Source organism: Mustelus asterias, chromosome 4 (genome assembly GCF_964213995.1).
Source record: "Mustelus asterias chromosome 4, sMusAst1.hap1.1, whole genome shotgun sequence".
NCBI lineage: Eukaryota > Metazoa > Chordata > Chondrichthyes > Carcharhiniformes > Triakidae > Mustelus > Mustelus asterias.
Genome location: NC_135804.1, coordinates 43,355,672 through 43,427,760, shown reverse-complemented (window position 1 = coordinate 43,427,760; position 72,089 = coordinate 43,355,672).

The window sequence follows — 72,089 nt, the reverse complement described above, 5'->3', positions numbered from 1 at the left end:
CCCACTACTGGAACAGGGTGAGGTTTTATAATTAGCACAGATAAAGGACATTCAGAGCAATATTAGACTAGACATTACCACACTGTCTCACCAAACCTGGAATGTATATCCACTGAAGCAGTGGAATGTTTACTGCATCCGAATTTAAGCTTCTTTCATATTGTAGTCTGAATCTAGGAAAACAAGTTAAATCTGTCATTCTGGCTGTGCCTATCTTTGTAGGACGCACCCAAGCTTCCATGTAAACTATTGTGAGGGGTCACCATTCTACACATGGTCTGATCGTGACATTTTGGCCGGTCCCCTGGTGTTGCGATGTCATTGGAGTGACTAGCGTACATTGTGATGTAAATGCAGCGTGGTGCTCCTGTCAGATAGAGGCAAAAACTGCAGTCAGGAAAACTCCGTTAAAAATGGTTGTCAGTCTTAAAAAATCCAGAAGACTCACATAATGCCTAGGATGCAAGAGCCATCTTTCAAACACCAATAAAAATAGCAGCTCTAAAGGGGCATAATGTGGATTCACTGCCCCACCGAAATCAGGGCAAACAAAATTTGGGCGGTTTCCAGAATGGGCAGCCAGGCCGCAACGCCAGTTTTAAGCCCAGGCTGCAAAATGAAATTCAATCCCACTGTCTTTAGGAAAAAGTGCACTCCTTTGCTTGTCTTTAAACACACGTTATAAATCACAATGAAACAAAGCATTGTGTCACTTGTGTGTCCGTCATCATGGTGAAAATAACACACAATTCTCTGCCTCCTCCTTTCCTTAAACAATAAAGCTTGTCAAACACTTTATTTGTGCAGACAGTGCCCCTTTAATATGTTAATGAGAGGCAGACCCAGTCCTTCCTAGCTAATTAATAACATTTATTGTGACCCATATCAATAATGACTCATTTTATACCAGACTATTTTAGGGTAATGAAGTGTGGCAATATCTATTTGTACTGGAAATGTTGGAAGGCTGCACTCTTCTTCCTTGTCCAAACTATATCTAAAAATAAAAACAATGGTAAAAAATATCAGGAAGGCCTAATGTCTTCCAGTTAAACAATATCCACGCGTATGGGCCAACATTACATAAAGCACTTCATTTATAAACCATTTAGATATTTGAAGCCAAATTCCCCAAATTTCAGTGGATTAAAATTTTGCTACAAGCCATGGCTTCTGATCCCTAAATTACAATGTAAAACATTGTCAGTTAAAATCTGTATGGAACAAAGGATACCAGCGTACACTAATATTATCAAAGGGGATGTCAAGTAAAATCTTGAAGGCAGTTCTTCTTTGAACAGTGCACAGCTGCACATGTTTGTTATCTTTGGTGTGAAATTTGGATTGACAACAATTAATGCTTCCCATCCACAGCTTCCCACTGGCCGTGGAGGGAAGCTCTGTTCCTTCCTACATGCATCTGAGTAGGCCTTAGGCTTTACTGTCAGTCATTATCTGTGTGGCGGAAGAATGGCAGCAGCAGCTGACAAACTCACTGGTGCCTCCTGAGAGGCCTGCATGATAAAGCGTTCTGCTTTGTGCTGTAATCAGCTTGCTATACATGCATTACTTCCTAATGAGAGCCGTGTTTAAACAAGTGTATAGAACACATCTGTCCGGGCCCTGGGATTCAAACCTGTGTGACCAATTCAGCATCTGAAAGTTAAATTAATGGTAAAGAGTTTAATTGTGAGTAAACAATGCCACATTAAGGACCAGTACACAGTGGTGGGTAATGAAAGACTAACTATTCAATCACAGATGCGACTGTCCCTGCTTTTTCATTAATGATCATCCCCAGGCTGTTCCTTATGACTAGTTAAAAGGCAGCATGATTCATTTTTAAATGAAGGTCTGTTCTCCCACACCCCCCCCACCACACCCCTCCAGGTTCTTGCCACAGTCCATATCACTTTAAATACAATTTACCTCCTTTTGTAAACCCCGAACCTGGTAAAATTTATGACAGCTTATTTGTGCAAGGGTACATTTAATTTCAGTAACGCCTGCACATACATTCCCACGCAAATCTAACAACTTGTATCTCCCTGCAATGATTAGAATCTTGATTCACAAATGTAGTCAAATGAATCGGCCCAGGACAATCAGATTGCTCTCTCTTACTCTTCTGCTCCTTTATAGTAATCATGTTATTTCAAATTGGGATCCCCCCGAATTTAAAAATTTCAAAAATAAGGTTTAAGTTTTTTAATGTCACGAGTAGGCTTACATTAACACTGCAATGAAGTTGCTGTGAAAATCCCCTAGTCGCCACACTCTGGCTCCTGTTCGGGTACACTGAGGGAGAATTTAGCACGGCCAATCCACCTAACCAGCACATCTTTCAGACTGTGGGAAGGAACCGGAGCACCCGGAGGAAACCCATGCAGACACGGGGAGAACTTGCAAACTCCGCCCAGACAGTGACCCAAGGCTGGAATTGAACCTGGGTCTCTGGCGCTGTGAGGCACCAGTGCTAACCAGTATGCCACTGTGCCGCCCATAGGTAATTTAAAGGTCAAGTAAATAACGTTATGCCAGTGTACACAAGGTGAAAGGTTAAGCTCATTAGCCAACTTACCACAAATATTGCTCATGACTTTAATGGGTAACAATTGTTTCCCATGTTAGCCAAACTGATAGGCATGACAAGCCCTTCACCACTGGAGCTAACTGCCCAATATATTTCATTTTCTTTTCAATGTAAATGAACAAAGTTGTCCAGGTCCTCAGTTGCCTGCCTTAATGCCTTTATTACACAAGTATAAACTGCTAGATGCTGGGAACATATTGCTCTTCAACGAGTAGCAATGTATTCAGTACCCAGAGGGTTAACTCAAAAGAATTGATTGGCTCGGAAACCACAAAGATCTGACTTTGGCTGGAGGCAGAAAAAAATCAACTGTGCAGACTTGATAGCTGTGACAACTTTATTAAACTCCAGGTTTACCCAAAAGGTTTATTATTTTAATCTGAAACTGCATCTTTCATTTTTATCTTGCTGATCATCCCATTATCTGTAACCTTCTTTCCTATATTTTGGACAGAGAAGTGTTTAACGCTTTCTCTAATTACATTCTCAAACTCTTTAATATTACTGGCCCTGTAAAACAAACAATTGATCCACATTTACACATGTAGCCATGTTACTAACACAATTTGCCAATTTGCCAAAGGCAAAAAATATCTAAGCTTCTTTTATTTGCCTTGTTGCAGTGTGGTGTCAGCCCTGGTGACTGCAGTCAATACAAGGCGGGGTGGCCTTCTTTCATCTGTTTATATAAAAAAATCACGTCTGGTGGCAGCAGTGGATCTGACTTGTTAGTAACCAGCTGTAATGTAACTGTCCTGTAGATTCATAAGTAAATAAAGACTTACTTAGTGTCAGGAATGTCCACATTTGACTGTGAGTAAAGAAACAATAGTGGCTGAAAGGACACCACAAGTCACAGCTCTGCGCAAACTGGCCTGATTGCAGAGCCTCTCTGTTTAACTCTAGCACTGCATTTAGAAAACTGGAGTCAAACAACAAAAGGTGTTAATAGGTTTATGGTGACTCCATGCTGCTAGGTTGGCCAGTCTGATTATTTCCCCCATAGTGAAAAGGAGCCTTTGCTTTGACCAATTAGCTTTTCATTGAGACTGTTTTTGTTGGGGCTGGGTGATGGGCGTAGGAAATTGCCACAGGAGAAGATCTGGTTAATTGTCACAATAAGCAAGCTGATGGGGTTAGATGCACAGATGTCACAATATTAATGTTCTTAGTCCTTAGATGGTATTGCTGCTCAAATTGCTACCAAATAAACCTGTTGGACTTTAACCTGGTGTTGTTAAAACTCTTACCAAATTTGAGTAAGCAGCTTGAGATGTTTTCCAGCAATCTCACATCACCTGAAATCAGTTGTATAAAGCTATCTTTTTATACTTTGTCCACAAAATTGGGTTCCATAGCGTCTATGGTTTTGGCACTGCTCGTGCCATTTTGGCACGATAATGGTGTCAAAACAAAGTGTGTACACTTCTGGTATACCATACACTGGAAACCAGTCTGGTGAGGGTGTTAGTGCAGGTGTTAGGAGCGTGTGCTGTAACTGGTTAGCACTGCTGCCTCACAGCGCCAGGGACCCGGGTTCAATTCCCGGCTTGGGTCACTATCTGTGCAGAGTCTGCACGTTCTCCTCGTGTCTGCGCGGGTTTCCTTCGGGTTCTCCGGTTTCCTCCCACAGTCCGAAAGACGTGCTGGCTAGGTGCATTGGCCACGCTAAATTTTCCCTTGGTGTACCCGAACAGGCGCCGGAGTGTGTGGCAACTAGGGGATTTTCACAGTAACTTCATTGCAGTGTTAACGTAAGCCTACTTGTGACACTAATAAATATATTTTAAACTTTAACTGTAAGTATGCACAGTAGAGGGAGACTGTGACAGCAATTAGTGTGTTACACTGATTTAACTACTGAACATTTTCAATTTCACTTATCCACCCAATGCCCTCTCTAAAAAGCACACAGCTAAACATTCATTCAGCAGCAGGAAGAACGCTGACATTTGCGCTTTTTAAAAGGATGACCAACAACTTGCTGGTTGGTTGCTGATTCATTTCTACTGGTTCTGTCTGAGTGTGGAGAACGGCTTGGTGGTTCGCAGAGTTGGATAAAGTCAGTGATATTTGACAGAGAGTGGTATTGCATATGGCGAAGGCCCTGGTTGTAACTTAAGCTGCTCGCATAGCGAGGAGGAGAAAGGCAAGAGGCCTTATAAATTCAGGGTCTTCTGGGAACCACCATAGCTAGGTACAATGTGTGCATTGTTGTGCATTTTATGAAGGAGCCACCTTTTGCAACCAGACTTGGAACCTCAGGGCAGGTTCGGCCAGTGGGAATGGTAGGCGACTGTGATGCTGAAATTCTTTGCATTGATATCCTTGCAAGCTGGAATAAGGAAGATATACTGGCATTGGAAACAGTTCAGAGACTGTCACTAGGTTGATCCCGTGTATGGAGGAATTTTCTTATGAGAGTGATTGAGTAAGTTGGGCCTGTACTCATTAGTGTTGAGAAGAATGAGAGGTGATCTTATTGAGAGATTTGAATTCTCAGGAGGATTGGCAAGGCAGATGCAGAGGGGTAATTTCCCCTTGTCAGAGAGTCTAGGACCAGAGGGCATAATCTCAGAGTAAGGAGTCACTCATTTAAGGCAGAGATGAGGAAGAATATGTTCTTTCAGAGGGTAATGAACCTGTGGAACCATTTATCGTAGAGGCTGGGTCATTAGGTAAGTTCAAGGCTGAGATAGATAGATTTCTGATCAATAAGGGAATCAAGGATTATGGGATATGGCGGGAAGTGGAGTGGAGGATTATCATATCAGATCAGTCATGATCACATTGAATGGCGGTGCAGACTCAGTGGGCCAAATGGCCTGCTTCTGCTCCATGTTTTATAGTGGTCTTTATGGTGCAACATAACGCAGTTCACAGGCCACAGTTGCAGTACAGAGGTGACAGACACACTTTATGCCAGGAGCTTCATTGCTTTTTCTTTAAATAGTAAGAAATAAATGGAACACACATATGGTTTTGCTAGGAATGTGTGCGCCTCCATGGTGCCTGCTACCAATGACTGCACACATGTCACATTGTAAGCACCACATTTAAATGCTGAGATATACCATAACCATAAAGATTACTCCTTCTGAACACTAGTATTTGCTGCTATGATGGCAATAGTCTGACATTGCATGGCACCCAACTGAGATTTAATGACTTCAGTCTGAGCTTCCACTGCTGAAATCAGACAGGATGGCTCCTGCTTGTGCTGCAATGGATGCTGGGAACTGTCCATTAAATGTTGCCTCAGGTCTGGATCCACAAGTGTTCTTGTGGCATGGCCATCGGCTTCAAACTGAAAAGAATTGTCCCCAAGCACTGTGCAAAGCCCTGTGAGCTAAGCTGTAGCCAGATTTCCCCTTGCGCGTTGACAGTGACATCAAGCTTTTTGGCAGGATTCCCAATGCACCAAACGTTTCATTGTGCATACCTTTCACAAATGTGAGGTTTTATAAGATTGTTACATTTTGGGACCATGGCCGGAATTTTCCAACCGTTCAGTGGACAGAGTTTTGGCTTGTCACCAAATTCTCTGTCTTTGCTGCAGTGGGGGCATGGCGTGAACGGGAGGCAAGATCACACCCATGTCTTAGGCAAAATGGAAGAATGCATGGAGTCATGGGACCTGTTCTGAATTCTGTCCAACAGCAAGCCTGGGTTGTTTGGTTGTCAAAGGTTAGAGGGGGGCCCAGGTTGTTTTACTGGGAAGAAGATGAAAAGCGTTCACACCTGTGGACAATGATCTGAGCATCTGCACTGATGGTGAGGAGATTGAGGGCCCTATTTTACCATTTTGATTCTAAGTGCTGTACGGACTTGAAACTGGGAGTGTTTCAGATCCGAATTTAGACCCTTTCTCAGGTGCCCCCATACGCACTCTGCCTGAAAAAGTAGCAGCAATTCCGAATCGCACTGCAGAAGCCTGTGGGTGGGGCTTAGCGCGCCCGAAACCCTGTAGCTTTGATTGGTACCTGTAATTGCACATGCGCAGAAAAAAAAATGATAGAATGAGGCTCCCCTGCCATATCACTCCCGGGCCGGATAATGTCTCCACTGGCTCCACAGACATTGTCCCACCCCCACAACATTACTGACCCCCTTATCCCTCCACCCAGACCAATCACAGGCCCCTCCCCCCTTCCCCCCCACTGATCTCAGGCAGAGTGGCAGCGGAATTCCCCCTTCCTACTCACTGATCTCAGGCAGAGTGACATCGGACCGCCCCTTCCCCCTCACTGATCACAGGCAGAGTGGCAGCAGACCCCCCTTTCCCCCTCACTGATCACAGGCAGAGTGGCAGCGGACCCCCTTCCCCCTCACTGATCTCAGGCAGAGTGGCAGCGGACCCCCCTTCCCACCCACTGATCTCAGGCAGAGTGGCAGCGGAATCCCCCCTTCCCACCCACTGATCTCAGGCAGAGAGGCAGTGGACCTCCCCTTCCCACTCACTGATCTCAGGCAGAGTGACAGTGGATCACCCCTTCCCCCTCACTGATCACAGGCAGAGTGGCAGTGGACCCCCCTTTCCCCCCTCACTGATCTCAGGCAGAGTGGCAGCGGACCCCTTTCCCCCTCACTGATCTCAGGCAGAGTGGCAGTGGAATCCCCCCCTTCCCCCTCACTGATCACAGGCAGAGTGGCAGCAGACCCCCCCTTCTCACTCACTGATCTCAGGCAGAGTGGCAGTGGAACCCCCCTTCCCCCCCCACCGATCTCAAGCAGAGAGCCATTGGACCCACCTTCTCCCCGTGCCCCTCCCCCACCCCCAACAATCTGAAGCAGAAAGCCGCCGGACGCTCGGCACTTACCTCCTCGCTAACTGGAACGCCCGAATCAAGCTTGTATAGAGCATGTCTGTTTCGCACGATTCTGGATGGGCGAATGCGGTGGTAAAAGGGGAAGTGCCGGTAAGGTTGGGCATGCAGCCCATTAAGTCAATTTAAATGCATGCAAATCCCATTTTGGGTGCGGCCCCGATCATGGTCATTTTCGGGCCTTGGTAAAGGGGAAACTGGCACGGAGGCAGGCGCGGATCGCGCTACTCACCTCATGCCCAACTTCACCAAGTTTTCACACCCGAAAACGGGCGCAACTTGATGGTAAAATGGGGCCCTATCAGTCTCCAAAGTCCCTGGAAGGTACGAGGAATACAGTAAGAGTTTTAACAACACCATGTTAAAGTCCAACAGGTTTATTTGGTAGCAAATGCCATTAGCTTTCGGAGCGCTGCTCCTTCGTCAGATGGAGCGGTACTCCATCTGACGAAGGAGCAGCGCTCCGAAAGCTAATGGCATTTGCTACCAAATAAACCTGTTGGACTTTAACCTGGTGTTGTTAAAACTCTTACTGTGTTTACCCCAGACCAACGGTGGCATCTCCACATCAGGTATTAGGAATGTCAGGATTTGTAAATAGTTAGACTTTAAACTGTACATTTAATTCCAAGACAGAATATATTTGCTGGTTTAGCATTTATAAGTCTATTTATTAGTGTCACAAGTAGGCTTATATTAACACTGCAATGAAGTTACTGTGAAAATCCCCTAGTCGCTCCACTCCAGTGCCTGTTTGGGTACACTGAGGGAGAATTTAGCATGGGGGGGTTGCTAATTTAGCATTTCTACTAAGATATAAGGCCCATGTTATTCATGGAGTTGGCATGGAGATGTTTTGTGAGAGGGTAAAAGTGCATACGAAGCCAATGTAGGATCACCTTACAGGTTTTCCTAAAAATATCACTGAACTTGATAGACTTTGATTGAATTTATTATTGTCACATGTTATTAGTATACAGTGAAAAGTATTGTTCCTTGCGCTCTATACAGACAAAGCACACCGTACAATAGAAGGAAAGGAGAGAGTGCAGAGTGTAGTGTTACAGTCAAAGCTAATGTGTAGAGAAAGGTCAATTTAATGCGAGGTATGTCCATTCAAAAGTCTGACAGCAGCAGGGAAGAAGCTGTTCTTGAGTCGGTTGGGACATGACCTCAGACTTTTGTATCTTATTCCCGATAGAAGAAGGTGGAAGAGAATATGTCTGGGGTGCATGAGGCCCTTGATTATGCTGGCTGCCTTTCCAAGGCAGTGGGAAGTGTAGACGGAGTCAATGGGTGGGAGGCTGGTTTGCGTGATGGATTGGGCTACATTCACGACCTTTTGTAGTTTTTTGCAGTCTTGGACAGCTTGGTATGTGAAAGGAGAAAGGTATAAGTAGGGGTGGTGCTGAGGGAAGTGGAGAGATTGAAAGTTACGTGCTTGCACCACCTGCAGCTTGTAAATCAGAAAAGATAAAAGAAAAATACTGTGGATGTTGGAAATCTGAAATAAAAACAGAAAATGCTGGATGTATTCAGCAGGTCTGACAGCATCTTTGGAGAGAAACCGATCTAAATGACTGTAGAGGAACCATTTGGATCCGAAAGGTTAATTCTGTTTCTCTGCACAGATGCTTCCAGACCTGCTGAGTTTATCCAGCATTTTCTGTTTTTAAATCCGAAAAGATTGTAGGTTGGGGGCAAATAGAGTGTGAGAAGGTGGATTAACCAGGAACATACCATCATCCTCTAAGGGTTCAACCCTGCCACCGGCCATGGCCTCAGTTGTGACGGATGCAATAATGATGAGCACCATCACCTTTATGGGGTAAGGATCTGTTGTATCCGCTGGAGTTTAGAAGAGTAAGAGGCGACTTGATTGAAACATATAAGATCCCGAGGAGTCTTGACAGAGTGTATGTGGGAAGGAATTTTCCTCTTGTGAGAGAATCTGGAAGTAGGGGCCACCATTTAAAAATAAGATATCGCCTTTTAAGACAGAGATGAATAGATATATTTTCACCCAGAGGATCATGAGTCATTTGAACGCTCTTCCTCAAAAGGCAATAGAAGCAGAGTCTCTGAATATCTCGAAGGCAGAGCTGTAGAACCATAGAATCCCCACAATGAAAAGGAGGCCATTCAGCCCATGAAGTCTGTGCCAACTCTCTGAAAGAGCGTCTTACCCAAAATAAAGGACAAGGGCAAAGCTCTGCAGCAGGCAGATTATAAAAGGACAGAAATAAGATAGGAAAGCGGAAGTCTGATGCTGAAATCAAGGAGCTGGAAGAAAGAGCACTGGATGCTTCAAATTTACCAAGAACCATTGAGTTGTTGAAAAATGATAAGACTGACATAAAAGTCAAGAACCTAGAATGTCAAGAAGTTGAACAGTTGCACAAGAAAGTAGAAACTCTTACAAAGGAGTGTGAAGGCTCCAAGAAACAATTAACAGAAATAAAATTACAGAATGTGAGCTTGAAGGAATTGCTAATGAATCAGAACAGTTGGTTGAATGCAGAAGTAACAACCAAAACTGATGAAGTTCTTGAACTTCAATCTAATCTGAAGAACATGAAAGATGATATCCACAGTATGGAAGAGTGAATCCAGAATTTAAAAGCAGAAAAAGAGATTTTTAGGGAACAGATTGATGATCTAACAAGTGAATTGAAAAGGTCCAAGGAGCAGTCAGTGACCCTGGAAGAAATATTTTGAAAGAAATTGAATGCCCAGGTGAAGTTGTTAAACTTGGGTAAGGATTCTGCAGCTAACTCAGAGACAAAGACAGCTGGACTACAGGAAACAATCAGTAAGCTTGAAAAGGAATTAGAAAATAAGCAAATGAACAAATATTTGTCTTCAATTGTGAAACAGGTGGAAATAAAGATGCCAGTTTTGAAATATCAACTTCGAGGAAGAACATGGTGGGCCCCATGGAAAAAGAAAGCCACTCTAGGAATGAACAGAGAGAACATTTCCTCTGGGAAGAATGGGAAAAGCCCTTGGTATCCGATCAAAGAAGACAGATTGTCGACAAAGATAAAACATAACACTAAAGAGCAAAAGAAGCGAATCAAATGTTGAAACCCGAGTATTTGAAACACCAAGTACAATTTCAATTCCGAAACAACAAAGTTATCCCAAAGCAACCAAAACTACCACTCCTCTGAATGGGAAGAGAACAAGATCTGGAAGAACTGGCAAGCCTGCAGACCATCTGAATTAACAAAGTCAGAGATTCGGGGTGGGAATTTCCGGCTGTGCTCACCCCATGACTGGAAAATCCCACCTGACGTCAATGGACATTTGCATGGCCCGTGTCCCACCCATTACGTTTCCCATGGCAGGCAGGATGGGAAAATTCCGGTCTTGAAGTGATTTGATTTGATTTATTATTGTCAAATGTATTAACATAGAGTGAAAATTATTGTTTCTTGCGTGCTATACAGACAAAGCATACCATTCATAGAGAAGGAAATGAGAGAGTGCAGAATGTAGTGTTATAGTAATAGCTAGGGTGTAGAGAAAGATCAACTTAATGCAAGGTAAGTCCATTCAGAAGAAGCTGTTCTTGAGTCGGTTGGTACGTTACCTCAGACTTTTGTATCTTTTTCCTGATGGAAGAAGGTGGAAGAGAGAATGCCCAGGGTGCATGGGGTCCTTAATTATGCTGTCTGCTTTGCTGAGGCAGTGGGAAGTGTAGACAGAGTCAATGGATGGGAGGCTGGTTTGCGTGATGGATTGGGCTGCATTCACGACCTGTTGTAGTTTCTTGAGGTCTTGGGCAGAGCAGGAGCCATACCAAGCTGTGGTACAATCAGAAAGAATGCTTTCTGTAAAAGTTAGTGAAAGTTGTCGCTGATATGCCAAATTTCCTTAGTCTTCTGAGAAAGTAGAGGCGTTGGTGGGCTTTCTTAACTATAGTGTTGGCATGGGGGGACCAGGACAGGTTGTTGATGATCTGGACACCTAAAAACCTGAAGCTCTCAACCCTTTCAACTTCGGCCCCATTGATGTAAACAGGGGCATGTGCTCCTCTATGCTTCCTGAAGTTGATGACAATCTCCTTTGTTTTGTCGACACTGAGGGCGAGATTATTGTCGCTGCACCAGTTTACCAGATTCTCTATCTTATTCCTGTGCTCTGTCTCATCATTGTTTGAGATCTGTCCCACTATGGTGGTGTCGTCAGCAAACTTGAAAATAAAATTGGAGGGGAATTTGTCCACACAGTCATGGGTGTATAAGGAGTATAGTAGGGGGGTTGAGAACACAGCCTTTTGGGGCACTGGTGTTGAGGATGACCGTGGAGGTGTTGTTGTTGCCTATCCTTACTGATTGTGGTCTGTGAGTTAGGAAGGTCAGGATCCAGTCGCAGAGGGAGGAGCCGAGGTCCAGGCCAAGGAGTTTGGAGATGAGTATCATGAGAATAATGGTGTTGAAGGCTGAGCTGTAGTCAATAAATAGGAGTCTGACATAGGTGTCTTTGTTACCTAGGTGTTCCAGAGTTGAGTGCAGGGCCAGGGAGATGGCATCTGCTGTGGACCTGTTGCGGTGGTAGGCAAACTGTAGTGGATCCAGGTAGTCCGGGAGGCTGGAATTGATTCATGCCCTGACTAGCCCTTTGAAGAATTTCATAATGATGGGGGAAAGTGGGAGAAAGGGAAGCATGAAAAGAAAGATTGTACTGTAAATATGTTGGTTAAAGACATGGGGCAGGTGTAGCATAAAGGTGTCCAGCATATCAAGAGATTTGAAAACAGTACCACCCCAGTATGAAGTTGAGAGACATGTGACAATAGACAGGGTCAAGAGTGGTGTAGAAAGGATCTGAGAGTAGTCAGCACGATGATAGCACTTAGATAGTGCTATGCCTTTGAGATATGCATACAGTGTTGTGTTAACATGAAACAGTTTATGTTCAACCGCACAAGCCTCCAGACCTCTTAGTGAGACACCAAACAAAGTTACAACAGTGACAATCTTCCCTGAACCTTTAACTGCAGATCTTGAGAGTACAGGAAAAAGTGCAGATTCGTAATGTCCACCATAACATTAAAACTATGAAATATGGAAACATTCCAGATAGAAATAACATTAACAGATGTACTAAAAGTGCTTTAAACAGAGAAGGATCTACGACAGTAAAAAGTGAACAGCAATAGCCGAATGTTCAATCATTTCAGTTCCACTCTGGGGTGTGAATGTTGAATTCTACTAAGTGAACCCTAGTCCTTTAAAATGACAGGCGATAGAATAGGCTGTTGGACCAGCCTCAGTATTCCTTGCGATAAATATCCACCGAGGCAAGAATGCCAGGAAAGTTTATGCATGAAGCATTTTTTGCTGAACGCTTTACAGAACAGAATAAAAATGTCAAAACTTTTGTGGAAAACATAAATAACGTATGAAGAACTAATTCACATGTGGCTGTGACTAGGATTGTAAATAGTATAGACCTAAAAATTGTTAATGACATTATTAAGGGAATGGCATATGGAAATCCAAAGATGACAAGCAAGAAAAGGCCTATTGGCCCATCCAAGCTGTCACCCAAAGTATCTGTCCAATATTTGTCTGCTAAGTTATTTGTCTACTAAGTTACAACAATAACCATAAACCGTCTGAATGCAAAACAACGTTAGATCATGAGTACTGTTATCTAATTAATACTCACTTACTCTTAACATTACTCAAATTCTCCCAATGATTTTTTATATGTACCCATGTCTGCAAACTAAGGCCAAGATTTTCTGGTCCCCATCATGGCAGGTCCAACCTCAGATGATTTGGCAGCCTAATCAGACATCAATTGACTTTTGGCAGGACGGAACAATCCTGGCGGTGGCAGGCGGGTCTGGAAAATCCTGCCCTAAGTATTCACATAGCATGCATGTGTTCCATCGACACAAGTGTATGGAATATGTGCGATATATGCATGCGATTTCTTTTCTCATCAATTTTTTCAATCTTTTCTTTGAAGATGTATTTGTTGTTGGGGTACTGCACTAAAAGTGCTGGACAACCTTGCCTGTAAGTAGTCATTCTTCTTGTTATATATAATTATTAGTCATGTATTAGTCAGGACAGAAAACATTAATTAGGGACATCACAGATTTGGTCATTCCTCGCCTCCAGCCTGTACTCATGCTGGCGTCTAGATGGGTTGCTGTATGATGATCAGAAATAGAAATCTTGGCCAAATTTCCCTTTCCTAATCCAAGGATTCTGAACTTCACTGCACAGAAATCAGACTCAGGCTCAGCTTAGACCAACAATAACATTTGGGAGCCTCCTGTGTCAGCCAATGCTCAGTGGTAATGACCAGATAACCTGTTCTATGCTGTCTGAATGAAATGGTACAATGGAATCTATCTGACTCGCCTCGGTGTCAGCGGTTGCAGGGGCAAGTTCCATTCCAGAGACTTGAGAACATGATCCAGACCTCAGTGCAGCACTGAGGAAGTGCTGCAATGTCTGAGGTGCCATCTTTTGGATGAGATGTTAAACAGAGGCCCCAACTGCCCTCACATTTGGACATAAAAGATCCCTCACACTATCCTGAAGAAGAATAGAAGAACTCTCCTCTGTATCTTGGCCAATATTTATGCCTCAAACAGAACAGATGTTCTTGTCATCATCAAATTGTAGGACATTAAAAGACGTGGGCGTGGTTGGCTAGACCAGCATTTATTGCCCATCCCTGGTTACCTTTGAGAAAGTGGTGATGAGCTGCCTTCTTGAATCACTGCAGTCCCTGAGATGTAGGTACGGTGCTGTTAGGAAGGAAGTTCCAGGATATTGAGCCTGCAACAGTGAAGGAAGAGCAATATACTTCCAAGTCAGGATGGTGAGTGAGTTGGAGGGGAACTTGCAGGTGGTGGTGTCTCCATGCATCTACTGCTCTTGTCCTTCTAGATGGCACATGGGTTTGGAAAGTGCTTTCTAAGGAGCCTTGGTGAGTGCCTGCAACAACATTACAGCATTAACTACACTTCAAAAGTACTTAATTGGTTGTAAAATATTTTAGGACATCCTGTGGTCACAAAAGGCACCATATAAATGCAAGTCTGACCTGTATGGTACATGTTGGTTTGGATGTATTATTCATACATTTCCTCTGTCCAATTACTACATATAATGTGTGTAAAACATCCTGCAACTTGGTTGGCAGTAATCTGATCCAGTGAAGGAAAGGGGCTAAAATCTATCAAGGTTTTCTTAATTGTGGTTCAAAACGCAACCACTTGCATAGTCTACTGATTTAGTGCAACCTTTGCTTTCACTGGCACGGCTGCGAGTTAGCAACAGATCATAAATTTGTATTTCATAGTGAGAAGCTATTTTGAGTTTAAATACACTTTTTTCCCTGCCAAGTAAAATACTAGGTCACAAAAAGAATACCAGTTTTTCAGTCTCTGATGAATCGTGGCTGTGGTAGGGAACCTGTTTTTGAGGTTCAGCTCCACATCTGGCTGTAGATTGTGTTACAGTTCTGAATTACCAATAGCAATGCAGCACAATATCAGTCTTTTTCAATGCCAAGCGTCTTATAACTTATTACCGTAACAGGTACCAACGTTTAACGCACAAACGAGTCTTGTGAAAAATGCCCCTATTAATTTCGATGAGTTCTTTGCTAATATATATCTCTGGTGCTCTAACGAGAGATGAGAGTCACAGGAGGGGTTAAAGCTTGTTCCAAGCTAAAAAAAATTCTGTCCATTTCCCCAGTGACTGACCATCAGCATGTCCATTCTTCCTTTAATAAATCTGTTTTATATGGACTTCATGGGGGTGAAAAAGACAGTCTTGAAGCAGAGCCAACTGATTGACATGCACTTCATTAGGATACTAAGTCACTACCTCAGAATTGTCAGAGCCAATTTTTGCTTCTTAATAGTTGTTTTCTGGAGCAGTCTGGCCTATTTCAGGAGCTACTGCCATGGGTATACCATAGTTACCATATCAAATTTGAGGAGACAGTCCTCCTTTTGTTGGCTCACAAAGGCTGTAATTATTGACTATAGCAGGCATATTTATATATAGATCTTTCATTACATACCACAATCCTCACAACAAGATTATTTTAAGAAAATGACAAACTAATGAGTCAATGCTGCAATCACGAGTTTCAATCTATTTTGGAGGGTTTGTGTAAAATTCAGTGCCGTAAACTCGATGAATTGCTATGTGGGATGGTAGGTGTGGCTGAAAATAGATTAACTCATAAACTGAAATTAAAAAACTCGCCGGCCCTTGCATGAGATTTTTGCTTATCTTTTTCTCTCGCCACTTATCTCCCTGTTTCCCTATGCTCTTCCGAAGGCATTGGTGGGGCACAGCTCCAATGGTACCAATCGCCCTCCCGTACCATGTCCACTTGGGCATTCTTGTGAGCTTTCACTGTGTCATGCGCTGATAAAGGAGATGTTCGTGAGAACGCTCAATTTTGTCCTCATTTAACTATACACACACATACAATTCCAGCAGGGGACACTACATGGTAATCAAGAATGGGAATCCTGGCCATTTCATCTATCCCTAAGGCATTGAGAACACTTGTAATGCCCCCGCCCCCCCCCCCCCCCCCCAGCCACATTGTGAGATCATGCACAAACCAGGAATTGAGCATTGGGCCTTCCTGTTATGGTTGACTTTTCAGATAAATTCCCCGACAAACAAACCAACTTCCCACCACCTATAAATAATAGATCCAGTTCAGCGCATGTATCTTTTTGCTGGACTTTCCTAACTGCCTATAGAAAAACAACAATTCTTTGTTATACAATAAGAACAACTTGCACTTATAAAAAGAAGTTCCAAAGTGCTTTGCAGCAGCTTTTAAAAGATTGGATACCAGGCTAAAACAGGAATTAATTATCAAAAATTTGAGAAGGCAGGCTTAATGGGGGTAGGGGTCAGGGTGGAGAGCTGGGGGGGGTGGCGGTTAAAAGTATAAAGAAAGGTGGAAAAACAGAGGGGTTTAGGAAGGGATCCGGAACATAGGGACACTTGATTTTATCAGTTGTGACATAGAGTATAAGAGGAAGGAAGTAATGTTGGAGTCGTACAAAGCTTTGGTTAAGCCACAGCTGGAGTACTGTGTGCAGTTTTGGTCACCTCACTATAGGAAGGATGTGATAGCACGAGGGGGGGTACAGAGGAGGTTCACTAGGATGTTGCTTGGAATGGAGCATTTGAGCTATATGAAGAGACTGGATAGGCTTGGATTGTTTTCCTTAGAGCAGAAAAGGCTGAGGGGGACATGATTGAGGTGTATTAGATTATGAGGGGTATGGACAGGGTTAGTAGGGAGCAACTGTTCCCCTTGGTTGAGAGATCAATCATGAGGGGGCATAGTTTGAGGATAAGGGCCTTGGAGATTCATTGGGGATCTGAGAAAAAAAAATTACTCAGAGGATGTTGGGAATCAGGAATGCACTGCCTGGGAAGGTAGTAGAGGCCGGAAATTTTACTACCTTTAAAAAATATTTGGATGAGCACTTGAAATATCGTAACATTCAAGTGTAGGGAAATGGGATTAGTTCACCTTTAATGGTAGTTATTATCAGTGCAGAATCGATGGGCCAAAGGGCCTTTTCTGCGCTGTATGACTCGATGGGCGGGATTTTCTGGCCACGTTCGCTCCAAGACTGAAAACTCCCGCCCGAGGTCAATGGACCTTTGCATGGTCTGTGTCCTGCCCGCTACGATTCCCATGGTGGGCAGGATGGGAAAATTCCACCCTATGACTCTAGAATGCTAATGGCACAGCCACTAATGATGGGACAAAGGGAGCCCTCATTTTTTAGGAACTACGTGGTTTTATGCAGCTTGGAATTGGGGTCCAGATATGCTTGCACATTTCCAATTAGATGCATGCAGGACACCATCCTGATAAAGCAACACCTCTGCTACCTGGACCACTCTGGAAGAGCTAAACACTACTCAACTGAGTAGATATCAAGACCTGTTGCAATATGCTGCATAACCTGGTTGTTGTGTAGAAACAGCTGTTGCCATCAGCTGTTAAGTGAGAAGCTGAGGAGCAGGAGAATGAGAAACAGGAGGAGGAAGAAGAAGAAATGGAAGAGATGGAAGAGAGCCTACAATGTGGGCAGTCCCTTTCTTCCTGGGGGCTTTGTGACCAAATTCTCACTACACCTTCCCATCCAATTTCAAGTTGCATTAAGCCACATAGTTCCTAAAAAATGGGGGCTACATAGTCCAATTAATCTACTCCTCCACAAGCATGGTCAATAGGGCAAGCTACACTGGAGGGTGGGATAATTAGACTATAACAGACAGGTATAATTCAGTTCTCATTTTAAACACATATATTTTATCTTCATATTTCCAATCGTAATGAATGGAAATGTGACTTGTAATATATTATTTGTCTAACTTGCATGGCTTTATACACAGAGTAGCAAAAACCACATGTGTACAATATATCTACTGACCCAAACTCCTTAGTTTTCTTATTTTGTTGACCATTACCTCTTCCTCTTTCTGACATCCCAATAATTAAAGCCACCAGAAATATAAATCCAAGTCTAATTTTATAAATTCAATCAATAAATGATGCATGCAAAATTAAACCAATCATTCTTGTGCATTCCTTTAATGTCAGTCATCCTTGTGCCTTTGCATAGTTTAGTGCTCCTACAGATTTCTTTCCCAGTGGCTGCTGCATGGATGGTGGAAGGCTTACACCTTTTTTCATCTATTCATTCACAACATATGGGCATCACTTGTGAAAGGGTTAATAATCACACAAGTTTAAAAATCAAATTTTCTGCAAGCTTCTAAATTCAGTCACACACGGAAAATGCTGAGAAAACCACAGGTCTTGATTAAAACAGATCCAGATAAGAGTCAAGGACCATAAAACTCCATTATGAGGGAGGCCTCAGTCACACAGCATGCACACAAGGCCTCCATTGAATAATGCCCAGCTGCAGATTGTCTGTGTCTTAACAAGAGACAATGGGACAGGAGAGTTGATATACCACTGGTTAGAAAGATAACTTCATAATTGTGTAGAAAGAAGTATGTGCTTGGTGATATTAATAATTAGGTAGATGTGCACAAGTTGTAATTGGACAACTATATCCTTGTTATGCATGATGCAAACCTAATCAATAGTTGTGAGTGGATATAGATAACTTCTGTGCAAATGTACATCTTTGATTGATATATGCCAATTTCTTGTAACTGGATCTTAACTATAATTGTGTGTATAATTCCTGGATTGGGGGTCTCCCTGGTAAACCATTAGTTGGAGCACTGGGGCCAGCCTGCACTATAGTTCATAATAAAGGCCCTGTTTGAAACTCCAAGAGTCTTCATCTGATTTTCTCAAGTGTGAAAGAGTGAAGTACGCTAAAGCCGAATAGCTATATTTTCTTTCTCCCTACCGCTGGCAAAGCCACATTCATTTATCCAACTTAAATGCTCCTAAAGAAGCTAGTTGAGCCATTTTCTTGCCCCATTGCAATCTGTAAGATGAAGATTCACTGATAGTGCACTTGGGGCAGGTGTTCCAGGGTTTTAGCCCTACAACAATATATTTGCAAGTCAGGATGGTGTGTAACTTGGAGGTGGTGGTGTTCTCCTGCAGCTATTACCCTTAATCATAGGTGGTAAAGATCCAAGGTTTTGGGGGTGCTGCCAAAAAAGCATTGGTGAGCGACTGCAGTGAACCTTGTGATGGTGCATACTGTAGCCACATTGCGCTGGTGGTGCAGTGAATTCATTACAGATCAACAGGTTGCTTTGCCCTGGATGGTGTTGAGCCTCTTGAATGTTGTTGGAGTTGCACTAAACTACCAAGCAAGTGGAGAGTATTCCATCACACTCCTGCCTTGTGTCCTGCAGATGGTGGTGTGTTCTTTTGGCTCTTCACGCCGGAAGAACCTTCTGGTCCCACTGATGGCGCATCCCCACCATGTGTTTTCTGGCAACATGGGGTGATATCAATGGGAAATTCCATTGACAGCGGTGGGACCAGAAGATCCCACCACTGGCCAACTGTGTGCTGCTGCCTCCTCCCGCCGAGAAAACGGTGCGGGGAGGCCAGAGAATCCCAGCTGGTGTGTTCATGCCAATAATTGTATGCTGAGGAAGAATGAATCTGAAGCTAGCCTGTGCCTTAAAATAAGTTTATTTCCAACAAAGCAAAGCCACTGACTCTCCCAGTTCCTCCACTCAATGTTCAAGCTGTCCAATAAATAATAATAAATTATTAATAAATAATAAATAAATATAAATAAATAAAGAGGACAAATTAACAGGAAAGTACAAGGAAAAAGACAGAACCACAAAGGAAACTTACTAAGGTCAAAGCAAAATGTGATTGAAGGCCAACAAAGCACTCCAGGCCCTGTGGTGCACACCAGCCGCGGAATGCCTCAATCGTGCTGGCGGACATTGTATCTCTCTCTCCAAGGACAACCGGGAGCAAATGTAGCTGCAGGAGAGGGGCAGACAGTCGGGTTGGATGACCCCCTCAATTGCCTGCTGCTGGGTCCTATCAATAGCCAATTTGGCCAGTTCCAGGAGCAGGTTCACAAGAAGGCCCTCCTCCCTCCCCGCCCCCATCCACACCAGCTGCCCAAAGATCTGGAGCATGGGACTGAAGCGCAACCAAAAATTAAGAAATATTTTTTTTAAGAAAACTAAAAAGGAAGTGCAGCCGACAACAACTTACACTGGTGATCGATGAACTCCACAAGACTGCAAAAAATGCAGGTATCTTGGGAGTACCTATTTATATTCATTTGAGTAAAACAAATTAACAATTAAAGGGGCCAACTTAACAAAAAACCGAATCAACAAAGTAAAGGGGCAGCCCTTAAAGGGAAACTGCAACAAAAAAGACAAAATCATGAAGGAAACTTACAAACGGTCAAATTAAAATGTGATTGTGTAAGGTCAATAAAGCACCCAATTCCCCACACTGCCCACCAATCACGAGTCCCCATTTATAGTAGTACCGTTCAGCTGTTGAACAATGCAACGGCCTTAACAATGTAATTGTCCTTTAGCAAAGCGATTGCCATTGGAGCTTAACAATATAATTAATAACTCATTGACATGGTGGACTGGCTTTGGAGCTTCAGAAGGTGAGTTATTTACAGTAGATGCAGCCTCTGATTTGGCCTTGTCACCACAACATTTATATTGATGCTTCAGTTAGGTTTCTGGCCAATGGTGACTCCCCAGGATGTTGATGGTGGGGGATATGACAATGGTAATGTCATTGAATGCCAAGGAAAGATCGTTAATCTCTTTCTTGTTGGAATTGGTCATTGCCTGGCATTGCCTGCAGTATGAATGTTACTTGCCACTTACAAGCTTGAATGTTATCCAGGCCTTGCTGCATGCGGGCACAGATTGTTTCATTTGTCTGACGAGTTGTGAATGGGAATTGAATACTGTGCAAACATCAGTTGGCATCCCCATATCTGACTCTATGACAGAGGGAAGGTCACTGATAAAGCAGCTGAAGATGGTTGAACCTGGGACAGTACCCTGAGGAGCTCCTGCACCAATGTCCTGACTCTGAGATGACTAACCTCCTGCAACCACAATCTTTGTGTTAGGTATGCCTCGAACTGATGCAACGTCTTCTTCCCAATTCACACTCATTTCAATTTCTCTCGGGGTTCTTGATTTCACACTCAGTCAAAGGTGACTCTTACATCTGAGAAACCTACCGATGATCTTGAAGGGTGACTTCAAACAGCTCTGGGCCTCAGGTACACATAGTATAAAAGGTTAACAGAAGGAATATGCTAATATATGAGGTAGATGATAATGTATCACTGACATCAGTCAGTCATGTATTAGACTCTAGGGAGAGAGGTTGGAACACCAAGCCCAGGAGCAACCAGCCAACTCTGTAACCTGTTACTAATACAAGTGTTAAGGGAATACCAGAGTGTGACTACTATCTGTCAAGAAATATGCAAGTGGAAGAACCATCTCAGAACAGTAAACGTATTCAAACTACACCATTTCAGGCTAGGCTCACTGGCTGAAGAGCAACAGCAGAGTGGCACTTACAGCAGGAGTGGAAGCAGGAAACAATCATCCTGAAGGAGGACAGCAAATTCCTTTTCCAGTCCTCAGGCACCACTCCTGTAAACAATGACGATTGAAAGATTGTGATCAATGCCTCCGGAGTGCTACAGCAGATCAACTTGTGTGTATAAATTACACACTATGCAACGTAACAAGAAGTTTAAGCAGAACTTTCATCCCTAAATTTAGATGACATTCACAAATGGAAATATAATATGAACCCAACAGTTAAATTATAGCCTTGACACAATCAGAGAAACCTCTCCCATCCAGAAAATAGAAAACAAACGTATCAATCACTGACAAAGACCTTCTAATGCGATAATACTTATGGCGCAATGTTATTTGCCTTCAGGTGAAATGTTTTGATCAGCTATAATATCTTTCATCTCATGTCACACAAACCCAGCCTGGTAACCAGATTCAACTCACCGAGATCAACTGAATCCCAGTCCTTTAAATTGTTCACATTATTCAAGGCGTTCTATGATTCAACATTTGAGGACTTCATAGTTGCACTACCAAGCCTCAGAATGCAAGCTGTAGCACTACCTTGTGACAGTCAACAAAACGGTCAATATACACCCATTGTGAGCAAAGCCATCATTCTCTGTGTGCTGTTAATAAATCCAAAATTATCTAAGTGTTAACTATGGGAGGATCTGTTCCTCTGTGTTCAGCTATGTGAAGGATAAGCCCTAACCCTAGAATCTCAGAAATGAAGCGGTTACTTTGCGTGTGAGCAGCTTTTAAGTATATATACATCAAATAAATATGAGCATGCTTGTTAGTAAGTCATCAAGATCTAGAAGGCATCCTCAAAGGTCATGCAATTCTGTGATTGGAAAATGTCGAAACCTCGACTGTTATCCTAATAATCAGATTGTGGGCAAGATTACATTATGGTACATGGTATGGTCACTGTGCTTCTATCAGAAAATGTTAATGGTTGCACTATATTGTGATTTAAATAAGCCTCTGTCATGTATATTTAAAACTGTCTCTCTGTAGCCTTAATTATCTCAGCCCATAGGGAGAAGGAGTATCTCCCAAGCTCGGGAAAGGAATGAAAGCCTTGCACGTTGACAGTTATGATGGCTGTCACTGCTTGTCCAAATTTCTTGTAAAATTTACATTGAAAAACAGCTCTGAAAGAGAATCAATGTTTGCATCCAATTTCCTGCATCTGGGAACAATTTTAAAAATAGCACCCCCCCCCTCTCCCTCGTACATTTCAGCAAAAAGGATTAATAGGCATCGCAACAAGGTGTTCGTTGCTACTTAAGGTTGTCCATCCAGTAATTTTCATTTGGCCAAAATAGTGTCCCCTCTGACATCTCCTGCAAAGAATAAGATCTGATCAGTCAGTCATCTCAGATTGTGTTGTGTTTCATCTCACCTCAGCAACAATTATTGCTGAAATTTCTGAGCTTAATGAACTCAGAAACAGAGCACGGGTAACATGAAACCATGGAGCTTGAAAACATCCATTTAATTTTGTATGGATATGAATATTCAGTACTAATTACTTGTGGTTCATGTTAATCTTCTCATTTTCCCGCCAACTTTCTCTCTTATCTTCCTCCCTCCGGAATGGGATTGTCTTTCATTCTAACAATCTGCCCCTTCATACAGAAACCATTGAGAAGCTGGTGGCTTTCTGGGAAAATAGTTGTCTCAGGCACTCCATTTAATATTAGCCTAAACAATTGTGAACCACAAATAAATTCCCCTCAGCCCTAGGAAATCCAGAGCCATTCTAGGGATATCGATAGGAGTGCCATCATCATATTGGGTCAGGAACTCCCTACTTCAAGAGTTACCATGACTTCAACCCTCAAAAGCGGGTGATGAATGGTTGCTGCTGATTTGCTTGGTCATACCCAATGTTGGGTTTGAAATCCACCATACAAATTTTAAATGTTAGTTTGTGTCCATTCTTGTAAGGGGCGGATATCATAGAATTCCTACAATGCAGAAGGAGGCCATTTGGTCCATTGAGTCTGCACTGACTCTCTGACAGAGAGTCCAGGCCCTCTCCCCCTATATCCCTGTAACCCCACACATTTCCCATGGCTAATTCATGTAACCTACACATTTTTGCACATTAAGGGACAATTCAACGTGGCCAATCCACCAAACCTACACATCTTTGGACTGTGGGAGGAAACTGGAGCACCCGAAGAAAACCCACGCAGACACAAAGAGAATGTGCAAACTCCACACAGACAGTTACCCAAGGCTGGAATTGAATCCGGGTCCCTGGAGCTGTGTGGCAGCAATGCTAACCACTATGCCACGTGCCGACCCTATACCATGGCTTGAATTTTACCAGCATACTGAGTCCCACTGCTAAGACCAAATGCTTTTCAGGGCGGCACAGTGGCACAGGGGTTAGCACTGATGTCTCACAGCACCAGGACCCAGGTTAGATTCCTGGCTTGGGTGACTGTGCAGAGTATGCACGTTGTGTCTACGTGGATTTCCTCCGGAAGAGGCCACTGCTCCCTCAACCTCTGGAAACCACTAGGCGTCCACTTTGATGTGCCTGGTGGTCTCCTAAGTGGTGGGGGAATCTATTCCGACACCACTAAAATGTGGGGATGTAAAATGGCCATTAATTGACCAGTTAATTGGATTAATTGGTCGCTTGCCTCCAGTTCCTGACTTTGAAATATCCCACAGTGGCTTGAGGTCGTCAAGCTTTCCTACTGATGCTTTCTGCTGCCATTTTTCCAATCTTTCCACCTCTCAACCGATTTCCAGTTGGTTGGTAAAATCTTAGCCTTGACTCTAAGGGTGAAAGGTGCTGACACTCCTTACCTTTCAGTCCAGCCACTTACACAGGACTTACGCTGATATGTATGGCCTTAAATGCACCCTAATGACAAAGGCACCAGGCATTTCCAGCAAATGAGGAAACCTTCCCAACCATGCAATGTTCATGTGGATCAGGGACAGAAATTCATAGCAAGCATGCTCCTGGTGCAATTGACTACGTTGAGGATTGCATGAATTTTCTGGGTCAGTATTTAGCTTCAGGACTTGATTATGAACATTCAACTATCTTTGTTTGTCTCTTTTTTAAAAATTGATTTGATTAAACCATAGAGAAATATCCTGATATAAAATCTTGCAGCACAGAAAGAGGCCATTCAGTTCATCATGCCTGTGCTAACTCTCTGAGCTATCCTCTGATTCCCACTCCCCTGCTTTTCTGGGCGGCACAGTGGCACAGGGATGAGTACTGGTGTCTCACAACGCCAGGGACCTGGGTTCAATTCCTGGCATGGGTGACTGCGGAGTATGCACGTTCTCCCCATGTCTGCGAGGATTTCCTCCGGGTGCTCTGGTGTCCTCCCACAGCCCAAACGATGTGCTGGTTAGGTGCATTGGTCATGCTAAATTCTCCCTCAGTGAACCCGAGCAGGTGCTGGAGTGTGGCGACTAGGGGATTTTCACAGTAACTTCATTGCAGTGTTAATGTAAGCCTACTTGTGACACTAATAAATAAAACTTAAAACTTTTCCTCCGGAGCCCTGCAAGTGGAGCCAGGAACAGCATAAACATGCGCTGAAAACAATGAATTCATTGTGAGGTGCTGATCATTTTGAGAACTTATTGATGATGCAGATGGAAGGAAATCTTCTACAGTTTGTGGAACAAAGGGTGCAACCACCTGAGTTGAGGCTACCATTACAGAGCCACAGCAATTGTATAATCTGACAGGTTTGGGGCAATAATTTAGGTGTGTTTTGTTATTGTGTGTGTCTTATCATGGCCTGCAATGTTTCCGTTTGGAATGTGCTGTATCGGCTCAGCCCATTTCCTTGTGCATAAGTTCACCACAGAAACTTGTCCATGGCCTGAATTTTCAGATTGGCTAACAGCTCTCCATCCCATCCAGGCACAGTGGCCAGCAGAGTTACTGCAGTGCTGTGCCTGAGACTTAAGTCCCTGGAACTGCAATGCTGGTAAGTACCAGTGGTCCCAGGGAAGAGTGGGTAGGGGGTGTCCTGGAGTAAGGCGGGGGGCGGGGGGGGGGGGTACAATATTACTGTTGGGGGTAGATGTGGGGGGATGGGTGGGTGAAAGAGGGTGGAGGTCTCTGGCCTGTGAGGGGAGGGCACCCCCTCTGATGGGACCTTCCAATGAAGGCGACCACCTCTTTCTGCCCAAGATCAAGGATGAGAATTTTTTCTGTTTCCCACCCTTTATCATCGGGTGCCTGATAGCCAAAAAATTGAGATTAGGTGGGTTTAATGGGTCAATTGGGGTGTGAGTGGGCTTCCCTTTTGAGGCCCTATTCACTCCATGGATTGCGTCCGGGTCAGAATGGGGGGGAATCCCAGAAGAAATCCTGTCGCTGCTATTTTGTTACACCCCCTCCCCCCCCAAACCCGCCCACCTCAGAAACCACAGGGAGGAAAATATAAAATTCTGGCCCATGAGTTGTCAAAGATTGGTGGTTTGTTCTGACATTAACATCAAGCATGGTGTCAGAGTACTCCAACCATCTGGTCAATCTATATCTGACCTAATGGACTTAGTACAGGCATCGAGTGGCAAAAGTCTCAAAAATGTCCAATTTTCAGCACAAACATACTTCATGTTCATGCATATTCTATTTATCTTATGGAGGGAATTGTAATGTGAAGGATTAAAGAGTTAACTGGCAACCCCAATACTCAGGGCAAAAAAAGAGTCACTGAATGTTTGGTGAGTAAGAATTTATTTTTAATCGTAAAACTTAGTCGAATTAATATGCTGTTTAAAAAAAAATATTCATTTGAGCTTTAACCAGAAGGATCAAATCTTAAGAAGCACTAAAAATATTGATCCAGTCAAGGTGTTAGCCAATGGAGCAACAAAGATCTTCAGCTTACCTCAGAAAATAACTTATCCCTCAGCAAGATGGTGACTGGAATATTCTCACCCTGAGCAGTCATACATAGAATCATAGAATCCCTACAGTGCAAAAGGAGGCCATTCAGCCCATTGAGTCTGCACCGATCACAATCCCATCCAGGCCCCGTCCCCATACCTCCACACACTTACCCTAGCCAGTCCCCCTGACACTAAGGGGCAACCTAGCATGGCCAATCCACCTAACCTGCACATCTTTGGACTTTGGGAGGAAACCAGAGCACCCAGAGGAAACCCACGCAGACACGGGAAGAGTGTGCAAGCTCCACACAGACGGTGACCCAAGCTGGGAATCGAACCCAGGTCCCTGGTGCTGTGAGGCAGCAGTGCTAATCACTGTGCCACCGTGCCGCATACCTTTCACTCATAACTCCTCCTCACCAGTGAGATGTCCTTTATATAAACAATCTAGTTTCCATTCTGTAGATTCTAATATCGCAAACCTCTGAATTTCAATGAATATCCACATTACAATGCCGCAGAGTATATGATTATTAAGTCACTGAAACCACACACTATTGAATTTGAATAGAATGAGGCTAATAGTATGTTAAATCACAAGAACGTCAACTGACAGTGAATATTGGAATGGATGAAAAGTGAGAGTGGTGTGAAAATAGGATTGGTTTGATTATGATAATAATGATGTTTCAGTGTATTTAATGCTGAAATAGTGGACGGAAAACTGATTAAAGTGTGGAACTTAACTAAGGGTTTCAATTAGGCTGAAGTCCCCTAACCAGATATGAAAACAAACCGAAATGTTCCTCATCAGGGTCACTTTAAGAATGTGGATATTACTGTACCACACATTAATATCTGCCATTCTGCCATGTAAACGTTGGTTTCAAGTACTGGAAACATCAGACAATAAATAAACAGTTTTTATCTTTGGCACATTTGATACTATATTCACATGGTAATGAAATCATTATTGTGTTTATGTGAACTGACACAAAGTTTAAAAAAATCAATGTTGACTGCAATATTTACTTTAGAACTCTCTAAGTAGAGGGAAATACATTTGCATTCCAGCTTGACCTAAAGAGGATGGATAAGCCAGCAAGATAAAGTGTATGAAATGAAAATCTATCGGTCTGAAAATTGTTCTGGGGTTCTCTTCCTAACTCAGTGAGAGCCTGGTGAAACCTCCAGAGAAGAAATGTGCCGACATGAATAAAAATGGCTATTTACCTTTTCCCTGGGAGCTCCGCTGAAGCAAGAGAACAGTGGAATCCCGATGGAAGCTAATACCCATAACGATTCTTAAAAAGGCTTGATGCACAGCTCCCACTGGCTCTATGGTATATGCACCACATGGTCAAGTGTTGAGTCATACACATCAGGATGCTTCCAAGTTAGATCCCCAATCCCTGCTGATTTAGCTGATTCCAGTAATAGTGAACTAGATTCAGCTCAGAGCAGATTAGACACGTTGCTAATACCAGCGTGTAATTTAGCTGAAGATTGTTCCTTGTTGATGCTGAGATGAAGATAGCCTCACGTCCAACTGTACTGTAATGCCTTTCTTGGGTGTAAATATTCATTGTCTAATCTTACTTTTGATGAATGGAGATTTGGGTGAGGTCCCAAACAATTGATGGTGCCTATGAAACATTAATCAAAAAGGTTGCAGTTTATACATTTATTTTCTAACATGTCGGCTGACTGCAGTTTTACTGAATGAGAATTGTTCTGTATCAATAAATTATCCTGTTCCCCTCCACCAACCACCGACATCCTCTGTCTCAACATCACCCTAGCCACCCCACGCCTCAGCCCAGTCTTTTCTGTGCCCCTTGATTCTTTTCAGCTATGACTCAGTGAAAATACAGTGTAACCATGCAGAACAAGAAGATCCCAAGTTTTGTTGGTGGTTTGTTGGACTTAAGCGATCTCACCTGATAAGAATTGAGCACTCCAACTGATCTTCACACCCCTGGGCTGGGGAGGAAACAAAAACAGTGGCACAATGGTTGGCAATGCTGTCTCACAGCGCCAGGGACCAGGGTTCAATTCCGGCTTCAGGTCACTGTCTGTGTGGAGTTTGCAGGTTCTCCTTGTGTCTGTGTGCTTCAGTTTCCTCCCAAAGTCCAAAGGTGTGCGGGTTAGGTTGATTGGCCATGCTAAATTGCCGCTTAGTGTCAGGAGATTAAAAGGACTTATGGGGAGAGCGCCTGCGTAGGATTGTTGTCAGTGCAGGCTCGATGGGCCAAATGGCCTCTTTCTGCACTGTCGTAATTCTATGATTAACATACCTAATCATAATCAATATTCTGTGATCTACGATGCTAAGTATACAAAAGGACAGATCAGGCCTGGTTTTATTTCCATCCACTATCAAATGATTGCAAACACTCCCTAACTAATACAACAGCAATAACTTGCACTTATATAAGGCTTTTAACGTAGAACATTTCCAAGAAAGAGGCATAATCAAGCAAGATAGATGTAAAGCCAAAGAGGAAGATATTAGAAGGGGTGACCAAAAGCTTGGGCAAAGTGGTGCATTCCAAGCAATGTCATAATAAAGTAGAGGCAGGTGGAGAGGTATAAGGAGGGAATTCCACAGGGTAGGGCTAGATAGCAGAATGCATAGTGACTATTGATGGGGTGGGAGTTTATGAATGCCACAAGAAGCCAGTCAGAGAAAGTGTGGTGGATCTGGAGAAGGTTGTAAAGATAAGGAGTGCAGCGACATGATGAAATTTACAAAGCTGAAGATTTTAAAATGACTCTGTTGGGGAATGGGAAACCAGTGTGGTGTTAGATGAGTACAGAAGAAACTAGTTTGAGATAATATGCAAAGCAAGGTTTTAGATGAGCTGAAGTTAAGGGTGAAGGATGGAAGGGTCGGCCAAGAGACTACTTGAATTGTCAAGTTTGGAGATGATAAAGGCATGGGTGGAGGTTTTAGCAGTAGATGGGTTGAGGTTGGTGAACGTGGTTCATATCATGAAGGTAGAAGTTGGTGTTCTTTCTGATGATGGGGATAAGGAGTCAGAAACTCTGATCAGTTTGGCTAGGATACCGAGTGTGTTCCAGGTAAATTCAACCTGTGTGGCCTGGGAGCAGGATAGAATCAGTGGCAAGTATACAGTTGAAGTTGCTTGTGGTTTTGATTGGGCCTGCTTTGCCACTGCGCCTGGAAAAATAGCCTGATTGGAGAAATTCAAACATGAGTTGCAGGAAAGGTTTGATGCTGAAGGAAAGGAAAGTTGGAGATGAAGCAATAATTTGTAAGGACAGAGAGGCTGAGCTTGGGGTTGGGATTGGATGTTTCGAGAGCGTAATAACCACAATTTTGAATGGGAAGAGAACACTAACTAAGGAAAGGGAACTGTTTACAATGTTAGCCAACATGCAAGTCTGAAAGAGGAACTGGACAGCAGCGTAATGGAAACAAGATCAAGAAGGCATGTCTCATCGACAACATAAGTTTGTAAAGGGCGTGAAGGGTAATATGAGAGAACTGGGAGAAATACAGGATCAAGACTCAGACAAAGGGGAGTGAGGCAGGAAATTTGTCCAGTGGGTAACAGCAAAGGGAAGCAGCAGCAGAGGCTGCCAAACAAATGACCTCAATTTTGGGGCGAAGATGGGATCAGAATATTGAAATTGATGATCAGCCATGATCAAAATGAATAGCAGAGCTGGCTTGTAGGGCCAAATGGCCTACTCCTGCTTCTATTTTCCATGTTTAGCGATAATGAAGTTCAGGAATGTTTGTACTTTTATTAGAGGCAAGACTAGAAAGGCAGTAGAAAAAGGCATGGAGATGGTTCATGATGGAGAAAAGAAACTGAGGCTGTAACCTTATCACCATTCATGCCAAATCTCCGTTTATTGCAGCGGAATGGGATTTTCCCATTCCGCTGCAATAAACAGAGATTTGGCTAGCCGCCAAATTCTCCAACCTCGCTGCAGCGGGAGCGTGGCGTGAATGGCAGGTAAGACCATGAACGGCAGGTAAGGTCGCGCCCGGAGTGTTTTCTTTGCTCCCCAGGATGATCCTAAAATATTGGTGGATTGGCTAAGGAGAGTGAGGCCTAATGGTGCTTGATGTGCTCCAGATGGATCTTGTGATGGATAACTAGACTTTCTTCTTCTCAGGCAGTCCCCTTGAGATTGAGGATAACTTGCTTCCATTCCATTTGATGAGTTCTGAGATGGCTGATAAGTCCAAAGCACCATCTTCGGACTCTGCCACATGCAGGACAGGGGGTGCTTAAACGCCTGTCTCGACTTCGCCTCTGTGTGTTCCCAATGAAGTTTGTCAGTGTGTTTGGTGTCTTCCGAATGAGCCTTCCCCATTTTGGTCAGTTTCCCACGAGTCAGCAGGTACGTTTGACTTCATGAGGGATGCTTTGTGCACATCCCTAAAGTGTTTCTACTGTCCTCCTGGGAACCTCTTGTCACAACCAAGTTGTGAGTAGAATAGTTGCTTCAGGAATCTGGTGTCAGGCATACAATTAACTAAATCAGTTTTGTGCCAGACACGTTAAAGTCTAGGTTCACTCAAGCACGATAGAGAAAGTGGTATCTGTGGGAATGTGATTCAGGACATATGGGGTAAGACTGTTTCTAAGTCCAGTTCTATTGAAATTAAGTTAAAGGAAACAGGATAAAAGATTTTTAAAATCCAGCACTGTAGTATTGAATAGAATAAATGTACAATTTTATTTCACTTTTTTTGGAAAAATAAAGATTATTCAGCAACAGTTTTTCTAAATCAAAACTATAAACACAAAGGACTGGCAAGCCTGTTAATCAAAAATGTATGACATGATTTGACAATTCTAATTTTCCACTTTGTGCCCCGGCATCATTTATTTAAACATTGTATTGATAGTCCAGTAGTGTGAAACATATTTTTTAGACTGCATATGAAAAAGAAGCAGATGAATGTAACCTGCTTAACAAAGGGAACCGAAAATAATAGCGGTTTGTAGTATAATGTAGATTTAGTTACTAAATGGCAACAATCAATATAATATAAGGTTGATCTGAGAAGGCAGTCAAGCCGGGGCTTGTTCTGAGTGTTTGGGTGAGGTTGAATTATCCCATTCTTTTCACTTGTGTTTTTCTGTGATCTACCAGTCAAGTATGTGATTGGATTTCATCTCAACAAAACCTTAAATTACACACCTATTGTGTCTCAGCTAAGCCCAGTTTCACAGCAGTGGAGAAGGTTCCTGACTGTTCTTTTGGATGATCTTCGATCTGTCCCCTGCTATCATGCCCAGGTTGTCGAATGAATAATAGGATTAGAAACCCTCATCTATGCAATGCTGTAATTGTCACATTTGGTGGGCTGACAAAAGCAATAGGTGATGGATAGGTGCCGCACAATAGAGGGACATGTGTTCAGCTTGCACAAACCAAAGGAACTTCCCTTACAATAGAACTGAATGGAGTCTGACTGTTCTTAAATTGACAAACAATTTCAAGGTAAATTTCAAGCTTTCTAATTACATCCCAGAGCGCAGGCTCTCAGGAATCAAACATAACAAGTAATATTTGTCTCACAGCTTCTCTTGTTTTAGATTGCTACAGATGCTGCATGTCAACGCTGGGAGGCTTCTTTCCAGTGGCCTTTCACACCATCACTTCAAAAATGTCTCAAACTGCTCCACAGATGTTGTGCAGTGTGTCAGCATTTGCTCTCTCCTTTGTTTTGTTAGTGGCAGCCTTATTTTAATTATAAGTGTGTGCACTGCATATCGTGAAAGGTACCGGCCCTGACCACCATATAAAAAGGACATTTAACTCAGGAAGCTGCTGATGACCCTTCCTGCTCCCTACTTCCTCGGCATCTCTTTTGACTATTAACACTTGAAGGGTGTAGCCTCTCGATCCCAGTTGTATGTGTTCTGCATCCATTTTCTGCAATACCTGCCATGGGCGCATACTAAGGAACTGCTGGTGGGAATTCTCTCTTTTATTTTGCACTTCTCCTCAGGCTTAGCTTTGCCACTGACTTCTTGAATTTTCATCTAATCCAGTTAAAACATGCGAAACCAATTCGAACTGTATTAGCTATCCCCATTGGCAAAGCTGTATACATTGCACTAAGAATGGACACCAGATGACCCCTTTTTTTCACCTGACAGTTCCCTTGTCAATTGTGTATCCAGATTGCGGAATACATTGGAAACCTTGCCAGCATGTACAAACGATAGTGCTGCAGGGTCATTTTCTTCCAGAATGTGTTGTCACCACATCACTCCCCCAGCTACAGTACTAACCTGAGTCCTTTTCTGTTTATTTGCCATGAATAACATCTTTACCCTGTTTCGTTCCAAGCTCGCAGAGACCATAGAGCAAATACATGTCAATTAATGTTGACAATATGATACACTGCAAAGTAATTGCAAGGGAAAACATTTTGGTCTTAAATGTTGAATTAGTGATATTGACACTATTTCTACCAGTGAGTGAAACAGCATATTTACATTAATGTGGCCGTTTAACTTCATAGCCAAAACACAAGAGAAAGATGAGAGAGGGAAACCAGGGAATTATAGACCAGTTAGCCTAACATCTGTTGTTGGGAAATTACTAGAGTCTATAATTAAGAATAGAGTGACTGAACACCTTGAAAATTTTCAGCTGATCAGAGAAAGCCAGCATGGATTTTTAAAGTGTAGGTCATGTCTGAAGAACCTGATCGAATTTTTGAAGAGGTAACTAAAGCAGTGGACAGGGGAATGTCTACGGATGTTATTTATATTAACTTCCAGAAATTATTTGTTAAAAGTCCCTCATCAGTGAACCACAGCTAAAGTTGAAGGTCACGAAATTTAAGGTTAGGAAATACTGAGTGACAGGAACAGAGAGTAAGGATAAAAAGCAGGTACTCCAATGGGCATCATGTGATCACTGGTGTTCTGCAAGAGTCCGAGTTGGGGCTTCAACGACTCACGCCTTTATTAATGACTTAGATGTTGAGATGGAAAACCACACCTCCAAATTTGCCAACGACAATAAAATAGGCAGCTTTGTTAGCATTGTAAATTAAAGCCTAAGATATCATAAGAATAAGTGAATGGGCGAAATTGTGGCAGATGGATCTCAATGTAGGCAAATGGGAAGCCATCCATTTTGGACCGAAGGGAAGAAAGTACTTTTTCAATGGTGGAAGCTGCAAAAAAGTGTGACAAAAGACTTGAGGGGTCCACATATATAGATCATTAAATTTTAAGAACAAGTGCACAAAGTAGTCAAAGAGGCTAATGGAATGTTAACCTTAATACCTAGACAACATATAAGTTCGGAGAAGGAGTAAGCCATTTGGTCCCACAAGCCTGATCCACCACCATTCAATGAGATCATGGCTGATCTGGTTGTGGCTTCAATCCGCATTCCATTTACTCCCAATAACCTTTGATTCGCTTGTTAGTCAAGAATGATCTACCTCTGCCTTAAAAATATTCACTGCTGCTGTCTCCAACGCTCTCCAAGGAAGAGTTCCAAAGATTCACAAACATCTGAGAGAAAACAATTTTTTCAGCCCCGCCTTAAATAAGAGACCCTTTATTTTCAAACTGTGTCCCCTTGTTCTAGTCTCTCCCAAAAGGGGAAACATCGTTTCAGCATCTACCCTGTCAAGTCCTCTCAGGATCTAATATGTTTCAATAAGATCACCTCTCAACCTTCTAAATTCTAATAAATACAGGCCTAGCCTGTCCAACCTTTCCTCATAAGATAATCCCCCCATTCCAGATATCAGCTCGGTGAAACTTCTCTAAACTACTTTTAATGCATTTATATCCTTTCTTAAATAAGGAGACCAAACTGTGCACCATAGTCGAGATGTTCTCTCACCAATGCCCTGTGCATATATAGCAAAACATCCCTACTTTTATATTATATTCCCCTTGCAAGAAACAGCAACATTCCATTTACCTTCTTAATCACTTGCTGTACCTGCATACTAACTTTCCTGATTCATGTACCAAGACATTCAGATCCCTCTGTACTCAGAATTCTGCAATCTCTCACAATTTAAATAATATGCTGCTTTTCTCTTCTTCCTGCCAGTGTAGACAAATTTGCATTTTCTCACATTATATGCCTTCTACTAAATTTTTTGCCACTCTGTTAATCGAACAGTGTCCCTTTGCAGACTCTTTCACAACTTACTTTCTTACCTATCTTTGTGTCATTTGCAAATTTAGCAACCATACATTTGGTCCCTTCATCCAAGTCATTGATATAAATTGTAAATAGTTGCGGTCCTAGCACTGTTCCCTATGGTACTCCACTCATCATATCCTGCCAACCCCAAAGGAACCATTTATCCCTACTGTCTGTTTACTGATTGATAACCTATCAACTATCCATGCTAATATGTTACCCCCTACACCATAAGCTCTTACGTTAAGTAGTAATGTTAAGTGTGGCACCTTCTCGAATGCCTTTTGGGACATCTGCTCTGGGCTGTAGAGGAACTTGTATTGGAAGGGTGCACGTAGGTATCAACAACAAAAGTGGCACTAATAAAGAGGTTCTGTTGAGTGAGTATGAGCAACAAGGGGCTAAATTAAACAGCAGAATCTTAAAGATAATAATATCTGGATTACTACCTGAGCCATGAGCAAATTGGCATAGGGTAAATCAGATTACAGAGTTAAATGTGTGGCTCAAACATTGGTATGGGAGAAATGCATTTCAAGTACGCTGCTTCCAGTGCAGTGGGAGCTGTACTGTTGGGACAAATTTCAACTGAACCATCTTGAGACAAGTACTCTGGCAAGTAACATAACTAGGGTGGTAGAGAAGGCTTTAAACAAAATAGAGGAAACCCACGCAGACACGGGGAGAACATGTAGACTCCACACAGACAGTGACCCAAGCCGGGAATCGAACCCGGGTCCTCGTGCTGTGAGGCAACAGTGCTAGCCACTGTGCCACCCAATCTCCATTTTCATAATCAACCAACAGACCTATCATCTAAACTAATATAAATTAAACAAAAAATGCTGGAAAAAATCACCAGGTCCGGCAGCATCTGTGAAGAGAGAAACAGGGTTAACATTTCAAATCCAATTTGACTCCTCTATGGAACTAGCGTTATGACTAATTTACCCTCGGTATAATGATTGGAGATATAGACACTGATATCACTCAGGAATAATCTGCCTTCAATGCCTTAATTATTTGTAACATTCCAAGCAATTTTCTTTAACTTGCGTTAGTCTTTACATTCATTTCCTCAATGCAATAAACAGCCCCTTGCCAAGAATGGGCCTGATTTGAACCTCTTGCCTAACTGATGGAAAATAAATTAGCCTGACAGCGTGTTACTGTTAAATGCAAGTTTGAGCTTCGTAAAGACATGTAAAGACTATTCAATTACATAGAAGTTATTGCTTAAACTTTCAAATATGCTCTGCATTCTTGTGGGCTGGCTGCAGACATCACCAAGGCTTTTAGTCGTCTACTCGCTTAGATGATCTATCCATAATGACACCACTGGGTGCAGTTTAGTAAGTGCCATCATGTTGGAGATTATCTCAGTGAGGCACAAATGCAGCTCTTAGACTCTTGCATGCCGTTCTTGTAATTTTGTGTGAGGATAGACTGACTTCCAGCCACAAGGATGGCATCATTACAGACTCTGAAATAGACAGCTGATACAGAACGTTCATTGCCTGCATGCACAGCTGTGCTGTGGGTTTGAATCCCAGCCTACTTGACATGTTAATCTTCCCTATGTGTGATATGTTTCAGATGTGCTGTCAAATCTTTACATTTATCTTGATTTCTTTGTTTTAGCCGCACTATGCACACCTCTCAACCATGCTTTAAAACTTTCCAGTATGTAGACATGGGCTGCTCCTTTTATCCCAGCAGATGCACTAGGGCAGTCAAAGATGTACCCTTAATTTTCCTTCCATCCCTTTAGTCAACCACTGTACATCTGCATGATGCCTCACCCTGAACTCTTAGCTCTGAACTCGCCATGTAGTAATGAAAGTATGGCATTTTTGACACAGCACATCTCTGTACCAAGATGCTGCACCAACAGTCCTATTCCAAGTCTTCAGAAGCTGCTTCTATTTTGGCTTCATTTAGTTCAGAACTCAGCTTTCAAGAGGCAGATCCCAACATTTACGTTGCTAAATTTGGCTTTCTTATCCTGAAAGTAAACCCCTAGGCTTGATGTTTCATGAATGCATGAGCCTTTGGGCGAGATAGTGGAACCAAATTATAAACGCCAACAGTATAAACAGCCACTGAACAACATCAATCTCACAGAATTCAAATTAAAATGACACAGATGTCAAAGTAGCCAGAATTTACTTTTGCACACTTACACGCTCTGAGCTATAAATGTTGGGATCTGCCTCATTAAAGCTGGGCACAGTAAGAAGCCTCACAACACCAGGTTAAAGTCCAACAGGTTTATTTGGAATCATGAGCTTTCGGAGCGCTGCTCCTGCATCACTCACCTGACATCACCGGCATCTCCGTCTCATTAAAGCTGAGTTCTGAACTAAATGGAGCCAACAGTAAAGCAGCTGCTGAAGACTTGCAACTGTTGATGCAGCATCTTGGTACAGCAACGCCTACCTGGGCTCATGCTTCTTCTTGCATTCAGATAATGGGACAAAAGAGTAATCATTTTATCGTCTTGTTTTAAAGGAACCATTTCTGGGTTCCTTTCGATCTTACACTGCAATTAGCACTGCTGTATCTTTGGCATTTATAGTGACAAAACCAAACAGTTAATAAAATGACACTGAAATCTTTCAAAGCTATTTATCGGTCAGTCCAGACATTCTGCACTTCCTTAGAGTACCAACATATCCAACTTCATGGAGACTGAATTAGTAAGGACAATGCATCAATGTCACATTTTGCAATGAAAAACAACCGCGCTGTCCATTTCTTTTTCATATAGTCACACCAGATCTTAATTTGCAGGTTTATAATTTAAATAACCAAGCTACAATTCTTGGTGTGCTACTTAATTACTTAGTACAGTATTGATAGTGGGCCACAATAAACTGCCATCTAAACATATTATGGTCCGAGAAAAAGCTGTTGTTTCTCCACTTCCCTTTTTCTTCCACTTTTCTCTCCTGAAGATGATGACGAATGCTGGAATTCCACAAGCGGCACTAGGTTGTCTATTCCTCATTCAATCGACTCTTCTTCATTAACAGGGAGACGGTGGTATACTGGTAAAGTCACTGGACTACTAATCCACATGCCCAGGTTAACATTCAGGGAACATGGGTTCAAATCCCACCAGCTGGTGGAATTTGAATTCAACTAGTAACTCTGGAATTATAAAGCTAGTCTCTAAACTATCATCAAGTTTTGTCTGGTTCAGTAATGCCCTTTAAAGAAAGAAATCTGCCATGCTTGCTTTGTCTGATCTACATGTGACTTACAATAATGTGTGGTTGACTCTTAACCGCCTGCTGAAATGGCCTGACAAGCTATCTAGTTCAAGGGCAATTATGGATGGGCAATGATTGCTGGCTTTGTCAGTGATGGTCACATCCTATGAAAGCATAAAGGAAAAAAATCTTCACCTGTGATCAATACACAGCAACTCATGATGGAAAATGTATGCCTGATTGTTGCGTGAGAACAAAACTGAATCCAGTAAAACAAAAACTTGCATTAATATAGTACCTTCACAACTGCAGGTGATTCCAAAGCGCTTTAATGTCAATTGAGTAACTTTGAAGCTTAATCATTACAGCAATGAAGGAAATGCAGCAGCAAATGTGTGGAGTTGTGATGTTCCTTGCTGAAATTTATTGAGCTATTTTCTAATTTCTCAGTTGTTCTGAATCATAGAATCATAGAAACCCTACAGTGCAGAAAGAGGCCATTTGGCCCATCGAGTCTGCACCGACCACAATCCCACCCAGGCCCTACCCCCATATCACTACATATTTACCCGCTAATCCCTCTAACCTATGCATCTCAGGACTCTAAAGGGCAATTTCTTTAGCATGGCCAATCAACCTAACCCGCACATCTTTAGACTGTGGGAGGAAACCAGAGCACCCGGAGGAAACCCACGCAGACACGAGGAGAATGTGCAAACTCCACACAGACAGTGACCCAAGCCGGGAATCAAACCCAGGTCCCTGGAGCTGTGAAGCAGCAGTGCTAACCACTGTGCTACTATGCCGCCCAATTTTGTTAGAAATACACATTTTTTTTAAAGTCTTTTCTATTTTGGGCCTGCCCTTAATTTAGGGTAAAATGGAAGTAAGTTTAGTTTATTTATTAGTGTCACAAGTAGACTTACAGTAATACTACAATGAAGTTACTGTGAAAATCCCCTCTTCGCCACACTCTGGCGCCTATTCAGGTACACTAAGGGAGAATTAAGCATGGCCAACACACCTAACCAGCACATCCTTTGGATTGTGGAAGGAAATCGGAGCACCCGGAGGAAACCCACGCAGATATGGGGAGAACGTGTGGACTCCATACAGACAATGACCCAAGCCGGGAATCAAACCTAGGTCCTTGGTGCTGTGAATGGACGGCACCCTGACTTGTCCTGAATTCTGCTGTCAGCAAGTCTGGGTGGCTTGGATGTTAAAGATTAAAGGAGGGCACAGGTTGTTTTACTGGGAAGAAGATGCAAGGTGTTCACCCATTTAAACAATAATTAAAGCATCTATGCTCACAGCAGATGGAGAGTTAGTATCCAAAGTTAGTATCCAGGAAGGTGTTAGGAATGTCATGTTTTGTTAATCAGCTATGCTTTAAATTGTCTATTTAGTTTCAAGATAGAATGATGTTAAAAATCTAAAGGATAGCTAATTAGGATTTCTACCTGGATACAAGGCCTGTGTGATTCACATTGTCATGTGTGGAGTTTGCACTTTCTCCCCGTGTCTGCGTAGATTTCCTCTGGGCGCTCCAGTTTCCTCTCACAGTCCAAAGGTGTTTGGGTTAGGTTGTTTGGCCATGCTAAATTGACCCTAGTGTCAGGCGGATTAGCAGGGTAAATGCATGGGGTTACAGGAATAGGGCCTGGGTGGGATTGTGGTCGGTACAGACTCGATGGGCCAAATAGCCTCCTTCTGTACTGTATGGATTTTATAACTTCTATAAAGATGGACTTTGAGAGGGGTAGGATCCATTGGAAGCCATTGTAGGTTTGGGTTACCAGTTTTTAAAAAAATATTACAGACCCTATTACGTGAATGTAGCCCAATCCATCACGCAAACCAGCCTCCCATCCATTGACTCTGTCTACACTTCCCGCTCCCTCGGCAAAGCAGCCAGCATAATTAAGGGCCTCACCCCGGACATTCTCTCTTCCACCTTCTTCCTTCAGGAAAAAGATACAAAAGTCTGAGGTCATGTACCAACCGACTCAAGAACAACTTTTTCCCTGCTGCTGTCAGACTTTTGAATGGACTTACCTTGCATTAAGTTGATCTTTCTCTAAACCCTAGCTATGACTGTAACACTACATTCTGCACTCTCTTGTTTCCTTCTCTATGAACGGTATGTTTTGTCTGTACAGCGCGCAAGAAACAACTCTTTTCACTGTATGTTAATACATGTGACAATAATAAATCAAATCAAATCAAATCAAAGAATCCAAGAGAGTGGACTGGAAGATGGGGCAATATTTGTTCACCATGCAAGAACACAACTGGAAGCTCTGCTTGGATAGAAGAGAGAAAGGTTGTGAGGCTTTCAACAAAGCTGAAAGATTTGCCTTGATTTAGCTAGAGGGAGCGATCTCTGGGGTAAGCCATACCATGAAAGTCACTTTAGGAGTAGAAGTTATTTGACTGGAAAAGGGAAAAGGAGCTGAAAATCACTTGCGACTGGTTCCTAGAATACAAATGGTCCACTTATGGGACAGAGTAAAGGATAACTCATTTTTGATTGTTTTAAATGTTAAATGGGGGATCTTTTCGTAGTGTAGAGTATGGATTACAATCTGAAATAGTGTTTATTTAATGTTGTTTTTAGTTTGTGCATTACAGTAAAGGTCTTAAAACCTGAAACCTTGACATGCAATTCCTTTACGTTGACTAGTAGAAATTCAAATTTCTTTTTAAAGTTATCGGTCTCTATGGAAACTACAACACAGATCCCTTTAAAATGAATTGAAATGTTTGAGAAATCATTTGCAGTGCAGCCAAACTTTCAATTTGCACTAAAGGGATTGAGTTTCCACTACCTTACCATCTTCCTCAGAGGGCAAAATCAGAAAATTACTACTTTGCCATCATGTTTCACTCAGCAGAGAGACTATTTGGGAAAGTACAGATGCAAAACTATGAGCCAACATAAACCTTTGGAAGAAGAGGGAAGATCACAAGAGTGGTAAAATGCTCTTTATTAGAACATGCATACCTTCCACTGCTAAACTGAAAAACCTTTTGAAAAAGGTCCTAAAAAATACAAGTAAGTCCTACTGACACAGCTTTAGGCATCTATAGGTTACTTATTATGGAAGCATTTTAAACATGTTAACAACAATTCTATACATAAGGAGCTTACTGGTCAGTTCGGCAGAAATTTATCAAATTTATGCCAAGTTCATTCAAAGAATTTCTGGAAAAGATTAACTCTCCAAGTCAACCATGAGGGCTATGTTTTCTATATCTCTTGATTATAAACATACATAATGATATTCACACAGGCATTGAGTACATGCTCACAGTCACTATGGCATTGCATGGAGCCACGGACATATGCTATAGGACTAAGTTCTTCCTATGTGACAAACAAAATTCCACTTTGAATTGGGTCTCCATATTAGCATGTCAGAATCTCGGAGGTGTACAGGGACCAGTAATCAATGACAAAATGGACTTGTACATCAGGTAAGTGAGCCAACTGTAGACGCACAATCCCTGCTATCATTCAATGTTATAAAATGGGTGAACTCCGGATAACCAACTATTCTGGCGACCCACAATTTCACCCAAGTGACTGCTGGCTTTCCACTTAAATGTGAAACTGTGGAAATGGATTCCTTCCCTTTTATTGTAGGTTTCCATATTTCCTTCATTATAAGAGCAGTGGTACCAAGCATGTATGGAAGAATGGCACACACAGGTTGCATGTTTTTGAGTGACAGTCTCTCAAGTCCTGTCCAAACATTATTGAAGTAAATATAACTGGGAGAGAATAATGATGGAAGTTGCTCTCCAAAGACTAAAAGCATAATGGGTGCATGAAAGTGCGACATGAACAAATCAATTAATTCAAAACAAACATACCTGAATATGGCATACAGTGCACTTTAAATTATCAGGATAATTTAAAGGGATCTATCAGAAAGTTTAATGTTGGCATCAAACACATAAAGTATACAAATGAGTGCTTGTTGGTTAAAAAGAAAAAGGAGGCTTATGTTCGGATGAGACGTGAGCACTCGGGTAGTGCACTAGAAAGCTTTAGATTGGCTAAGAGGGAGTTGAAGAGCGAGCTTAGAAGGGCTAAAAGGGGACATGAGAAGACTTTGGCGGATAGGGTTAAAGAGAATCCTAAGGCGTTCTATAGGTATGTCAAGAACAGAAGGTTGGTTAGGGCAAGTTTAGGGCCAGTTATAGATGGCAGAGGGAAGTTATGTGTGGAACCGGAGGAGATTGGTGAAGCATTGAACCAATATTTCTCTTCGGTGTTCACGCAAGGGGACATGAATATAGCTGAGGAGGACACTGGGTTGCAAGGGAGTAGAATAGACAGTATTACAGTTGATAAGGAGGATGTGCAGGATATTCTGGAGGGTCTGAAAATAGATAAATCCCCTGGTCCGGATGGGATTTATCCAAGGATTCTCTGGGAGGCAAGAGAAGTGATTGCAGAGCCTCTGGCTCTGATCTTCAGGTCGTCGTTGGCCTCTGGTATAGTACCAGAAGATTGGAGGTTAGCGAATGTTGTCCCATTGTTTAAGAAGGGGAACAGAGACTTCCCCGGGAATTATAGACCGGTGAGTCTCACTTCTGTTGTCGGCAAGATGTTGGAAAAAATTATAAGGGATAGGATTTATAGTTATTTGGAGAGTAATGAATTGATAGGTGATAGTCAGCATGGTTTTGTGGCAGGTAGGTCGTGCCTTACTAACCTTATTGAGTTTTTTGAGAAAGTGACCAAGGAGGTGGATGGGGGCAAGGCAGTGGACGTGGTATATATGGATTTTAGTAAGGCGTTTGATAAGGTTCACCATGGTAGGCTTCTGCAGAAAATGCAGATGTATGGGATTGGGGGTGATCTAGGAAATTGGATCAGGAATTGGCTAGCGGATAGGAAACAGAGGGTGGTGGTTGATAGTAAATATTCATCATGGAGTGCGGTTACAAGTGGTGTACCTCAGGGATCTGTTTTGGGGCCACTGCTGTTTGTAATATTTATTAATGATCTGGATGAGGGTATAGTTGGGTGGATTAGCAAATTTGCTGATGACACCAAAGTCGGTGGTGTGGTAGACAGTGAGGAAGGGTGTCGTAGTTTGCAGGAAGACTTAGACAGGTTGCAAAGTTGGGCCGAGAGGTGGCGGATGGAGTTTAATGCGGAGAAGTGTGAGGTAATTCACTTTGGTAGGAATAACAGATGTGTTGAGTATAGGGCTAACGGGAGGACTTTGAATAGTGTGGAGGAGCAGAGGGATCTAGGTGTATGTGTGCATAGATCCCTGAAAGTTGGGAATCAAGTAGATAAGGTTGTTAAGAAGGCATATGGTGTCTTGGCGTTTATTGGTAGGGGGATTGAATTTAGGAGTCGTAGCGTTATGTTGCAACTGTACACAACTCTGGTGCGGCCGCACTTGGAGTACTGTGTGCAGTTCTGGTCCCCACATTACAGGAAGGATGTGGAGGCTTTGGAGAGGGTGCAGAGGAGGTTTACCAGGATGTTGCCTGGTATGGAGGGGAGATCCTATGAGGAGAGGCTGAGGGATTTGGGATTGTTTTCGCTGGAAAGGCGGCGGCTAAGAGGGGATCTTATTGAAACATATAAGATGATTAGAGGTTTAGATAGGGTGGATAGTGATAGCCTTTTTCCTCTGATGGAGAAATCCAGCACGAGGGGGCATGGCTTTAAATTGAGGGGGGGTAGTTATAGAACCGATGTCAGGGGTAGGTTCTTTACCCAGAGGGTGGTGAGGGATTGGAATGCCCTGCCAGCATCAGTAGTAAATGCGCCTAGTTTGGGGGCGTTTAAGAGATCCGTAGATAGGTTCATGGACGAAAAGAAATTGGTTTAGGTTGGAGGGTCACAGTTTTTTTTTTAACTGGTCGGTGCAACATCGTGGGCCGAAGGGCCTGTTCTGCGCTGTAATGTTCTATGTTCTATGTTCTATGTTCTATGTTCTACCACCAGAGGCACGTAGAACAAAACAAGGTGAGGTTCAGCCATTCCTCTTGCTGAATTGCCACCTCAGGAATGGAAATCTGCATTAGATCAGAAAGTAAGTCTTACTCCCCTCAAAGCAAGATTAAGCATTGTAAACTCATCCCAGCCAATAATGGCTACTATCATATCACTTTATATCTCTTATTGTTTTTCCACCTTGATTTCTTTGTGGTGGGGTCTTTAGACCAAGAAAGGCACCATGAAATTCTGTCACATGTTACAAAAAGTGCCCAACAACATATCCTCTGCAACACCCAGGAAAACAGTCAGGAAACAGACTGTTATTGTAGCAAAGTGACACTGTCTTTCATTGAAATGCTCTATTGTGTGTGGTAATTAAAGGTGCAAAGGTTTTAATTTTTCATGATCTTTAATCACATTTGTGTCTGTTCTGCTGTAAAACAACATAGAATGCTGCTTGGAGTGCTACTAGAATGACAAAACCCACAGTAAGACAGTCCATTGCAGTTAATAATAGTTTGATACATAGGCCACCATTCATCTCCACTCAAGAGAGAAAATAACCTACCTATTCCCAATGCTGCTCCTTCTCCAAATTTGATGCTGTGCAATTTCTGAGCATGGGACTTAATGCAGCACTTTCTAATCTGTAAACCAATGTAACATACGCACCTACATCCAATTCATAATAGCAAGTTAGTCACTTGTAAGTTTTAATAAGATGGCATCCATGGTCAGTTGGTTTCCTCTGTGCATTCTGCATAACAAAATGATAAACCCACCCTTTTTCATTCCAACTAGCATACAAAGTAAATCTTTCTACAGGCGAATTTTGTGAAATGAAATTGATACATAGAACATAGAACATAGAACAGTACAGCACAGAACAGGCCCTTCGGCCCACAATGTTGTGCCGAGCTTTATGATAAAATATTCCCCAATTTTTAATTGGAATTTGTATGAAGAGAGCCAAGTTTTCAAGGATCAATTTGAATTTGGGATGAAAATCGAAATAAATGATGCAGGGAGAGCTTGAATTTCTGTCTTGGATCTGCACTGGGAACTGCCCTAATCACTAATAATTACATTATTCTCCTTACTGTTGTCTTCACCAGAAGGGTTGTCATCAAATGCTCCCATTCTGGGATCACCTAAGCAATATATCACTTCTAACACAATGTGAGTACATCAGGCACGACTCCAGAACGCTAGGAAAATGCCGCATACTTTGTGTAACAGTAGGCCACAAGCATGTAGAGACAATTCACAGAAGAGTTATTTGGGTGCAGAGATCTCAGCAGTTTATGATGTGTGTCTGTAATGGGCCTCTCTCTAAATTGCAGCTAGTGACTTGGTTGACTTAGGGCTAAAATTAACAGCTATTCGCACTCTGTCTTACTTCACAAAGCATGTCTGTAAAAAGTGATACCACAGTCAGCAGTCAAGCTATTGCCAAGGGGAAGCTGTGCATTCCTTTGCTCAGTAAGAAGTTTAACAACACCAGGTTAAAGTCCAACAGGTTTATTTGGTAGCAAAAGCCACACAAGCTTTCGAGGCTCTGAGCCCCTTCTTCAGGTGAGTGGGAATTCTGTTCACAAACAGAACTTATCAGACACAGACTCAATTTACATGAATAATGGTTGGAATGCGAATACTTACAACTAATCCAGTCTTTAAGAAACAAAACAATGGGAGTGGAGAGAGCATCAAGACAGGCTAAAAAGATGTGTATTGTCTCCAGACAAGACAGCCAGTGAAACTCTGCAGGTCCACGCAACTGTGGGAGTTACAAATAGTGTGACATAAATTCTGATTCTAGGATCGCATGATAAAGACTCAGGAGGAAAAAAGCAGAAATATTTATGTGAAATAGTGTGACATAAACCCAATATCCCGGTTGAGGCCGTCCTTGTGTGTGCGGAACCTGGCTATCAGTTTCTGCTCAGCGACTCTGCGCTGTCGTGTGTCCTTTCCTTTGCTGTCAGTAACTTAACATTTACCAATAAGGACATTAATCACCTGAAAGAGGTTTTAATTGTCTTATTTGCATGATAATACTTAGGTATTACTCTGTAAACCTCTAGCATAGAAGTCTCGATTCACTTAACATGAGCCTTTATAATAAAAGACCAACATTGCCAATTTCAGCTTTATTAGAGTATAATCATATCACTGGAGGACACTTCTTAACTTCAAATTCACATACAATTCAACTTACTACCAATGTCAAAACGTTAGGGTACTAGACCCATCTTGTACAAGAAGTGTAAACTTCTGAGATGGTAAAGTGACTCCAAATAATATGTAAAAACACACTCAAAAATTACAAATAATATATGATATCTGTATCTGGGTCCAATATCTTGGTTTTTAGAGGGCAATAAATAAATATACAGGTTACTGAAGCTAACCACCAATAACTAACTAGTTGGTTTTGTTGTGAACATTCTTTCTTGATGAGACCTTGCAAGATTTGATTTCATATTGCAATTTGTCCCCAGCATCCCCCCATACAGTTTCTTTGAATCCTTACAGTGCAGAAAGATGCCATTTGGTCCATCATGTCAGCGTCGACTCTTACCCAGGCTTACTCCGTAACCCCACATGTTTACCTCACTTATCTTGGGACATTAAGGGGCAATTTAGCATAGCCAATCAACCTAAACTGCACACCTTTGGACTTTGGGAGGAAGCCGGAGCACCCGGAGGAAACCCACGCAGACACGAGGAAAATGTGCAAACAGACAGTGACCCAAGGCCGGAATTGAAACCGGGTCCCTGGCGCTGTGAAGCAGCAGTGCTAACCACTGTGCCACCATGCCACCCAAATTTGTTATGATCTTGCACCCAACTTGCTAAGTGTGCCTTCTTGTAGCTAAATTAATATTTATTTAGATTGAGAATGAAAGCGAAGAGAACAAAGCAATAGGGGAAAGAAACATAAACAATAGGAGTACATAAACCAATCTGGCTTCCCACTACAATGAAATGATCTACTTGGCAAATATTTCATGAGTGTATGGGTGATTAATGGACATTTATATTTAAAAAGGTGCAAGTGTCACACTTTGAGCACAATGCAAATCAGGACGAATTTTTTAACAGAATATTTACCTGGTTTTGGAGTCCTGGCAAAATGGTTCATCTACTGACAAAGAAACAGTAGTGCAAATCAAAAGCTTCAGTCCAGAAAAAGCATTGGGAAAGTGCTGAATTGAAGAAGAAGAAAAAAAATGGACAAAGAAGGAACCAGGCCAAGTAGGGGGGTAAGAAGGAGGAGGATTAGTTCCTTTCTAGTGATTTATGTGAGAGAGTGGGATATGCCTGCTTCTGATCCTGTTTCAATTACCAGCCTCTGTGATTGTTATTCTTCCCCTACGAGCAGTGGTCATGTTGCATTGACAGAATGTATATGTCTGCAACCTGATTTGTCCACTTAAAATAACATTTATCATGTTCCCAGTTTATAAATCATTCAGGCCAACTTGATGAGAGCTATGGCAGGCCTACACCCCCACTGATCCTAATGCTAGATAACTCCCAAGAGCCTGTATTTATGCAGGAGAACGTTAATTGTCAACCTTGCTCATCAAAGACTCAATGCTATTGGCATCTTTGCTCCTCCATCTTTACTTCAAAGCTGATTGTTCACTTTCTTGAAATGCTTTAGAGGTAGATTTCCTGGCTGTCTCCATTGTAAAAAGAAATACAGATAAAAGTGTAACTGACTGCCTATGCTACTTCCATTTGTTTACAAATTCAACACAGACATGCTATAGTCCAGTGCTGAATGGAGGTGATCAGCAAGGTAGTTTGATTGATAAAGTCCCTATCTGGTCATTTACGATCTGGCTGAAGAAGAAACGGGTTTCACCAGACAGAAAAGCAATTAATCTGCAAACGAGCAAAAGAACAGCAGGTCTGTGCATTGGAGGCCTGGGCTGCTGTAGCTCAGAAGAGGAGATAAGGCTGCAGACGGCTATTTATTGTACATTTTAATTAAGTGCTTGTTAACGGCAGTTATCTTTAACAGTTATAAAATGACTGTTGTAATGCATTTTGTTTGAGGAAAATGGAAATGCTGAAAGCCTTTACAAAACCAACTGCGGATTTTGTTCGTTTTAAATCAAAGCCTAAATTTTTTTTTAAAATGAAAGAAAAGGGGGAGATGTCAGAGCAATCTAAACCTGGCTACTAATGGTTATTTAATATGTCCATCACCTTCTGTAAGTCTCCAGCATACGGAGCTTGCACAATACCCTCCAAACCGTCTTTAACACTTATTTGAGGTGACAGGAAAAATGAAACCGTTTGTGCTTATAATGGAAAAGCAATCATTGCTACATTATATTCTGCTTGCCCTATCATGCTAATGCTTGGTAAAAATGTCACCAAATGTATTTAAAGACCTGATGGAGTGTTGCCGTTTTATTCCTGTTATTCAGCTGATTAATAAAAAATCTTCAATTTGTATGTAAATGCACTTGGGTTTCATATCATCCAAATACCTGCACCTGGCAAAAAAAAATAATAAACTGAAGTTTAATGCAGCAATTATGAGCATTTATGGGGACTCTTAAAGAGGTGGCTGCCTCTCTGACCAGCATGATGAGAAATTCACAGAGGAATATTACTGATGCATAGACAAGAAGAGCTGCAGCTGGTCCCAAGTGCAACAACTGCCAATGCAGATTAATACACAGCCTAACGTTTGTTTGTTTGCACAAGGTAGGCTAAATATTTCACATCACCATTGAAAGTGGTTGCTGTTTAAGAAGAAATATGCATTATGTGGATCAGTTCACTGCCAAAGTCATTAAAATTTCATTAAATTCATTAATTTCAGCTGAAAACAGCCTTTAATGGTGTGCTCCTTAAAAAGCTGGGTTTAAATATGTTGCCTTGTGATATCACATAGCAAAGTGAATGCAGTTGGGTGAACAAAATATTAAATCGGAACAATTCCTTTCATATTCAATCAGAACAAATTCTTTAATATAGGTACCAAATTGCATGGCAATTTTCCTTAGCTTTCAATAATACAGGAGATGATGTTATACAGGAACAAGAAAGCCTGTCCCCACACTTACTGGAGAGAACTGGTGATGGCAACCAAACAGGCAGCTAGATGTTCTACTATTGGCATATAGTTCAGATCGAAGTGGCTAGTGGAGTGGTTTAAAAAGATTGAAATGGAAGAGTGCAGTTAGCATATTCTTTTCTGAGGTCAGTTCATGTGCACAATGTTAGGGACAGATTTGAAATAGAATCATATCGTAGAATAGTAGGGCACAGAAAGAGGCCATTCATCCCATCTAGATTGCACTCAGTCTTTCAAAAACCGATTCAGTCAGTCTCACGTCCCTTTCTTTCCACATATTCCTGCAATTCTTTCTCCATCAAATGTTCACCCAATTCGTTTTCAAGTCTACTATTGAAACTGCGGGCGTTACCATATGAGGCAATGCATTTCAAATCCCACTACTTGTGTAAAAATGCTTTTGTTATGTCACCTCTGATTATTTTGCTTATTACTTTAAATTTGCACCCTCTGATCATCAACCTTCCATTAGAAACAGTTTGGACGGCAATTCTCCCAGCCCGCTGCACTGCTCCCCCCCCCCCCCCCCCCCCCCCCCGCTGGGAGTGGTTCCCTCCAGCAGCATTTACAACTGCTCCCCACTAATGGGGAACAGGCGTCCAACCATGCTGGAGGAAACAGAGGCCCTGAGGATAAGGGATGTGGTTGGGGGTAAGGGGAGTGCCCCTTGAGCAGTACCGGCCTGGCACCCTGGCACTGCCCAAGGGACAAGCTGGCAATGCCAAAGGCACACTCTGGCACTGCACACCAGGCACCAGGCAGTGCCAAGGAGGTGGGGACAAAGGGGGTATGGCCTGCTGGGGGCAGGGCCTATTGCGGGAAATTGTGGGGGAGGGCCCGCTGTCACTCTGCAAAAGGAACAGTGGGGGAAGGAGGCGGGGTGAGGGTGATCAGGGCTTGCAATCTGGGTGGGGGGGGGTCAGGGCTTCCGGGGGATATCGGGGCTGGTCATCGAGTTGGGGGGTGGGGTCAGGACTGTCGTGGGGGCAGGTGGGGGTCATAGGGACTGGCCCAGGAAGGTCTGAGAGGCTAGTGATCGGGCGGGGGGGGGGGGGGGGGGAGGGGGGGTGCTGGCCAGTGATCAGGAAAGCCAGCGATTGGGAGGCCGGCAATGGAGAGCCACTGCGCATGCGCCGATCTCTGCACTGACAGATCAGCGCATGTACAGTGGCCCACTCAACGCAATGCTGCCAGCCACTCGGGCGTGAATAGGCCTCACCCCCTGCTCACCAGAGGGAATCCCGTTAAGGCACTCTGTAATGCACAGAATGTCAGAGATTCATCTGGTAAGTACGCTAAAAAAACCCAGCAGGATTTACTCTCATTTTCCCGCACATTGGGAACTTAGGTTTTTTTGGGAGAATCCTGGTGCTTATCTTTATTTCCTCTGACAAAATCTTCCATTATTTTAAACACCTCTATCAAATCTCCTCTTTCTGCTGTCGGGAGAAAGACCCCAGCTTCTCCAGTTTATCCATGTATCTGTAATCTCTCATACCATTCAAGTAAATCTCTTTGGAATCCTCTCCGAAGCCTTCACCTTCTTCCTAAGGTGTGGTACCCAGAACTGGACACAATACTCCAGCTAAGGTCAAATTAGTCCTTTAAATAGGTTCAGCAGAACTTCTTGGTCTTTGTACTCCATATCTCTATTTATAGAGCCCCGGATTCCATATGCTTTAATAACTGCTTTGTCCTACCACCTTCAATTCTTCATTAATAAGCAATCCAAGGTCTCTCATTCTTGCACCCCCTTTATCATTGTGCCATTTGACTTGCATTGTTTCTCTCATTCTTCCTACTAAAATGTGCCGATTCACACTTTTTGGTGTTGAATTTCATCTATCACATGTCCACCCATGTCACCAACTTGTTCACGTTCTCCTGAAATCCATTACTATCTTCCTCACTGTTTATTAGACTCACAAGTTTCGTACAGGAAACATGCCAGGAAGTTGCAAGAAAGCAAGATTTAAAGGGCAGTGGATCACTAGAGGAGGCCACCAGAATAGCGAGAAAAATCCGAAAACCACTAGAGATTTCAAGAAAGTATCTAAACCCCTTTGCAGCCTTTGCCATGATTGAAAACAGAGCAGACTAAGAAGAGGCAACACACCCCTGCACTTGACACTGTGTTTGTGGTGCATGTGAGAAGGGTGTCTGTGTGTGCCAACCCACAGCACCATCTTCATATATCAACATTGCAGCATGCCTGAAAGGTACTGCAGCCAAGTTTCAGGTCACTGCTTGCCATTCCTGTCATTGTCTATGCCAGCCCTCTGCTGCATAGTAGCTGCAGGTGTCCTTTCAGCAGATGGTATGGTTCTACATCTGGCTATCAGTTCCCCTACTTACTGCCAAGTGGATGTGCCAGAGTCTGCAGATCTGGTTGGTGACATCAGTTCTGCAACGCTGAATGATGGCAGAGGGCGACTGCAGTGGAAAATGCCGCAACTAGACTCACTATAATAAATATGTTGTTTTTAAATAAGCCTAAATTTCACTCTCTTTAGGCTGCTGACAACAAGCAGTAGATTTTTTTGATGACACCGAGCTCAAACTCACCATTTCCCCCACTTTTGCTAAATTATCAGGCTGCTTATCTGATAGCTAGTATTGGAAGAGCAGAAAAAGTATCCAATTAAATAGCGGGAAGCTATTGTATCCCGTTCCTGGTTCTTTAGCTATTGAGTCCATCTCTCTCATTGTCAATTTTCTGAGACTATCTATTCATAAACCTGCTGTTACATTTTACCCTAAGGTAAGCTACTGACCACATATCCACGCCATCACTAACATCATCAATTTCTACCACCGTAACATTACTCGAGTTAGTCCATGTCTTAGTTCATCTGCTGCCAAAATCCCCATTCATGCTTTGTCACCTCCAGACTTGACTAGTGGGGTGGCATGGTAGCACAGTGGTTAGCACTGCTACTGCACAGCCCCAGGGACCCAGCTCGAGTCACTGTCTGTGCGGAGTCTGCATGTTCTCCCCGTGTCTGCGTGGGTTTCCTCCGGGTGTTCCGGTTTCCTCCCACATTCTGAAAGATGTGCTGGTTAGGTGCATTGACCCGAACAGGCCCAGACTGTGGCGACTAGGGGAATTTCACAGTAACTTCATTGCAGTGTTAATGTAAGCCTTACTTGTAATTAATAAATAAACTTTAAAACCTTATTCCAATGCACTCCTGGTTGGTCTCTCATACTCCACCCTCCATAAATTTGAATTCATCCTCTTCTGCCCATGTCCTTACTTGCTCCGTCCACCTATTATGTCAGTGATCATGGCTGCTAGTTAAGCTACTTGACCGTGGGGCAGCACAGTGGCTAACACTGCTGCCTCATAATGCTAGGGATCCGTGTTTGATTCTGGCCTTGGGTCACTGTGTGGAGTTTGCACGCTCTCCCTGTGTCTGCATGGGTTTCCTTCGGGTGCCCCAGTTTCCTTCCACAGTCCAAAGATGTGCAGGTTAGGTGAATTGGCCATGATAAATTGCCCCTTGGTGTCCCACGATGTGTAGGTTAGGGGGATTAAATACGTGGGGCTACGGGAATAGGGTCTGGGTTAGATGCTCTGTCGGAAAGTCGGTGCAGACTCGATGAGCCAAATGGCCTCCTGCAACACTGTAGGGATTCTCTGATTCTTAGATAGATTAGTGTGATATTTTGTTATTATAATGCCCTTCTGGCGTACCTGTGAATGTTTTATTATGTTAAAGGTGCTATGTTAGTATAACCTGTTGTTGTTCCTAGAAAGGTAAGCAGCGAGAACCATAAAATCCATAGAATCCCTACAGTACAGACGGAGGCCAGTCGGCCCATTGATTCTGCACTGACTTTCAGAAAAAAGATCTTATGAAGGTCCATCCTCCTGCCCTATTCCCCCTCGCTCCATGCATTTACCATGGCTAATCCACCTAATCTACTCATCTTTTGACACTAGGAACAATTTAGCATAGCCAATCCACCTAACCTGCAAATCTTTGGAGCATGGGAAGAAACCGCAACACCTGGAAGAAACTCACACAGACACAGGGAGAATATGCAAACTCCACAAAGACAATCACCCAAGACCGGAATTTAACCCAGATCGCTGGCGTTGTAAGGCAGCAGTGCTAACCACTGTGCCACCATTGGAAAACTCTTGGAAAACAACCCAATTAACTTTCCTTCTATTTAAATCAAAAGGGAACAAAATCTGAGTGGGCTTGGTGAGGGAGCTTGATTTTTCCAATTTGATTTCCTGTGCTGCCCGAACAAAATTACCCCAAAAGCATTCTGAAGAAACACATTAGCTGAGGGATGGGCTAATAGAGGTCTTTAAAGTTATAATATAGGGACTAGGCAGTATTTAATGCATCCTCTCCCAGACAGCCTCCCCACCTGGATGCTAATTGGCTCCCTTAAGTGGACAATCGATGCCCACTTAAGGACCTCATCCCATTACCATTGGTTGATTCCCAGCTATGAGTTAAAAGGTCGCTATGGGAGGAGCCCAAGAAAAGCAAATCTGCTGGATTTGCTTGCTGGCTTCCAGAGAGTGTACCCCACCCAAAGGTACACAGTGCCTGATCAAGATGCCCAGGAATTGGGTGCCTATTGAGAGCCACATCCCTGCCAGCAACCTCTCCACCCCAGCCAGCAACCCTTCCCTATACTGACATCCCCTATTCACCAATAGCTTGAGTCCCTTGTCGATCCTAGGCCTCTGGTGGGTGCGTTACCGGCAGCAGCTGCCACTCCTGGTGGCGCTGATGAGCAATTGGAGAACTGCAGTCTCTGGTTGGTGAGATTTCCGCCTCCAGGATCCTAAATCCTGTGGAAGGCCTGTTGTTGGCCAGCTAAGAGCTGATGGGTCCTTACTGCCCTCTTCAATGGAGGCAACACCCGACCCCTGCTGGTTCTCAAGCCCACAGGTGAAACCCCGTTGCCGACGTTAAATTCCACCCAATGTTTCTACTTGTGGGAAACAGCATAACCAGAAACCATCAAGTTAAGATAATCAACAAAAAATCCAATTGGGAATTCAGATGAAACTTCCTTACCAAAAACATGATGAGAATGTGGAACTCACTACCACAGGACATGGTTGAAGCGAATCTATAGAAGCATTTCAGGGGAAGCTAGACTAGGATATGTGAGAGAATTGTTTATTGTTTATTTTATTAATATCACAAGTAGGCTTACGTTAAGGCTGCAAAGAAATTACTGTGAAAATCGCCTAGTAGTAAGTGAAAAGAGAGTAAAGATGCTAAATTTAGATGAGTAAAGATGGGAGAAGACTCAAGTGTAGTATAAACACTGGCCTGTAACTTTTGGGACGGATGGCCCATTTCTGTGCCTTAAATCCTATTTCGGACTTAATTGCATTCACAACTGAATTTCCAAAATGCTTAGGTCATCTAAGTGAGGACAAATCTTTTTGTATTATTCCACTGCAAATTGAATCACATTTTACACTTCATTTACTGTTTGCCTTTGTTGAATTCATGGATTTATTTCCATGGCGGATGCACAATTGGCTACTTGGCAGAACCATACTGCATTTCTTTTCTGGCTGCCCCGAGCCCATTCCAGGGTCCCCAGTGAAAATTCTGCTATCACAACTTTCACCATCTCACCCAACCATCTAAAAGACAGCGATTGAGGGGAACTGGGTCTATACTTTGTTCGAAAGCAGGCATTAAAGATAATTAAACAAAATTGTCAGGTTAATGCTCCATCTCTGGAGCTACCAGGTTAATTTAGAATATTGATAGGTTGTATATTTAACATAATTACTTTGTTGAAACTGCTATTGAAGAACTGACTGCAAGAGCAGGCTAAAATCAGAATGTTGTAGAACAGGATTGGATATGGCTACCAAGGCAAATCTGACGATTAGTAGTTTGCTGCTGTTGGTTATCTTGTTGAATGTGAACATGGATCTACAAGTTGACAAATAAGGTGCAAGAAATTCTGCTATTTTTATGGCATCAAAGTGAGGTGAGGACCAGAATATCATGGTGACAGGAATCTGGCAGTACAGTGATGTTGTCAGAATAACAAATGAACCGGTGAGCCTTATCTTCTATTTTTAAGTAAGCTTTATTACCATGAGTAAGATGTGTTAACTGTTAGGGTTTATCAGTATTTATAAGGTTTATTAAGAGCAGTAAAGTTTATTAATATTGGTAAAGCTTTATTAGGGAGACACAAGCAGAAAGGAAGGAAGGCACCGTTGAATCTATTATTTTATTGTTATGTGATAAGGTTTATTGTATACTATGCTTTAAAGTGGTACATTAAGTGGCGGTAAGGGGAGGCATTAATTTAAAAATCATTGAGAAAATAAGTAATTAGCTAATTGGAGAGCAGCGTGAGGAGCAAAAGCTGAGTAGGACATAAAAAGTGATGATGGGAGCAGAGTGCAGGTCGAGTTTGAAATGTAACATCAGGAATAAAACGTGATTTTAGCACAGAGGAAGGATCTGATTGGTGAATAATTCTGCTTGTTTTTTTTCTAGTATCCAATTTATAATAAATAGTCTGTGAAGTGAAGTTAAAGCATGGCAGAATAACTCAGCCATGTGGAATGTGCATCCTGTGCCACGTGGGAAGTTGTGGATACTTGCAGGAACAGCCACCAGCAGCAGAAGCCTGAACTCGAGCAACAGCTGGCGTTACTACATCTCATCCATGAATCACGAATCTGAGAACAACGTGGGTAAATGTTTTGGGAGGTGAGAGTGCAGGCAGGGAAGGAATGGGTGACTGTCCGACAGTTTAGAAGGATCAAGCAGGTAGAGCAGGATTCCTCTTGACTCATAAGCCATTTTTCTATTTTGGATACTGGTGTGGGCAGTATAGATAATGGGAACCAGTGGCTGTGGTGTATTTGAACTTTCAGAAGGCTTTTGACAATGTCCTACACAAGAGGTTAATAAGCAAAACTAGAGCACATGGGATTGGCAGCAATATACTGGCACGAATTGAGAATAGGTTAATGTATAGAAACAGCAGGCACCCCCTCCTACCCCTGCACCCCCCACCCACAACATGATCCTGCCTCACTGAATATCAAAACCACCTAGTCATGTCAGTGAGGCTTACAACAGGTATTTGAAGACGTGAATCAGTAAAGGTGGCACAACAGCTCAGTGGTTACCACTGCTGCCTCACAGTGCCAGAGACCTGGGTTCAATTCCAACCTCAGGTGACTGCCTCTGTAGTGTTTACACATTCTCTTCCTGTCTGCATGGATTTCTTCTGAGTGCTCTGGCTTCCTCCCACATTCCAAAGATGTGCAGGTTAGGTTGTTTGACCATGTTAAATTGCCCCTTAGTGTTAGGGGGATTAGCAAGGTAAATACATCAGGTAATGGGGATAGGGTCAGAGTGGGATTGTTGTCGGTGCAGGCTTGATGGGCTGGGTGCCCTCCTTCTGCGCTGTAGGGACTCTATGATTCGATGATTATATGATCAATCAAGGGTATCCCCTGGGGACGCAATGGTACGTTTAGATCCTGAGGGGGGAGAGGGATCTGCCCTAGCAGCATCCTGTTACAGGTTAGCACTGCCAATCGATGCATAGTCACACCCATGGTCAAACTGGACCCTCCCAAGAGTACAATAAGGCCGCAGATAGCAATTTTTTCCTGCATTTGACATTGGTCATGTTATTTGACAGGATTCTCAATATCAGTATCTATCCCAAGCCATCAACATAACTGCGTGTGAGCATTTTCATCTTCATCATCCCAGGACGGGCACAATCTGACTCTTGTAACAATAACTTTCTAGTGGGAGTGGTTAAGACCACCCTTGCTCCCCGTAGTAATATATTGTCCTTATAATGTAACTCGTCTTCTCTTATCTGAAAGGGCCTTAATTGCTCAGATCTGTTATCACAATGCCAGTCGTGGAGAACCATATACTTAACTTGAGATAATATGGAGTCTTTCTGGGTCCAAAACCTGATCTGTCCCGTCAACACAAGCAATGTATAAATGTAGGGCAAGAACAATTTCCTGTGGTTCCGGTGGAGGGGAAAGCAGCTTAAAGCATCCACATTTGAAATATGTGTGTGCCTGGCCTATGTTGAAAAGTAACCTTATAGGCTGCTAGCAATAGAACCCAGAGTTGGACCTCATTGAAACAATGGGAGGGATGGCTTTATCATCCTTAAATAGACCCAATTGGAGTTTGTAGTCAGTAACTACTATGAAATGCCATCCATTAACTTACTGATGGAACCTCTTCAGTCTGGAGGTGATGGCTAGTCCCTCTGTTTCGATTTGAGAGTATACTTTTTCAGCATTGGTCACAATCCTCGAGGTGTAGGTAATAGGTCTTTCTGCACCATCATCCCTCTTATGCAATAAAGCCGCTCCAATTCTGTAAGGAAATGCAACACAGGAAGAATGATCTCTTTTGAGGGGGGTCAAAATGAACTAAGAGACTGGATGACTGCAATGCCAGTTTAACCTGTTCAAAGGTTTCTTCTGATGCTCTTTCCAATACCACCTCTGGTGCTGCTTGAGCAGTGTGTGTAGGGGTGCCAACACCATAGAAAGATTAGGAATTAATCATAGAAACATAGAATCCCTACAGTACAGATGGAGGCAATTCAGCCCATCGAGCCTGCACCGACAGCAATCCCAGCCAGGCCTTAACCCCGTTACTACGCGCATTCGCCCTGCTGGTCCCCCTGATACTAAGGAGCAATTTAGCAGGGGCGATCAACCTAGCCCGCACATCTTTGGACTGTGGGAAGAAACTGGAGCACCCGGAGGAAACCCTCGCAGACACGAGGAGAATGTGCAAACTCCACATAGTGACCTGAGACCGGAATTGAACCTGGGTCCCTGGCGCTGTAAGGCCTCAGTGCTAACCATTGTGCCACCATGCTGTCCCACGGTGGCACAGCAGTTAGCACTGCTGCCTCACATCCAGAATTAATTGCTTTTATTTTCTCCTCCATAGGGTGCAGCCCTTTTCAGTCCACTTTGAACCGTAAGTTTGTTACTTCATGATCCTGGAATGTACATTTCTACTTTTTTAGACTCATTCTTCCTTTTTGGCCTTCTGAAATCTCTTCAAAATTTCAGATATTCCTGTAATTAGTACATCATCTAGATAGACAACCACCTTCAATAGGTCTTGTAAAAGCCTTGCATTGTGCACTGGAAAATTGCACATACCTACGGGACTCCAAAGGATAGCTGAGTATACTGATATAAGCCTTTGTGAGTATTTATTGTAACAAATTCTTGAGATGCCTTGTCTAACTCTAATTGTTGATACACATGGCTCAAAACAAGTTTACTATAAGTTAAGCCTGCTGCTAATTTGGTGTACAAATCTTCAATTCTTGACATTGGATATTGATCCAATTTTGCTGCTTGATTCACAGTTAATTTGTAGACTTCACATGTCCTCTTGGTTCGATCTGGCTTAACCACTGATACAATGGGAGTTGCCCATTCTGAAAACTGTACAGGCTTGATGATGCTTAATTCTTCCAGTTGCTTGAGTCTAGACTCAACCTTCTCATGTCAGGAATAGGGTACAGGTCGGGCTCTGTAAAACTTGGGCGTGGTCTCAGGATCCAGGTAAATTTTTGCTTTATGGCCCTGTGTCTCGCTTAGCTCACCTTGCAACAGCTCTTGCTATTTTTTAAGACATCATGGAAGTTTCCATCATTGATTTTGAAGATTTCTAGCCAATTTAATATAATTTGGCAAAGCCAATCTTGGCCCATCACACTTGACCCTTGGCCCCCTATTACTATTAGAGGTAGTTGAGCTGACTGATGCTGGTAGCTTAAGGGCGTTGTTGTTGTTCCTAAGATTCTTCAAGCTTTCTCTGTATATGTTGCTAGCTTGGCCATCGTGCTTCTTAACTTTAGGGGCTGAACACCTCCCTCTAAATAACAATACATTTGTTCTCCTACAACTATAGCAAAGGCACCCATGTCCACTTCCATTCTGAGTGGCTGACCATTTACCATCAACGTAATCATAATTGGGGTCATCTTGTCCACCTTAATGTAATTTAACCTGTATGCTTCAGAATTGTTTTCAGGGTTATTCTCAACACTATGTACTGGAGTTGGAATTTTTTTTTGCTGGGCCCCGGTAGGCTCTACTTAGCCATACATTTGCTTCTAATGTGTCCCTTCCTATTGCAGGCAAAGCATGTAGCTTTCCTGAATTCACATCTCTCCTGGGGTGATCTCTCCCACACCATTAACATTCTTCATAGCTCCTAGTCTATGGACCGAATTCCCTATACCTCTGCACTCTCTTTTGCTCCAAGCCTCTTTGCTCATTACTTCCTGACGCATCGCGTACCAGTAGCTTCCCGCCAAACTTGGTGGACCTCACCTGCTTGCATGCTCTGCTGCTCCATTGCCCTCCTTTCAGCAATTTCTATAGCTTTGGCAACCTCTAATGCCTTCTTCAAAGGAACCTCTGCCTCTGCTAATAATTACTTTTGTATTGTCGTGTTGTTAACACCACAGGCTAGCTTGTCTCTCAACATGTTGTTTAATGCAGACCTAAACCCGCACTGTTCAGCCATTTGCCTTAGGTGTGCCACAAGCAATGCTATCAATTCGCCAAGGGCTCTTGTCATCAAGTTCAATTTGTATCACTGAATTATCACTGAGGGCTTTGGGTGATAATGTCCCTTGACTATTCCAAGCTCCTTGAAAGCTTTGGAGTCAAGGGCATCTGGAAAAGTCATGCACTTCATCAGGCTATAGGTTGGAGCTTTGCTGTTAATAGAATTACCCGTTGCTTCTTTCCCCCCTCCCCCCACTGATTTCATTGGCCTTAAACAATAGCGCAGGCTTTTGACATATTGTACCCACTGCTTCGTGTTAGGGTCAAATGGGTCTAGTTTCCCCAAAAAAGGGCATTTTGACAATTAGACTGCTGAACAAGTTTGCTTTAAAAAGGCTTTCACAAGAGATCTTCTCTCCCGATTTCTGTGGCAGCAGGGAGACACGCTAATTGCCGTCAAATGTTTATTAAGGTAAATAACTATGCACAGAGAGTGAGATAAAGGCTACCATACTCCATGACTCTAGACTCCTAACTGACAAGGAAAAACCTGTGCTCATCTCCAGGATTTGCACACTCTAGCCCGATTGACCAAATGGGTCACGTGACCCTCCAAGAGCTTGCCCCTTAAAGGGGCATGCTACCAAAGGGAATCTTAGCCCCTTAAGATTTTCTCTGCTGATATTAATTACCTTGCTTTCCTGATTCTTATTAGTCCCTTGGTTACCTTCCATTTCTGGTATGTAATTTGTATCTTCTACAATGATAACTGACAAAGTATTTGTTCAGTGTCTCTGCATTTCCTCATTCCTCATGACAATTTTTCCTGTCACTGCCTTTAAGGGACTGATATTTACTTTAGCTACTCTCATCCTTTTTATATACTTCTAAATGCTCTTACAATCAGTTTTTATATTCAGGTTAGTTTACTTTCATATTTTATCTTTCCCCTTTATAACAGTTCTTCATTCATCATTTGCTAAAATGCTCCTAATACTCAGGCTTATGATTATTCTTTGCAACATTATGAGCTTCTGTTTTTAATCTAATACTATCCTTAACTTCTTTAGTAAGCCATGGATGGATCTTTCTCACTGAGTCCTTGTTTATAATGGACTGTGTTTTAGTTGAATATTTTGAACTTTTTTTACATGTTCCCCGCTGTTTATTTACTACCATAACTTTTAGTTATATACCTAATTAACATTAATCAGTTCTCCCCTCATTTCTATGTAATTTACTTTGTTTAAATTTCAATCCAACAACTATTATGTTGCACTTTCATTGACTTTTTGAAGAGCTCATAATTAAATACTTGGGCTATATTTTTGGAAGTCCCAAGACTTGCCATGAATATCTTATCTGCGAATATCCTATCCGTGAATACCTTTTTTCTGAAAAAATGTTATTTAATGGCACTAAGAGGACCTATAAGGGTGGCAGCTCTATAACAGAGTGCTCCACTGTTAGAAACACTGTCCACCAATACTGTTACCCGGTTCACTATGTATTTAACATATATATTGACAATGTTGACCATGAGGTCCAGAGAGACTGCATAAGTGGTTTCCAGCTCTAATATTGGGCATTTATTAAGATTTGCATTTACATCAAATTTGCATTCACATCACAGATGTGAATATTTGCTTGTTAAATGTGAACGGAACAATCATCAGAGGAAACATATTATTGATCATTAATTCACTTGTAAACGTTAGACCTTGCCGTATGCAAATTAGCTGCCATATCTGCTTACATAACAACAGTGGCTGTAATTCAAAGAGTAATCTTATCAGTTGCAAAGCACTTTGAGGTGTTCTGAGGATGTGATAAGCTGCTGTATAAATGCGAACTCCTTACACTGTTTGATAACTATGCAGGTCTCGGGTGATTTCACTGAACTGGCATCCCAGTAGAGAGCCACACTCAAAGAAAACTTGGATCTTAGAATGTGGGCTGTAGTCCTCTCGCCCTATCTCTGACTAACACTTTCACAAGAATGCCCTTCTTGATGAATGCAGGTTGGTAAATTTAACCAATTGTCTTCTGGTGACAATATAATTTTATTTTATTAGTGTCACAAGTAGGCTTACATTAACACTGCAATGAAGTTACTGTGAAAATCCAATAGTCACCATACTCTGGCGCCTTTCGGGTACACAGAGGGAGAATTTGGCATGGCCAATGCACCTAGCCAGCACGTCTTTTGAACTGTGGTAGGAAATCGGAACACCTGGAAGAAAATTACATAGACAAAAGGAGGACTCCGCACAGTGACCCAAGCCGGGACTCAAACCTGGGTCCCTGGCACTGTGAGGCAGCAGTGCTAACCACTGTGCTGCCTACATGGAGGTCAAACACTGTAAACAATCAAAATATAAAGCAATTGAATTAATGGCCGCAATTCTCCCATTGCGACCCGCAACTTTTCTGTCGCATCGCGGTGGGAGACATGTGTCTCCGGCCTTGAACAAGGATTTGCACATGCGCCAGGAACGCATGCACATCTTCCAGAGGCAGAGAACAGTCGCCGGTCAGACTACGCTGGAAACCGGCAGGAAGGCAAGTAAGTCATTTAAATCTTTTTTGCATGTATTTGAAATATGTATATTAGTTAATTATCAGGACCTTTGAGTCCCGATTGAATCTCCCATCCCACCAGCAGTACTTCATTCTGGCAGGGTTCAATCTAGCTCCCCACGTTCGGGGAACTAGTGGGAGACCCAGCCGGAATGAAGGGGGGGCAATCAGGGCCCCCCAGGAGGTTGGGCAGTGGGGGGTGGTGCCCCCTGGGCATGGGCATCCTGGCAGTGCCAGCCTGTTCCCCCGGCACTGCCCAAGGGGCAAAGTGCCCATGCCCAGGAGGCACTTTGGCACTGCCCACCAGGCATCGGGCAGTACCAAGAGGCAGGGCCTATTGTGGGCGGGGTCTAGGCCAGTGGGGATAGGGGATCCCACTGCCACTCTGCATGATGATCGGTCTGAGATGGAGGGAGGGCAGTGATTGGGGTGGGCTGGGGGTGGTGGTGGGGGGGGGGGGTGGGGGGTTGGTCTGTCGGGGGGGGCTGCCTCCGGGGGAATCTGACCCCGGGGGGGGTGAGGGGGTCTGCCAGGGTGAGGGGGGTGGGAGAATCACCACTGCTGGGGGAGTGGGCTGGACATCGGGGCGCTCTGGGGGGGGGGGGGGGGGGGGTGGGGGGGGCCGTCAAGGCTGGCCCGAGAATTGTTGTGGGGACCGCGATCGGGCCGTGGGGGGGGGGCTGGAGGGGCAGCACTGTGGAGGTCCCAGGCTGGCCAGCAATCGAGCTGACCAGCAAACGGGGAGTCTAACAGATCGGGGCCACTGCGCATGCGCAGAGTTCCAGAACTGTCAAACTCCGGCACGAATAGGCCCTGCCCCCTGGGTTTTTAATGAGATTCCTGACTGGGACCTCTGCAGTGCACAGACTGGGGAGATTTGGGTGAGAGGCTGAACTGACCGAACAGTCGGGATTTAGAACAGTTCTCCCACCAATTCAGCACTTTTGGGAGAATCGTGGCCAATATTTCAGGAACATACTGTTTAATAAAGTATTTAATTGCAATTTTTTACACATATTGTATAAATAAAATACATTAGCAGATTTCACGTGCAATTGTTCAAGGGTTTTATTAGTGCTATATAACAAGAGTGATCACATTTCCAAAAGTACTTAAATGCTGTAAAGCACTTTGGGACATTCTGTGGTTGTGAAAAGCTGTATATAATTGTAAGTCTATTTTCCTTCTGAGCCGCTAAGCAAAATATCACTTTGCATTTTCAGCATTGGACAGCCCACAAAACCTGAGCACGAGATAGAAGGCCCATTTTCTGCTTGTAATGGGATGGGGCCTCATATCCCAGCAGTTTATTTAAAGACATGTTCTTTAATCTGGGATTACTGGGAGAAAGGGTCTCCTGGGGTTCCAGAAACACTGGAAAGAGAGTTTACCACTGTCTCAAGTCTTATGACCTGGGATTTCTGTGCGAGGGACCCTGGGATCTGCAATCATTGGGAATGGACATCTCAGGGTATGGGAACATCAGGATTTTTGCTAGATCAAGGAAAACTGGGAATGGTGTTTACTAATTTGTGAGCACTGATGTTGAGGACTATGGATCTGCAACGGGTGGACAGGAGTTTGTGAAGTGGAGGCTTTGGGGTCCAGTTTCCTTCTGGGGAACTGGCCCCAAAAGAATGAGAATCAAGCTGCCTTTGACACTTCCACACCAAATTTTGTCCAATATTGCCCCCAACCTTACCCACCTTTTGTACGTCAATATCGACTATCTTACCCAATTCAACATCCACAACTTTTACACCATCATGTATCTCTTACCACCACCACTTCCTCAACCATCTTTTATCTTCATATTCCAGCTTTCAGAAGTTAAGCATAAATTTTGCGGTTCTCAAAATTAGTCATTAGAGATTTGTGGGCTGGGGGAGGACGACGACAATTTTTTGATATGTGTTCCCAGGCAATGCAGGAATGAGAAGCATAAAATGTATCCTTGAGTGCATATTAGTGCATGTGCTGACTTCTAGGTGATTAAGAAGGCAGAGTTTATTTTGAACAATTTTCAAACGGCAGTAAGCAACAATCCAGTCTCTATGTAAAAAAGTTCGCTGTTATCTTTTCTAACCATCATCATAAATAACATTGATCACAGATATTGCTAATCATTGTTGCTCCAAGGTGCTATAAGTCTCAGAAGTTCACAATAGAAAAAAAAGAGAAATTGGACCTCATTGCACATGTTTTCCACACGGAATGCAAGAGCGTAGAGAACTAATTTAGGTGTCAGAACTCAGCCAGTCCAATAGAATGAGAAACATATAGGCTGGGATTCTGCCAGCAGCACAGTAGGTCAGGAGACAACAGTGGGGGCGCTTTTTTAGCACAATCAGCTCCATGCCAGAAATTAGCGAGGAGCTGATTGTCATATGGAAATTTGAATTTCCCTATGATTAGCGGGCCCTGGATGGTATTCTCCGAACCCGTTAGTGCCCCCCCCCCGCCAGCTTCATCAGGAGTGGTTCCACCAGGCAGTGCCAAGGGGGCAGGAGCAGAGGGGGCAGGGTATACTGGGGGGGCGGAGCCAATTGGGGGCAATCAGTAGTGGGGGGGACCCGCTGCCATTTTGCAAGTGGGATCGGTAGGAGAGGGAGGGAGGAGGGCTATCAGGACTGGCCATCGGGAGAGTGGGGCGGACATTGGGCCTGGTTATTGGGGACAAGGGGGGGTTTCGGGACTGGCCAGAGATCAGTGAGGTTCTGGCGAAGGTTAGCAATCGGAGGCCAACGATCCGGAGGCTGGCGATGGGGGGGGGGGGGGGGGGGGCAAGTGCACATGCGCCGATCTCCGTACTGACGGATTGGAGCATGCACAGTGGCTCGCTCAGCACTATACTGCCGGCCTCTCGGGCGGGATGAGACCCTGTCCCCTACTTTTCAGCGTGAATCAGTTTGAGGCACTCTGCATTCAGGTAAGTATGCCCAAAAAACGGGTGGGAAATTCTCCTGTTTTCCCAGACGTTGGGCACTTAGTTTTGTTTTGGGAGGATCCCAGCCATAGTTCAGGTACTGTAGGAGTGACCATGGCAACAGCTAATAAGCAAATTACGTTTTCCAAATTGGTCAACAAAGATGTTGATTCTTTTAAAATGGGCTGCTGGATGCCAACAAAGTACAAGTTAGATTTTGGCTCTTTTAAAAAATTTACCTCAGTTTAGATTGAGGAGGTGTGTTTCTGCTTTCCCAGCCTCTACAGCAATACTGTAGGTAGCAACCAAGCCCTGGTTGACTTTTCTCGATCACCTTCTCCATCCAGGACTTACAGGAAGGTCACTTCTGACATTGCAGTGGTCCACCATTCATCCTCACTTTGTTGGTGAGCTGCCTGAGGACACAGGGTGGTCATCAAGCACTCAACAGTCTTATTTAAGTGAAGCCTAGGGCCTAACATTGATGGGCTCTCAGCCCTACCTGTTCTAGAACAGAGATCCTTCCATGTAACCAGTTCGTGGTGGCCTATGGTACAAATAAATCTTTATTTCAAGTAAGTTATGCATTTATTAAGAATTCCAGTATTTCTTAATAAATGCATAACTTGCTTGAAATAAAGATTTGAGAATTTGAAATCTTCCAAAGCCACGTGGAATAAAAATGAGGAATTTTCCAGTCCTGACAGGATAAGGGACCCCATTCTTCTATCGTTCAACACCTATTGATGCATAGATTGCATGCTGGGAAATTCTGCCAACTGTTTGTGCTCAGAATGAACAGAAATGACTGAAATATATGGTTAATAATTGTAAAATGTATGTCAATAAATTATTGATGATAACCACCTGGGCAACTTCCTCATGATTTTTATAAGACAATTTTGAATTACAGTATTACCCTTACCAGTTAATCATAAACAGTTATTTCACATGTACCCATATACAGCCTGTACATACAGTACATAGAACTTGTTATGCATTAAATTCCAAGATAGTAATTGAGCGATCTGTCTTGAATCTTCACTTCAGCATCTATCTGAAGGACAAACCTAAAATGATCAAATAAATTTAGATCTGGGTGTCAATAAGACATAGAAGGACGTTCGATTCATTCTCATTTAAACTAGGTTTGTCGTCCTGATGCAATTAAAGTTGAAACAGCCATTAGTAGCACTAAAATCCGAAAGCTACAGAAATGGGCAGGACACAAATATGAATGTGGACATTGCAATGCATAATTAACCCGCGCCGCTGGCCTCCAATGTGGGCAAACTTCATGCTGCCTGCCTGTGTGCCGCCAGCAATAAATGAGCTGCTGGTGGCAACATGCCTTAGCAGGGTGCTAAGTTGTGTGGTGATAATATCACGTTCCCCTCTTGCTTCCCAGCCTCCTTCCCTCTTTACTCTAATGAATCTTACACTACTCAAAACTTGCCTCCATCCCTTAAAGGGGATGTTAGAATCATAGAATCAGACAGTGCAGAAGAGGTGCTTCAGCCCATTGAGTCCGCACCGGCACATTAGAAACACCTGAACTCCCACCTAATCCCATCTGCCAATACTTGGCCCATAACCCTGAATGTTATGATGTGCCAAGTGCTCATCCAGATACCTTTTAAAGGCCGTGCAACCCGCCTCTACCAGCCTCCCTGGCAGCTCATTCCAGACCATCACTACCCTCACATTCCCCCTAAACCTCCTGCCCCTCACTTTGAACCTACGTCCCCTCATGGCTGATCCTTCAACTAAGGGGAACAGCTGCTCCTTATCCATTCTGTCCATGTCCCTCATATTCCTGGACACCTCGATCAGATTGCCCCCTCAGTCTTCTCTGCTCCAATGAAAACAACCCAAGCCTACGCAACCTCCCTTCATGTTGGAGCAAATGCTGGAACCGATGGCAGAAGAGATCGTAAGCAAGAAGATCACTGAATTGTGATGCAGCAGGGAAGAAAGCATGCTCCAAAGTTCTCCGACATTGTGCTGGTGGAGGAGGATAGAGGAGAGAGGTCCTCTATCCACAAAGGCTAGAAGCCCTTCCAGACAAATTCTGTAAAGACAGCAGGAGCAGAGATAGCCATGGTGGCCTGAGATAGGAATCCAACATAATAAAAACAGAAAATGCTGGAAAAGCTCAGCAGGTCTGGTAGCATATTTGGAGAGAGTTAACATTTTGAGTCCAACATTGCTTTCCTTCGAAACTGGAGAAAGGTGGAAGTGTGATGGATTTCTAGGAATTTGGCTGTGAGGAACTTGGTGCAATGCCACATGATCATTAATAAACTCAAACAAATGATCAAGACCAATAGCTGCATTTTCAAATTCCAAATCCTGCCAATTGCATCACTGTCATCACACACTGCTCAACCTGTGGTGCATTACAACCTTTATTAATATTTGAATTTTACTCAAGGTCAATATTTGTCAATATCAATACTCAAAGTCAATATTTGAATTTTGCTCAAGGTACCACCTGAATAATTCTCCTCAACTTCACCCAGAGGGAACCTGGCCTCAGGACACATAACTGGATTATGAGCCCCGCTTGACCTCCGAATGAAGGACTGAGATCGGCCAGAATTATTACCCTCTCCTTGATGAACTTTTCACAACTATTTCTTAGATAGACTGTAATCGCTTGGATAGTATCAGGGTCTGGGTGAAACGCCTCAGTAAATGTTCTCTCATCGTGAGTCTTTGATACAGAAGTCTAAATGAGATAATTAAAATTTTAAGCATACACAAATTTATTCTAGTAAGAAAGCATGCAATTGTCATGGTTATGCAAAAGATATAGATCACAAGCTAGTTAAATCCCGGAAAGAAAATGTAATTAATACTTGTTTCTATAAGAAAATCTTAGGTTTAGACTTGTTACAGAAATTGGATGGTATTTTCCAGTCCCGCCCATCGCCAGCATCATCTGGTCCCGCCGAAAGTCAATGGACTTTTGGCTGGCCAGTTGCATTTCCCATGGCGGGCTAGCCAGGGCGGGGCTGGAAAACCCAGCTGTAGTATTTCAAAAGAAAGCTAGGAAATCCAAAAACATTAATCCCTGAGTATGTGAGTTTCGCCAGGTTCAGAATAAACCTGAAGTCAATCTATGAGAATCTAACGAATCTGAAAAATTTGAGTTTGGGTTGTTTTATTTCTAATGAATTTTGGATTTTTGTTTTTCAAAAATAATTCTTTATTCATAAAACATCTGACAGAACATTACAAACATTTCAAAATGGCCATCATTGATATGCACCCTTTCTACATGGATTGTGTTGTACTCTGAGGTTAAGAAAGCATACTTTCTCCAGTATGCTGACGTTTCGAGCCCAGATGACCCTTTGTCAAAGCTTTGACAAAGGGTCGACTGGACTCGAAATGACAGCTCTTTTCTCTCCTTACAGATGCTGCCAGACCTGCTGAGATTTTCCAGCATTTTCTCTTTTGGTTTCACTCAGAGGGTGGTGGGAATTTGGAACACACTGCCTGAAAGTGTGGTTGAGTCAGAAACTTTTGTAACATTTAATAAGTATTCAGATATTTACTTGCACTTTTATAACCTCCAGGGCTATGGGCCATGTGCTGGAAAATGAGATTAGTGTAGTGAGATCTTTATTGACTGGCATGGACATAATAGGCCGAATGGCCTCCTGCACTGTAAATGTCTAAGAATCTATGAAAATCAGCCTTACACATACAAATGCTTTTTCTAATACCATTGTGGAGGCAAAACAGCAGCTGTAGTATTGAGAAACCAGGCACTATGAAGCCAAATTGTGTGACTGTTAACTTTGTAGAACATATCCCATTTACCCACTATTTCCCAATAAAGGCAAAATACTGCAGATGCTGGAATCTGTAACAACCCTCTGACGATGGCTCTTCCTGACTCGAAACGTTGGCTCTATTCTCTCTCCACAGATGCTGTCAGGCCTGCTGAGATTTTCCAGCATTTTCTGTTTATGTTTCCCAATAATAGTTTATCATTGACACCGTCATATTTTCTGTAAACTCCCTTGCACTACATCTTCTGGAATTTCCATTATATTAAAACCAGAACAGAACAAATTCCACTTGGCTCCGTTCTTTACCCTAGTTCATTGTGCATCCTTAGTCAAATCTGAGGTAGTCAAACTGGAGCCACATATCCAGTTTTGGCTCCAAGTGAAATGTTCATTGGCTCCCATACTTAAAATCAGGATTGCTAAATTGGCTTCAGCTCAGTAAAACAGGATCCTTAATGCCAAGCCTCTCTTCAGTAGAGGCTTGCAGCTGGAGCTTATCCCGGTTTCTCTCATCTCGTGCACCTTCTCCCTTTCTTGTTACTTAAACAAACTCTGATGGGAATGTCATGATTGACGACACATACAGCCAATCATATGTAGCACTGACGTATCAATCAAATTCTTAACTGTATCCAGGTAGTCAAGATTTATCACCACCGGGAAAAAAGCTGGAAGCTGAGCACTATATGACACTGGGAATAAAGGGGCTGCATAGTTCATTCCGAAGCCTGTACCTGTTTGACTGACCTGTATAATAAGTCTAATGAAAGCACCTGGATGCCAGAATCAATTTACCAGTTAAAAGTAAACAAAAGCATTGAGGATAAATTGAAAAGGTAATCAAACTGTGAAGGGTAAAAGTGTTGTGGAAATATGATATGTATGCAAAGACATTAAATAACTAACTCAGTGTTCAGAACTATTCATTAAAAATGAGTTGGTGACACAAATGATAGGTTAGTTTGGATGAACGAAGGAAAATGTTACTCTGTTTGCCTATTAAGTAAAAAAATATGGCTATGGTGCTCCGTTAAGAATACTAATATGCTTAAATTATTTTATAAACATAGAACATAGAACAGTACAGCACAGAACAGGCCCTTCGGCCCACGATGTTGTGCCGAGCTTTATCTGAAACCAAGATCAAGCTATCCGACTCCCTATCATCCTGGTGTGCTCCATGTGCCTATCCAATAACCGCTTAAATGTTTCTAAAGTGTCTGACTCCACTATCACTGCAGGCAGTTCATTCCACACCCCAACCACTCTCTGCGTAAAGAACCTACCTCTGATATCCGTCCTGTATCTCCCACCACGAACCCTATAGTTATGCCCCCTTGTAATAGCTCCATCCACCCGAGGAAATAGTCTTTGAACGTTCACTCTATCATTTTATACACCTCTATTAAGTCTCCCCTCAGCCTCCTCCGCTCCAGAGAGAACAGCCCTAGCTCCCTCAACCTTTCCTCATATGACCTACCCTCCAAACCAGGCAGCATCCTGGTAAATCTCCTCTGCACTCTTTCCAGCGCTTCCACATCCTTCTTATAGTGAGGTGACCAGAACTGCACACAATATTCCAAATGTGGTCTCACCAAGGTCCTGTACAGTTGCAGCATAACCCCACGGCTCTTAAACTCCAACCCCCTGTTAATAAAAGCTAACACACTATAGGCCTTCTTCACAGCTCTATCCACTCGAGTGGCAACCTTTAGAGATCTGTGGATATGGACCCCAAGATCTCTCTGTTCCACCACAGTCTTCAGAACCCTACCTTTGACCCTGTAATCCACATTTAAATTTGTCCTACCAAAATGAATCACCTCACATTTATCAGGGTTAAACTCCATTTGCCATTTTTCAGCCCAGCTTTGCATCCTATCTATGTCTCTTTGCAGCCTACAACAGCCCTCCACCTCATCCACTACTCCACCAATCTTGGTGTCATCAGCAAATTTACTGATCCACCCTTCAGCCCCCTCCTCTAAGTCATTAATAAAAATCACAAAGAGCAGAGGACCAAGCACTGATACCTGCGGCACACCGCTAGCAACCTGCCTCCAATCCGAAAATTTTCCATCCACCACCACCCTCTGTCTTCGGTCAGACAGCCAGTTACCTATCCAATCGGCCAACTTTCCCTCTATCCCACACCTCCTTACTTTCATCATAAGCCGACCATGGGGGACCTTATCAAACGCCTTACTAAAATCCATGTATATGACATCAACTGCCCTACCTTCATCAACACACTTAGTTACCTCCTCAAAAAATTCAATCAAATTTGTGAGGCACGACTTGCCCTTCACGAATCCGTGCTGACTATCTCGGATTAATCCGCATCTTTCTAAATGGTCGTAAAGCCCATCCCTAAGGACCCTTTCCATCAATTTACCAACCACCGAAGTAAGACTAACCGGTCTATAATTACCAGGGTCATTTCTATTCCCTTTCTTAAACAGAGGAACAACATTCGCCATTCTCCAGTCCTCTGGCACCATCCCCGTGGACAGCGAGGACCCAAAGATCAGCGCCAAAGGCTCTGCAATCTCATCCCTTGCCTCCCACAGAATCCTAGGATACATTTCATCAGGCCCAGGGGACTTACCGACCTTCAGTTTATTCAAAACTGCCAAGACATCCTCCCTCCGAACATCTATTTCCTCCAGCCTATTAGCCTGTAACACCTTCTCTTCCTCAAAAACATGGCCCCTCTCCTTGGTGAACACTGAAGAAAAGTATTCATTCATCACCTCGCCTATCTCTACTGACTCCATACACAAGTTCCCACTACTGTCCTTGACCGGCCCTAACCTCACCCTGGTCATTCTTTTATTCCTCACATAAGAGTAAAAAGCCTTGGGGTTTTCCTTGATCCGACCCGCCAAGGACTTCTCATGTCCCCTCCTAGCTCTCCTAAGCCCTTTTTTCAGCTCATTCCTTGCTAACTTGTAACCCTCAATCGAGCCATCTGAACCACATTAAAAGGTTTCCTTAATTATTATTTTAATACCTAGTTAATACATAAAGTAGCTTACCTATAGAAAATATATTGGCCTCAATTCTCCAACCTCACCCGCAGCTGGGATGTTCCAGTCCTGCGGCAGTGAATGGGGATGTGGCTGAGCGCCAAATTCTCCGTTCTCGCTGGCAGCTGTGTTGGGGCGCGCGAGACTGGAAAATTCGGGCCATTGTTTCCACTGGGATCTAGAGCAGCAAAGGGCAAAGGTCAACATCTTAATTACATACATCAAATACCTTTGCTTAAAAACATTCCTTGCCCGGTGGCATAGCAAATTTCTGCAGCGATTATTTGAGGCATACTAACCTACAGGGCCACTGGTTTAATCTTTAGCCTGTACCA